Source organism: Simochromis diagramma, unplaced genomic scaffold, assembly GCF_900408965.1.
Source record: "Simochromis diagramma unplaced genomic scaffold, fSimDia1.1 OVJJ01000545.1, whole genome shotgun sequence".
Classification (NCBI taxonomy): Eukaryota; Metazoa; Chordata; class Actinopteri; order Cichliformes; family Cichlidae; genus Simochromis; species Simochromis diagramma.
This window is the reverse complement of record NW_024387371.1, coordinates 8032528-8102635: the sequence shown is the minus strand read 5'-3', so window position 1 is coordinate 8102635 and position 70108 is coordinate 8032528. Positions and strand designations below refer to the sequence as shown.

The 70108-nt window shown below is 42.5% G+C and overlaps 5 protein-coding genes across 10 annotated transcripts in view; 3 read left to right on the top strand and 2 right to left on the bottom strand.

Annotated features, from left to right (window-relative positions):
* Positions 1-4482, top strand: part of si:dkey-238o13.4 (uncharacterized protein LOC560780 homolog) — a 6350-nt gene extending 1868 nt beyond the window's left edge. The window contains exons 3-6 of the mRNA XM_040007665.1: positions 1518-1657; positions 1787-1883; positions 2483-2607; positions 3514-4482. Coding sequence (XP_039863599.1) covers positions 1518-1657; positions 1787-1883; positions 2483-2607; positions 3514-3690 — 539 coding nt within the window. The 3' untranslated portion in view covers positions 3691-4482. The remainder of the gene's footprint in view (positions 1-1517; positions 1658-1786; positions 1884-2482; positions 2608-3513) is intronic.
* A 6030-nt stretch (positions 4483-10512) lies between these two features.
* Positions 10513-38993, bottom strand: vps9d1 (VPS9 domain containing 1). The gene is made up of 17 exons (XM_040007654.1): positions 38835-38993; positions 36866-36938; positions 34877-35074; positions 34541-34712; positions 34218-34329; positions 30077-30139; positions 28183-28235; positions 27428-27515; positions 26972-27054; positions 25885-26033; positions 25297-25665; positions 25065-25194; positions 22849-23054; positions 21587-21671; positions 17817-17921; positions 15742-15858; positions 10513-12304 (listed from the first exon to the last, which is right to left on the bottom strand). Exons 1-16 carry the CDS (start codon positions 38925-38927, stop codon positions 15747-15749), a joined length of 2091 nt encoding a protein of 696 aa, XP_039863588.1. The 5' UTR covers positions 38928-38993; the 3' UTR covers positions 10513-12304; positions 15742-15746.
* Positions 38994-41140: 2147 nt separating this feature from the next.
* Positions 41141-48334, top strand: zgc:56622 (uncharacterized protein LOC326033 homolog). Of its 2 annotated transcripts, XM_040007907.1 has the most exons (10): positions 41143-41528; positions 42594-42770; positions 43893-44009; positions 44657-44734; positions 45015-45131; positions 46798-46910; positions 47488-47575; positions 47653-47736; positions 47997-48079; positions 48152-48334. In XM_040007907.1, exons 1-10 carry the CDS (start codon positions 41439-41441, stop codon positions 48183-48185), a joined length of 981 nt encoding a protein of 326 aa, XP_039863841.1. In that variant the 5' UTR covers positions 41143-41438; the 3' UTR covers positions 48186-48334. The 2 variants fall into 2 exon arrangements, with proteins under 2 accessions (XP_039863842.1, XP_039863841.1); XM_040007908.1 differs by lacking the exon at positions 43893-44009 and having other exon boundaries at positions 41141-41528.
* Positions 48335-48461: 127 nt separating this feature from the next.
* On the bottom strand, positions 48462-53502 carry klhl36 (kelch-like family member 36). 5 transcript variants are annotated; one of them, XM_040007904.1, is made up of 9 exons: positions 53160-53501; positions 52611-52688; positions 51989-52183; positions 51676-51798; positions 50981-51202; positions 50590-50895; positions 50173-50400; positions 49925-50082; positions 48462-49819 (listed from the first exon to the last, which is right to left on the bottom strand). In XM_040007904.1, the coding sequence occupies exons 2-9, from the start codon at positions 52686-52688 to the stop codon at positions 49249-49251; spliced, it is 1881 nt and encodes a 626-aa protein (XP_039863838.1). In that variant the 5' UTR covers positions 53160-53501; the 3' UTR covers positions 48462-49248. The 5 variants fall into 5 exon arrangements, with proteins under 5 accessions (XP_039863838.1, XP_039863839.1, XP_039863837.1 ...); XM_040007905.1 differs by lacking the exon at positions 53160-53501 and adding an exon at positions 52940-53150; XM_040007903.1 differs by having other exon boundaries at positions 51989-52688; positions 53160-53502.
* A 2769-nt stretch (positions 53503-56271) lies between these two features.
* On the top strand, positions 56272-68536 carry cotl1 (coactosin-like F-actin binding protein 1). Its single transcript, XM_040007909.1, has 4 exons — positions 56272-56684; positions 57522-57604; positions 63820-63977; positions 68364-68536. The coding sequence occupies exons 1-4, from the start codon at positions 56608-56610 to the stop codon at positions 68472-68474; spliced, it is 429 nt and encodes a 142-aa protein (XP_039863843.1). The 5' UTR covers positions 56272-56607; the 3' UTR covers positions 68475-68536.
* The last annotated feature ends 1572 nt before the right edge of the window (positions 68537-70108 follow it).

Here is a 70108-nt window from a genome sequence, read left to right as displayed (position 1 = left end):
GATCTTTAGAAAATACTCAAAAACCTCTTTGCGTCATTTTTTAACAGTGAGCTCAGGAGTAAGGGTGTAGAGGCAGTACTTATGTTTCAGCCACATCACCTGAATGAACTCCAGGCACTCCTCCTGGCACTCCTCATTACTAACTTTCTGTGGGGCCATAGGTGAGAGTTAGAGCTGATCATCTACTCATCAGAAGGTGGGTGGTTCAATCCTGGCTTTTCCAGTCTGCATGTTCAGCTTGGACTAAAGCCCAGATTGCCAAATTGGCACGTTCCACTGTTTGCTCAGTAATGGAGGGCAGACAGCGTCTTGTGCAAGTTCACACTCCGCAAGTTAGAGTTCGGCTCATGCAGGTTAAAGCGAAGCTGCATGAACCGAATTCATCATTTAGAAGTCTGAACTTTACAGGTAAAAAAGCAAAGCTTCAGGAACATTCACCATAGTTGTTCATGTGCACTCTCTGGTAATGAGTTCTTGTTATCATCACATACTCTCAGGTATTTCCTATGACTCCAGTGTGACCCTTCAAATTTGTGCCAAGTGGAGCTGATGTTGTAAATTCTTATTTCAGACTCTGGTCATCCAGCTTGCAAGCAAATGTAAAAGAGTCTGCACTCGTTCACTCACAGTCTCCAACTGCTCAGTAATGGTGCAAAGCCTGTGAGCTAGTTCAGGCAGGCAACCTCAGGCATACCAACATGCCTGCCTCTCCTCACGTCCAACGCCAAACACACCCTCTCTGTTTGGCGGCCAATTTAAGCTGCAGAATTTTCCATCTGAGCCTCTGACATGTCAGTGCTGCCCTGCATCACCGCCTGCTGGTTCGTCCCCTCGTATTTGTACTGAATAATCAGCTTAGAGACATGACACCAAACTCTAACTAGAACATTTCAAACTGCTGTAATTGCACAGTGGTAGTGAGAGGGGAGGATTAAACCCAACTGACCTCCTGTCTCAGAAGTCTGTGGGCTTGTATTCAAGTACAAATCCTCCACCGTACAATGTGATAAAGTTCCCATTTCTTCTGTCATCATTTGTGTGCATCTTAGCGACTGTCTCAGAAATGATTTACTGACCTGATAACTGCTTGTTTGGGTTTAGCAAAAGACTGCACCTTGGGGTAACGAACATCAGCGACGTCCACCTCTGCCGTAACCTATCAAGTGTGCGTCCTGTGCAAAAAGGAACGTTAATGGTGATTTGTTATTTTCAGATTTAGTCAAATTATTGTTTTCAGCTGCTGATTTATTAGGTGGAGGTGCAAAAAAAAAAATCCTGTATTTTTCCCAGTATGGAAAGGGCTTACACCCCATAAACACACCAAACATTATTAAGAAAACTTCAGTGATAGTTGAGATGACATCACAGCAGCAGGTGAGGAAGGTGTTTATCTTCTACTGCGATGTTTTGTTATTCCCCAGTAGGGCTGAACTTCTATATCTATGCCGGTCTCAGTGATTCATTAGAGAAAACAAGTTTGCCTGTCCTCTCCTGAAGTCCAGCATCTCTGTGTTCAGGCTCAGAGGAGGAAGCCGAGCAGGCGAAGCAGGCCCTGCTGAAGGAGGTGGGGAAAGTCACCGACATAGTTTCCTCTCTGGGCTTCAGCTGGTGGCAGGGAGGACCCCCACACACCCAGTCCCTCAAAGATCTACACTGGGTCAGTACACACACACTTTCCAATATACTTATTTAATTTCTTCTCCCTCACTTTAAACTCATGCAGCATGTAAACACTTGCAGGAGTCATTGGGGTGCTGTGATGTTTTCTTTCCTGTGAAATCTGCAGGTAATTGAGACGTTGCTTTTCAGCACATTTGTGTCATGGAAGGCCTTCTACCCCCTGGTGAGGGACGACTCCAACTGTACCTATACGTTCATCACAGGTGAGGCATCGCAGACAGCACCCTCCGTCGCCACGACGTCCACATTACAGAGAAACGCAGTCGTATTGCTGATGTCGCCTATGTCTCCTCTCCTGTAGTGAAGACGTGTGTTTGCTCAGTGGGATGAGGCGGTTCGTGTGTGGCGCAGTGCTACTTTGCCTTTGTTCTGCCTCTCTCTAGTAGTACTGAGGTAGCATCTGCCAGACCTCAGGGCGACGTTGCTGAGCTCTGCTTCACCGATGCTTCTTCTCTCTCTCTGTGACTTTGCTCAGAAGTGATTGGGTAGCATGGAGACTGTTTGTGGTTAGTGGTAGCTGGATGGTATTACCATCTTTGGAACGATACATTCAGATTCAAATTTACCAAAAGGATCAGAGAAGTTTTTAGTCTGGCTGAGCTGTTTGGTTTTCTCTCTTTATTCTCTCTGTCCACTTGGGGTCAGCAAAACAGCTGCCATGTTATTTTACTCACTGCATGTTCTCCGACTCTGACAGACTGCGTCCGTGGGTGTGCCCTGCCTCTCGTGCAGGGTCACCTGCGATAGCTGCTCGCCTTGCATTCCTGGTGTGTTTATGTAGTGTTTTGCTGCTTTGCCACAGGAGGAGCAGGAGAGAAGCTGCTGATGCCTGGTACAGGCTTCCTCACAGTGGGCGCTGCCAGCACCCTGGCTTTCTGCCATGTCCTCCGTGAGGAGTACCCCGAGGTGCCCTGCAAACTCAACCAGGTGAGATATTAATGGGATTGCACAGCAGGGCCTCAGATAAACTGCACAGAGTCGGCTAACATGACTCATGACCCTTTAGACCTGACCAAAAGAAGTCAGCTTACGGCTCAATTCGCATGCCTGCCTCCACAATCATCTACGTATGTAATTCTCTCTGCTTTCTAGTGTTCACACGCACAGCCCTGAATTTCTTTGGCATTTGCTCACTCAGGGGAAATCTGTAATACTGACACCACTTTACCACCCATGCAGATTCAGTTCTTCCTCGGTGCCTTTGTGAGAACCAGCTCACATTTCAACACATCCACATTACATAACCTTATTCTGTAATCTTGCATGACAGAAGTTAATCAGGCATTTTATCTAAATAGTGCATGTGCATATTTCTGCCTTTGTGCAAACATGCATATTTAGTCAGGAATATGCAAAAAGCTTCGTGAACTTGGCTGATAGTAAAACAACTTTGATGAAATCAGCCCTTATTAATCAAAACTTTACCTTATCTCCTGTATAAGATCAGAGAAGTTGATCTTTTAATTACGCCTGGCAAACTAGATGAACTGCTCGTCTCTACCTCCACGAAGTCTCCGAACCTGATGCATCAGATGTTTTCGTACATCTCAGAAATCGCCTTTGGAAACTGTTGAGAAGTGGACAGGGACTTAGTAGTTGTGAGAGGATTGGATGAGCCGTTTCACAGCTAAAACTTGATCTTGCTACCAGTGCTTCCTCACAGGACGCTGACTAATCTCGCCACAGCTTTAACTCAGAGGTTGAAACCTGTTTTATGAGGACAGGAGGAGCCAAAGCTCGAAGCACAAACCCCGACATAAGTAGACGACCTGCTCTACATCCTACAGTCATCCCTCTATTGCATTCAGCCCCTCTCCTCTTCTCTTCTGACAGGTGAAGATTAACACAGGTGTAGCCACTCCTGATCACATGGTGCCCGGCTTCCTCAATCATCTGGACCTGGGCGAGGCTGTTGCCGCCCTGATCGAAAGACGGAACACCGCCCACAACGTTTTCACCATCAACTGCCCTGCAGACTTAAAGAGCGTCCTTCTGGAGAGGAACCTTTAGACTCCAAAAAAAAAAGACCCCACCTTCCTCCAGCCTCACCTGGACAGGATCGCACTGCTTCTTCTCCTGCACTCTCCAGAAATAGTCTCCTTTGATTTCCTGTCATACAACTCTGAAACCCATCCATGCTAGGCGTTGCATATTTTCCTGCCTGTTCTCACATCGTTAGCAAGTTTTCTCTCAGCATGTGCTTTTTATGGGATATGTAAGAAAACCAACGCCTTCTCCCTATTATCTGTTTCTGTGCGTTGTTACATAGTCTGTTCTGCCATCAACAGAAGACGTGACACACAGCTCCTTCTGCTAAATATTTTTGGTATAAGTAGACGTCTTAAGGCCAAATAATCAGACAGAGCAGGTAAATAATGACTTCACATTGATAACGACTGTGGCCAAGTTAGCCAAGATCGCAACAACTGGTCCAAAATGTAAATATATCTACAGACAGAGACTGTACTGAGTGGAAGTTTTGACCACTACGAGTTTAACAGAATAATGTTTTAATAAGCTAGCTCTACAGCAGCATGCAGGTGGCTGTTACTACCAACAAAGCCCCAATGTCCAAACATAGCTCTTAGGAAATCGACGCAAACATGCAAATAGCGCAAGACAAAAATCTTCTTTGTCTTCAACGAGGTCGCCGGGCCTCAAAGAAGCACTAAATGTAACTGTGTTTCCATGGCAACACCTCCCGGTACAGTTAAAAAGCTGAAGAGAACAAACTCTCACACTTCAGCTGTGGATGTATCTTGACAGACTTTTATGGAAGCCCGTTTCCGCCACTAAATAAAACAAAAAAGCTAGTATCCATAACAAGGAAATGACGTCATTCACGTAGATTACTGATTGGCAGCGCTAACTCGAAATTTCGAGTTGCTTTTCTCAAAATTTCGAGTTAATATGTCGAAATTTCGAGAAAATAACTCGAAATTTTGAGTTATGGATCCTTCTTTTTTTTTAGTGGCGGAAACGGGCTTCCATAGACTTTAGGAGTTCTGTATGCTTGAAATTTATCATCCACGACTAAAGAGAACGTGTTGCTACATGATCCCAGTGGTGGAGTTAAAAGTTTACCATCGCTGCGTCCACTTTCTCCCTCTCGCTTCTCTGAGAGCTTCAGTGTTTCCCGCTGGTGTAATCGCACTTCACTCTGTGAAGTTTCTGCATTTGTTTTAAAGGAGTGAGAGAAAGTTACATCACATCTTTTTGCCACCTCATTTCAGAAGCTTTTAGATCATCCAGGAGACGCTTTGTTTGCAGCGTGCTTTAAATGAGCAAGTTCATACAACATGTCAGACTGTTGGTTTTGGAAAGCTCAGATACAGTCAGATGATCCATCCAAGTATAGCAGCTAAACTGGATGAAAATTGCAACATTTGCCTGGTTACAGATTCAGCAGCTTGAGCAATTTCAGCCTCTTTGTAGCGCAAAAATGCAAAAATAACATTTTACAAACACAAATAAACAAGATATAGACAATACTGCTGACCCTGTGTACTTTTTTTTCAGGTGTATCACTGCTCAGAGGTGTGGTGTTCCCTAGAAACCTTCCCTCAGTACTGGTTAGCATTGTGGCTTGTAGGATCTTCTGCTTATCCAAACTCTCTGGTTCACCCCATAGTCCAAAGACATGTACAGCAAGTTTTAGTTATTGTAAACTGCTGTAGGTGTGACCTGTGGTTGCCTCTTACTCACGGTTAGTCATTATATGGAGCTCAGGGTGTACCCACCTCCTGTCCAGTGTCAGCTGGGATAGGTTAAAGCCTCCCATGAACCAAATCATCGTAGACGGAAGATAGAAGACCTGAACAGACTTCTTGGGGAATATCATGAATAGTTTCTGACACTTTCTGTTGGTTACAATTGGTGTTTTCTTTGAACCCTGACTTGGGTGAAATCAGTAAAGTAAGTAAAACAAACCAGTTTTAAGCCTTGGGTTGGACTCATCAACGATGATGAGTTTAGACCTTTAAGGCAGCATTTTTCACATTTGTCCACCATGATCGGTGAGATGGCATCACACCCATCTGGTTTATTCGTTTTAACTGGCTCGACATCACAAATGTTTGTGTCCAAAAACCTCTCCTTTAGATTTGTCAGTGCAAAACTTAAAAAACAAAAGTAACTTCCTGTGTCCAGTGTCTTTCTTATTCTCCCCTCTTACTCTTAACTCTCATCTAATTGTCAACACCGTTAACAAAACTGCCAGAGACAAAAAAAATGAGCAGAAAAGAATATTTTTCATTTTAATTTACAGACACAGAATATCAACCAAAAGTTTTGTGAAGAACCGTGGCATGATCTGAAAGCATGAAAACTTTATGTAATGTGCTTTTCAGCATTTTGGGTCGAGATTCTGCCTCCGTCCATTAAAATGAAACTACCATAACATTTAGAGACTGTTCATGTCTTTTGTAAGTGAGCAAACTGAAGTATGCAAATACTTCAAAGCATTTGAGTTGATGCTAGGGTGGGGCAGCCTGGACATATTTACATCAGGCCTAGCGTGACTCTCTGTCCCGTTCACAAGCACCGGCTCGACCCCCTGTGGCCCCTTTATCTGCCAGCCATTATTCCAGACAGTGTGTCCCTTAAATAAACAGCGGATTGCGAGAGGGCATTGTTGTCTTGTATGTCGTCACGCAGACATGCTGGCTCGAGAATGTAAACTTCTCATGCAAACAGATTTTTGCCAAGGATAACTGGAACTGGACCAGGAAGCAGAGAGAGGAAAGTGAGAGTAGGGTAGTAGTAGCCTCTGGAGGGGGCGGGGAGCCAGTGCGCCACAGTTTTTGTCATGAACTTGTCGGCTGACGGCCCAATTAGGCCAAATTATAATTAAGCAAAGGGAAACAGATTGGGCCCCATCTCCTCTTCTAGCTCCCTGCTTTTCTCTCCCTTCTGAAAAGGACAAAAACGATCAAATACGCCCACGCAAACGGCCACGTTTGCTCTGCCGGTGATTCACGTCAATCTAATAGAAGAAGAAAACTGGCTTTTGTTTTAGGGGGACGAGGGGGTCACAGTCTTCTGGACTGAGGAGCGGGCAGAATGGAAATGTGGGGGTAAAGATTAGATGAAATGAGGAAATTTAACGAAGGAGATATTTCAGCGGTGGAGCTGAACCACTTTTAGTGGCAATCATGTGGTTCATGATGAGACCTCTTGCTTAAGTTCACTTGAGTTTGGGGACATTAATCTATGCACAGCATCTCAGTCAGGTCAGGTCTGGACTCTGACTGCAGCACCTTGATTCTTTTCTTCAGTTTGCTCCAAGCTTCAGCTGTGGGACAGATGGCCTCACATTGGACTCCTTAATACTTACAGAGGAGTTCATGGTCCACAACTCATCATCCACCCACCACCAACGTTCTTATCCTCGAGTCAAGTCGGAAACAGTCTTCCTTCTGTAGGGCCCATGAAATCACAGCCCATCCAACCCTTTCACTGTCAGAGGATGTGCTATAAACCACAACATGCTACAGTATTTGCAGGGATTTTTATTTTTTGGCTGTGGTGCAGGAAGTAGAGCAGGTACTAAGTGAAAGGGCGGTGGTTCAATCCCCGGTTCCTGTTGTAAACACCATCACCGATGAATCCCTGAGAGCGTGTGGTGTAGAAGCACTTCAGGCAGGGACGTGAATGGGTGAGCTTGCTTTAGTAAAAGCCCTCTGAGTGCTCAGCTAGAGCAGAAAAGCACCAGTCCACACCGTCATTTGCATTTTTGAGGATAAAAATGTTTGAATGATAAATGCCGGATAAATAGATTTATTTCAATAGTGCTGAGCTGAGCAGGATAAACGGTTCCAGGAAAGCAGTTTGGTGGCGTGTGTCAAACTTCCCATCTGCTTCTGATTAAACACTGGAGCAGCTGAGACGAGAGGAATTAAAATTTTATATCAGAAGTTAAAAACAAGCCTCGATCTTGGCAGCGCGCTGCTCTGCCTTTCGTGAGAGCGGCGAGACCTCACCGAAGCAGCGCTGCAACTTTCCATTTTTGACAAACCGACACACCGCATGTTGACTCATGGGGCGACACCGTAGGCTGATAGTTTAGCTGGAGAGGCAGGTTTTTCCCTCCTGACATATCATCTCTCCCTGCCTGAGGAGGCACTGTGGAAAACAGGGTCAGAGAAGTCACCAGCCCATAAACACAGTGTCTGTGCAACAACAGCTGTCAGCATGCTCGATACTTTGGAAGTGATTAATATCGGTTTACTCACTGCAGAGGCTCGTGTCGTATCGGCGGCCAGCTTTGAGATGAGGGGAGCAGAGTCGTGCTATCTCCACCGGAGCGTGCTCCACAGCAGCAGGACGCAGACGCTGCAGCGCGGCTCGTAAACACGGCTGCACGCCAGCGCTTCATATTAACCGTCTCCATTATGAACTCATTGGTTCAAAATGTGGATTGTTAAAGCGGTTTAGAGCGTGACAACAGACTGAGAGAACATCTCGTGACAGCAGCCGTGTTTGGTGGAGTCACTTAGACCCAGATCTGTATCAGGACCACAGACAATGATCACGGCGGGCTTTTACTCAGTAAAACATTCACACGAGAAAATCTTTTGCTTTGGGACCATCGCACTTTGACTCGAGGTGCATCGGTCCTTGGACCTGGTTATGTTTTGGGATTCTTGTTTTGTGGCTCCTGTTCAAGTTTGGGATTTTTATGGTGAAATCTGAACGTATATAAACTTGAAAGCCAGGCCAGAGCTGTTGTAAAATTTCGCTTTTTTCATTTGAGGCAATAAGCAAAATAAAGCCCATCTTATCAAAGCAGCTTTTTGAGACAGTAATCCATGCCTTTGTTACATCTAGGCTGGATTATTGTAACGTACTGTATTGTGGGGTTAGAGATGCGTCCATTAGGCGTCTGCAGGTTGTGCAAAATGCTGCAGCACGTCAAGTCTGAGCACATTACCCCCACATTACCAAAAACTAAGTATAAATTTAGAGGTGACCGTGCTTTTGCTGTAGCTGCTCCAAAGTTGTGGAACGATCTGCCCGTGCACGTTAGGCCTCTTCTCTTTCTGCGTTTAAAACTCTTCTTAAAACATATTTATTTGCTGAAGCCTTTGGCACTCTTTACGGGGTTGACTCAACTTGTTTTATCAAATTGTTTCATCAAGGAGCCGAGGAGCTCGCTGCCCTTGTTGTCTTGTTGAGTTGCAGAGTAAAAGTTACCATTCATGTCCTGATTTTTTTTATTCCTTATAGCGGAAGTGAGCAGATTAGAAATGAGAATATCAGAGGGACGGCTCAGGCCGAGCAGTTTGGAGACAAAGTTAGAGGCGAAGCCGAGATGTGCAGAGGAGGGACAGTGGTTGAAGATTGAGCTGCCAGGGAGGAGGACAAAAAGAGGAAGACCTCAGAGAAGATTTATGGATGCAGTGAAGGAGGCCGTGCAGAGCGAGATGGACGAGGAAGCTGGGATAGGCTGAGAAAGAGGAAGGTGAGCAGCTAAAAGAAGAAGAGAGTAGTCCCGTAACATCCAGCCCAGGACATGCACAGGCAGTCCTCTTTTCTTGGTCCTTTCTGAAAGCCTCCCTGACATTCGACCCTGGTTTATCACTTACCTTCTTTAATCTGGACACTTTAAAATGGTCTAATAAATAATTTCACTTTGTTTTCTCTCACACATGCTTTAGTTATTCCACCACCAACAATGTTAGTTAACCAGGGAAGGGTGCAGAAAAAGGAAAAGCACTAACGTCTCCCTTTTAGCCTTTTAGTTTCAGCTACATTTATGCTGACAGTCGTGTTCGTTTGCTCTTCATGGGAACAAAATCCCCAAAAGGTTCAAACTTTTTCAGACAAGATGTGTGTAACACTGCTGTTCTTATAAACGCTGCTCTGATCTTAATGTTCTCCACACCTTCAGTGAGAGCGAAAACAGCAGAACACCAGCAAGAGAGAAAACTTAAAGCGAGTGCATGCGCTCAGGTTCATGCAGCAGCGTCAGTGATGAGCCACTTGTCCTGGGTCAACCCTGTAAATGAACTGGAAAAGGGACAAAAGACACGGAGCGAGGATGGAGGGCATGCTGGGTGCTGCAGCGGCCTCTGATTTGGAGTGGCATGTTTTTTTCCTCGAGTTTACAGGCTTCTGCTGTTATTCAGCCATGTGCCCATCACATCCTCCTGCTCGATCCAGGGTTCATCCTCACACAGACACCCGAACAACCGAGCGACTTAAAACCCAAACTAGGAAAAACACGTCAGCTCCAGTTGGGTGACTTTTGTTTCCCTTGGTTAATAAAGACCAGACATCTTCCAGGATGTATCACTGATTCACGGATCACTAATTAGAGGTTACCAACCTCCATATGGCTTCTTTTTTTAAATTGCAAAAGCAGGAAACTCTCCTGCACGATAATCAATAGACCAGATGTATGAAAACACACTGATCTTTCAGCTACACTTTGAACCTGCTGTGATAATCATCTGAGCTCATGCACACTGCTTAAAAAAAAAGTTAAAGGAACATTTTAGGAGATGAAAAAATAAATCATGCTGGCCATCTTTACTGATATGGACTCGATGTGTTAGGGATGAGCAGATGGCACATCACTTGATGGAAATGAAAATTATCAACCTACAGAGGGCCCAGAATTCAAAGTAAAAAAAAATAAAAAATAAAGATGTGGTAGGTAGGCTAGTCCATTTTGCCAACACGCAATTGCAGCAACTCAAAAGTCTGACATCATTGCTAGGCTCGGGGTATCGTGACTCAAAGTCAAACGCATTTTGACCATTTCATTTGAAATGTATTCTTCCCCTCTACAGGGACAAAAAAAAAAAAAAAAAAAGGAAACAAAACAAATCAACATTTCTTCTCTTTATTGTCTAATTTGTCCAACACATTCATCATTTTTAAAGTTTCACAGTACAGCAGTTCAATAAAACCGTGACTCAGTGGACAACAAATCATTTACATTAAATCGACGCCTTAGTCGTCTTTACAAAACACATTCTGACATTTTTATTAATTGTGTAAACGTTACAGAGGCAAGTCTTTATGTAATTGTCAGAAATTGTAGGCAGTAGTAAATTCTCCCCAAAAATGTCACATGTTTTGGGAGGATACAAAAAAAAAAAAAAAAAAAAAAAAAAGGGAAAAAAGATACAACCAGTAAACTGAAGTGTAAATGATTCAAACAGCTGAAGTGTAGCTCGCGTTATTTGACCTGCACTGAGGATTTCTGGGATTTAAAGAGCTACTGGTTTCCACCAAATCTGCAGGAAATTAATCTAAAGAAAAGAAAGTGGACCCAACTGATTCTCATCCCAGCACTGAAGACTCAGCTTCCAGAGAAAAGACAAGTATCTAATATGTGTAGATGTGAGGGGAGGAAGGAGTCAAAATAAGGTTTAAAACTCTAAGATACAAAAAAAGCTATGAAATAACCTGGATAATGTGAGTGTGCAGGAAAACATCCACATGAGGAAAAAAGCAACCTGAGTGCCTGCAGTTAGTAAAACCCAACCTAAACACTGCAGAGCTCCTCCTCCACTACATCTCCACCAATCACCGAGTCCGTCTGAACATCCAACACAACCTCACCTCTGAATGCCTCAAAAACACACACAAGCATTCAAAAATTATAAATGTGCGTCATTTCTTTAAAAAGAGTTTCTCTAGAACAGATGACTTTCCAAATCTCAGTCTAAGCACGCACACCCCACACTAAACTTCAGTAGTGCTTTTAAAATCAAACTCCTTCACATTTTAATCGTTTCCTGAATCAGATGATTAAGTTTTGACACGTAAGCCCCATTCACACTGCTTTTCTTTGATGCCGATGCGACAGTTTTATTCGTCTTACTGTACGTAAACATCACTTCACTCCAAGCCTCCTGTGGATAAATGCTCAGCCCCTCCCCTCTGGAAGCAGAGGAAGCTGAAACACCAACGTGCAGCTGTGCTGGGGACTTGTAAGTCGATGAGTTTAGGAAATCTGAAGTTAAAGTCATTCATGCATAACTGGAATGTGAGCTACAAACAGCAACTGCTCTCATTAAACTGCATTTTAATAACTACATACTTGAAATAGAGCAAAAATTAGTCCAACTGGTGCCAATAAAGGTGGAAATCAGCATTAGCAACGCTGTTTTCTTTCATCGGCTGGAGAGAGTAAATGAAGCCCACGCTAATTATTCTCAGTAACATGTTAACACATGAATATTTGCTTTCTGTTACAGCATTTGCCTCATAGTTGGAGGTGCCTGTCAGTCCCTGCAGGGAAGCGGTCATCGTGCCGCGCTCAGGTCGTGGACACAAAAAGGTCAAAATCATTTGAGATGGAGAGAAGTAGTAGTTCAATCCTTTCTGCAGAGAAAGGCGTGTCCGAAGAAGTCTGGACAGCAAACACAGCAATCCTTGGATAAGTCCAACTTCAACCAGTCTGAAAACACAACAGGTCCCAAAGCAGGCGCTGATGGGGTCAAAAAGGCTCACCGGCACCAGTTTAGTCCCTCTGGTTGGTTAAATGTAACGTACGTCTGTATGTGTGCAAGAAAATATGCATATGCAGTTTCAGGGAGCTGCAGGTTCAGCTGGAGCCTTTATGTACTGCAGCAGGGGTCACGGGGTGAACGGAAGGATGTGCAGCAGCCTACAAAACACAGTGGGGAAAGATTTTACTGGCAATACATTTATAATATAATATCTACACTGCATGAGCTGCATGTGGCCATTTCTGTATCCTCCCTGATCTTATTGAAGAGGATCAAGGAAACAAGTATCCCATCTTGCAGGGGGTTGGGGTGGTGGTGGGTATTACCAAAATTCATAATGCACCCTCTGAACACCAACCAGGTCAGCGGTGAGTACTTTCAGGGTAGGGTTAGATTAAAATACAAAAAACAAAGCTACAAAGCTTAAATATACACATTAAAAAACACAAGGAAACAAACTAGTAGTTAAGCGTGTGCCTAACATGAAACGGGTCACTAGAGGACCAGCAGACGTCTTCTGATGAACACTGAGATTCATCTTTCTGTTACGCATCCTCGATAATCCAGAAAAGGAGCGACTACAATACCCCATCGGCCTTTTATGGCGGAAGGGGAAAAAGTACTGCAAGTAACTACAAGCAGTCTTTTATTTTAAGTTGACGTTTAAATTCAGTCAGATAATTCAGGCGTAAAGCTGTAACCACAAGGGGAGCTGTCAATGCAGACTGCAAGTCATCACGATGTAAAAAGCGTTGGTTCGGTCGTCTGTTGAAGTCCACAGACCTGGAACACACTGTTCATTTGATGCTTGCGCCTTCAGACATTTTGCTGCTGTTTCCAACTGTTTGATCTCATATTGGTACTGATTGGTTATTCAGCCTAACCAAGGACAAGGTCTGCATATTAGCTGCGGGTAGAACTACGTGCACAGTATTCACAAATATATCAAAGCTTATTTGTTATGGAAGTTTCTTTGAGCCAATTTGTGTTGCTGATGTTTTTACCAGCTTGGTGGAAACAATCACAGGTGGTACAGCTGCTCTTGGGTGATGCCTGCAAATGCAGGAAGATTGCGACTTGAAGCTCTGCAGTGATTGGTCGATAGGAGGAGCAGTAAGACTCGGGGATGAAGGAACTCTGCATTGTTATTTTGAAATACACGTTACAGATTTTTGAGACGGCTGCCGTGTGAAATTCACTTTGCTGCACAGGATAAAATGTTTGTAATGTTGCAGTAACATGAGTAAGCTACTCTGCAGCCACGCTAACATTTCAGTCCGGGTCAAAAACATGACGTTACCATTTTAAATCAACCGTCTGCCGTTGCCGTGTGAGCAAATTAAACAAGTATTTAACAATTTTTTTTAAAACAGTCATAATCAAACTATTAGGTATTGACAACCATGAGTGTACTGGTACCCACTAACACATCGTGGCATGCCCAGCTACAGTAATGCATCAAACAGCTGCTTTTTGGTAAGCCAACATTGTAATTTGTTAGGCGACTGTTGCAAGAAGCCTAAACTCGCTGCACATTAACGATAAGTCCTCCAGTTTCCTCTGACCTGCACTTGATGTTTTGAAGGTCATATCTGAGTACAGAGAGAGACGGGCATTTGACCTTTTCAGCATTTTGCTGCAGATTGATGACTTGTAAGTCTGCTTCGTGGTCGTGTCTCTGCTCCACTGTCAGTGTTGGTAACTTTCAGTGAGTAGGATTAAATGCGCAGTAAGAATAACTGCTGACAGTCAGACATAACGTCGACTCGTGTTTGATGACCGTTTCTTACTTCATAGGCAGGGTCTGGGATTTCTATGGTACATTATTAAAAACAAGCATTCAAATACCAATCTGAACTTTGATCATCTTTCAAGCCAAAGCCACGGAAAAGCATCTACACATCATATATAACCAGACATTCAACCTAAATCTGCTTCTGCGGCACAGAGCTGATTGCTGTTGCTGACAGCTCTGTGCAGCGCAGCAGTCCGCAGAGTTCAATACTTGGCTGTAGTGGAATCATTGTGTCACTGGGAGTTTTGGGAGACGCCAGTTGAGAAATGTCACATTTTGTAACGTGCAGTGTCATCACGCCCCATCCTGCAGAGCAGCACCTTGGGTGCCAGACAGGCCATTCAGTGACACTCTCATCCCTCGGTGTAATGCATCAGTCTCAGTCTACTTCACTCCGGCTATCGCTCCATCTTAACGACCTCTTTTCACAACTGCATCCACACTTCAAACCTTCCTCCAGATGAGTTTTTCAGAACGATGCCAAAACTGGAAATGTGTTCGCTTGTTTAACAGCAGATCAAAACACAACAAGAAGTATCCATCGGTCTGCTCGTTCAGATGAAACTGCATCATATATTTCAGGATCTGCACGTGTGCGGCACTTCCAGTGTCAGTCAACTCAGACGGGTCGTGCGGCAGCATTTTGCTGTGAAATTGGCGGCGTTCTCATTTTTCCATGACCAACAGCACTGAATTCTGTCAGAGCAGACTTCTCTAATGTTTGTGTATAATTTTTTAAAAACTGTTTACAAACCAGACTTCTGCTGGTGGCTGACACGCAGTCCCTGAGAGCACACGGTAAGCAGGAGATAAACGGCACAAAGGAGATTTGGTTGAAGAAAACCAAAAAATAAACAGACTGGAGTCAATTTGTTCATCCGAGTGGTTGCAGGGCCTCCTGCTACAGACTCAGGTTTTACTCAGTTTTGGGACGTGAAGGTTAAGTGAGGCAGAAAGGACCTCTCACAGAGGGCTGCAGAGGGGCTAGCAGTAAAGGCTGACTCCCTGGTAAAGCCACGACGCTGAGGATGAGCCATGATAGACACAGACATGGCACTCCATAAATCCACTTTTCTTCTTTCAGTGTTTGCATGGCTTCTAATGCAGATGAAGTGCTAGCTATCTAAAGCAGAAAACTTCTGTCACGACTGGATGACTTGAGCTAATTCATCCAAACTCACAAGTTATTTATTTTACAGTGACAGCTGCAAATAAACTGCACGCAGTTCAACATTGAAGGTTACTCAGTATGTTCAGCGCCGACTCTGCACCAGACTGTGTGTTTTAATCTGTATTCTTGTAGCTGCCACTGCAGAAGTTTCAGATTCAGTGTCAGCGAACTTTTTTAGCGTCACCATCTGAATGAAGGCAAATTCCAGTGACACTTTGCACTGCTGTAACTTTACAGCTGGGCTTCATTTGGCCGCATCAGTCAGGCATGGCTCAACAGTACATATGTGATAACACCAAGATAAATTTTTACATGATTTTAATAAGTTGCTATAGCAACACTATGCGTTTATGTTCCCAAATGCACACAACAATGAGACGAGCCCAAACACGTCTGACTGTCAGAGGCACGTCAGGCTCTGATGTTTTACTTGCAGCTGACCAGGTTGTGTTCACAGGTTACCTCACTGACCCATTAATCTCACTGATGCATCCCTCAGGTAGATGTTAATGAAAAGCTTATACTCTGCAGGATGTTTAAGTCACTGTGCAATAACACGAATGTCACAATAACCTTTACAGAAAAGCTCATCTTCAAAGCATCCATGTGAAGTATGGATATCCCCTTACCTGTTTCATATAAGCTTTCCCGCAGGAAGCTGAGCTACGCCGGGCTGCAGAGACTCAACATAGGCCAAAGCACTCTGCATGGAGGTGAGGCAGTATCCCTCCTCTCCTATCAAGTAGCTGAAACAGAGAAGTGGATGATAGTAAAAGGTTTTATAGTTTTACACTAACAATTTTTCTCCACTTTTGGAGTTATGAATACATTACACGGTGAGCAGGCTGAGCAAAAGAAAGTCATGGATGCTATATGAAAAGATCAAGTCATAACCAAGGAGGTTTTTAGAGACAGCAGACGAGATGCAGACGAGGCCAGGACTCAACTCTGAGTCCGGGGCTAAGAGGATCGAGACACGAGAGGGGACAGAAAGAGGAAAGCGATAAGATGCTTATCGCTCAGCTGTTATCTGGAAATTCTGAACAAAACGTGCATTTGAAGGAAAAAAGGAGAAGAAACATTTTGTGAAGCCACTACAGTTAGCGGGATTTCTGCATCAATTACTCATAAAATGCTCTCCGATCTTTATCCAAGTCACAATCATAGACAAACTGATCAGGGTAGCGGCGCACAAACAGTTGCACTTTCATGTTATCAGTGAACACAGCGTTTAATCCTTCACACTGCAGACTAAAAACTAAGTTAACTCCTTAATTAATGAATTTACAGTCAACTTTTTTCCCCTCAGATGAAAATATCAGAGACATTTGTGGCTGAGTTTAAAGTCAAACTTCTTTTTACTGCTCTGATTTGAGTTAAGTGTACGTTGTGATTCGAGGTCAGTTATTTTTTTAAAAACCCATCTTTCTATACTTTTCATGCAGCTTTTACTTAAACGCATTTCTGTGAGAACGGGAGTCTCTCCTCTAACATGAATGATCTAAACTCAAGCAAGGACTTTATTTGCACTTTTATAGAGAAGAAACCCAAATCCCAAATATCCTGACATTCCTCAGCCAATGCCAGTCTAACCAACCGGCTTTTACAATCCACTCTTTTTGGAGATATGACGAGACCTTTTGGGTGTGGTGTGTAAACTCACATGCTACTCTGCCAAAGACGTATGGCTCAAGCCGAACAGCACTTGGCTGCTTCTGGTGACATGAGCGTGCTCTGCACCGATCATCATCAGAAAAGAACAAAACTTCAGCCTGAAAAACATTTGATTTGGATTTTTAACCCTGACAAAGATGAAAACTGGAAGCACTGCTGTTGCTTTGTGTTTATTTAGATCTGCACAGAAGACCCAGTGTCAGCATCATTTCTCATGGTCAGTGTGTTTGCTATTTATTGTCACGTTTGTGTCTCCAGCAGACGTCGAGCAGTCAGATTCTAATCAACATAATTCTGAATTCAGTTTTATTTGATGAAATATTTGTGACTTCGATAACAATGTTTTTTCAAGTAAGGATATTTTTAGCCAGCTAGCTCTAATTTAGCTACTCTGCACAAACAGGGCCAACGTTAGCTGCCCAGTTTAAAATAACCATCAGCAACTTCTCAGATGAGTCTGAATGAACTAGCAGGCTAGCTAGTCTTCAGTATCATTAGCTAGAAGAAAGAAATTTGGTTTAGATTTGATTCCAAAATCCAAACTCTCCCTCCACATAAAGAATATACAGCTGATGCCGACTGCAGTCTTCACCCGAGGGCCTGAAACGCTACAGCCAACTATCAGCCCCTGTTTGTTTGTCACTGGCACCACCTGAAGCCACAGTGTTTTCTTGTCCTTTTGCGGTGGTGTGCTGGTTGTCGTCAGTGATTGGCTGACTCTGATTTACCTTTAGCCATTGTTGCTCACTGCTGGATGGAAGCGTGACGCAAAGCAAAGCTTTAGTTTTGTCCTTCATATAGAATCACTCCACAGGCTATAAGAGGCAACTAAGACAGCTGAGGAAGGTCTCATTACAGCCTTTCAGACAAAAAGTTTCTTAATTTTAAACTTGGGAATAAATAAGATTTTACTGAGCGGCAGCATGTTAACGAAATACTCACGTTTTACTGTTATTTTATGTATTTATGCACCAAACTGTATGTTTATCTGCTCCCAGGGACATCATCACTTTCCATGCGGATGACTCACCCTTCATGAATGAACTCCTCCAAAGCAGCACATTCAGACACCAGCTGAGGACACTGACACCGCAGAGCCACGTAGGACAGGATGGGTAACAGGTCGTCTGCACCGCTGTCAGAGGAAAGGAAGGAAGGAGGCGGTAAGTTCAAGTAAGAGGGAAAAACAAAAGCAAATAAATAAAGATGAAGGGAAAAAAAAAAGAGTGACATTCACAGAGTATGACTGCATGCACTCTCCAGGGGACTGAAAGGAAACTAAATCAAACGTAGCTCTTAACGGGATGCCTGTTCGGGGATGGAAATGATAAAGCTTTTTTTTCCTCCCCCCTCCTTCCCTCTTTGCTCCCTTTCTGAGATCTGTTGGGAGGACAAATTGCAGCCTGGGAGATGATGACAGCTTGATAGCATTTTCCCTGTGTGCAGACAGTGACCATTTGTTTATCAGGACTCACACGCAGGGCTAACTGCTCGTTTGCTAGTTTGCGTGAGAAGGCAGGTTGCTGGCCCTCCACTGACCCGGTGCACATGCAACTGGATACTCTCCTCCTGCGGGTTCTGGAAGGTGTGGACGAGCTCATGTAACCGCTGGGAGCTGGACCTCACATACTCACACAATCGCAAGCCCTGAACTCTAATCTTCAGAGTTCACTACTGTAAACATACACATCGATCGCTCACACGAAAACTGGTGTCTCTGCATTCCAAGGATACAATGCAGTCCAGCCACATGCACAAGTACTGATCTCTCAGGGAAGATTAGGCCACATTATGGCTTTGCAGGGCTCTTTAGTGGACAACAAGTTTAAAAATGCAAACGGCAGAAGCAGAAAGATAGAAAATTTCCCGATTAAATGGATGTAGAGGGAATACAGAGGATCACAATAGAAGAGGAAGGAAAAAAAAGGACTAGATGGCTTTTCACAGAATAAAAAGACGACAACTAGTACAAAAAAAAAAAAAAAAAAAAAAACAACAAACCACCAACTAAAACTAGATTCTAAAGAGTAAGGGTAAAGGCCAGGAAAAATAATTCTAATTTGGTTATACAAAGAATTTATTTTACAGTGAAAGCAAAAAATACCCCAAAGGAAACCCGTCTAAATTCTGAGGGAATATTTAATTGAACTAGTGTTGTTGGGTCAATGATCAATGAAAAGACCAACAACATTCGGAGGGATCTCCAACAGCCTGTTAACGATCATCCTGAATCACAGCCAGAATCATTTTTTAAATATATCTGCCACACTAACATTTCAGGTCGTGTCTGGTAATACAAGTGAAGCAGACGTGAGCCAAAATGCGCACACGGCGCCATTTGAAATTAATCCATGTGTGGGTAGCAGCTACATTAGTCCATCATCAGCATCTCAAAACTAAAGCAAGAAGAACAGAATGAGGATGTTTCTGTCTGCTTTGATTTTAAAGTAGAACTTAACGGGCCTCCTCACTTGCAGAGACACTGGTTTATCCGAGATTTACTGGTGAGAGATTCCACTGTGTGCAAGGGGTGGGTATGGTGAAAAATCAGAGAGGCAGGTGAGCAATTTTACAAATACACAGTAAAATCAGACTGAATCACTTCAGGTAACTGTGGACCAAAAGTAGAGAAGAGCCTGGAAAATGTTGCGAGGTACTAGCACTTAAACTGTTAGGCTAGATCCTTTATTATATGTGAGCGAGACTCTGTTGGTATAGCACACCTTCGCCTTTATCACACTGGAAATGGGAAACAGTCCCAACCCTAATCCCAGTGCGAGTCTGGGTGAAATAGGACAAAATGGCTATGATATAAAAATCTTAATTTTTAAGGTAAAGCAGGAAGCGCCGTGATGTGAAGTTTAAATTACATTTTGTCGCTGTATTTTTCTTAAACAAATTGTCTATATACTGAACAACAAAACACCAGCTAAAGCCAAAGCACACAAATCCTGACCAGATGCATCTTTGGAAGACAAAGCTGGGGGACCAGTCAGGCACCGAAACGCTGCAGCAGATCAATCCATACGGAAACACGCAGCGAACAATAAATAGTGCGCTTCAGTGTTGTTGCACTGGTGTACTCGATATACACAAGGAGAGATAAATATGCAATATAAACATAAATATTAACACATACACACACACACTCTGTCTGTGAAACATCTTGATTAGATTTTTAAAAAACGACTTTCCAATCTGAGTCAGGCCTTGGATTAAAAACACCCACTCTGTGAGTCACAGTGACATCCACAAAGGCAACCTGTATTTAAAAGGGACTAAGAAAAGCAGTCACATATGGCCCTGCACTGAGCTGCAATCAGCAAAGAAAAACATGCCAGCGCTGGCAGTCTGGGGCAAAGTCCAGTCCAACCTGGAGATTTCATCTTTACTACAAGATGGTAACAAAGCTCTGTGAAATCTAAAATAGTCACCGATTGAAATGTCTGCTGTGGCAGGACACAGCGTGATTCGTGTTTCCACATAACAAGTGCAGCGTGATTAGGTTTGCATTTCTTGGAGAGACATTTGTTGCCCAGTTGTTTCTTTTAGCGTCGTGAGGGTACACATCAAAATCCCTCAACGTCACAACTTTTCTGGATCAAAAGCTTTGCGAAGTGCTGCGCCCAATCAACTCTTCCACTGCCATGTCTCATCACTTCACAAGCGCTCCGATGCAAAGAGACAGATATGGAGCAGGAGACACTGCCTCAGCCACTCAACAACAACAACAACTGGAGTGTACAAAGAAGAAAACGTATCCAAGAGCTTTCTGAAGGAGGAAGATGTTTTTTCCCCCTTGACTCTTGGAGCAAACAGGATTTTTACAAGCATTAATCACACATAAAACCCATTTAAAAGCTGCTGACATATCCCCCCTAGGTTTTGAGTCGACTGTTACGAGTCCTATTATAAAACGTCTAACCTTAACTTAAGTGTGGTCCTTTTAACAGCCTCATAAATGCTCTTATTCTAGGACTATGATCCCCACCCATTCAGTAAAGGAAATCCAGCGTCTGTTTGTTTACTTGCGGTCACTAGAAGTCTCAGTCTCTGTTTGCATAAATAATAATGCCAAAATACTGTCAGCCCAAATTACAGATGAAGCCCAAACTCATGCTGATTTTAACGCGTTCTCTAGCGGATACAGTTCAGCGATAATACGAAGCCACAATGAGAAATATGCAGAGCTCTGCTGCCATTTATTTTACAAAGTTTTGGTCCAACTCTGTCAACAAAGAACGCGTTTAATTTGCTGAACCCTATGCATGCTACAACCTACTGAGCATTTGTCTCTGGGTATCACTGTTCAGTCCACAAAACTCCATCCCTTTTCATTTATTCCCCAAACCTCCTCACTGGACCATGGTGTTGTTCCAGGCTCAGCCAGGACGACCCACTTTTGGGCCTGGTCAGGAAGAGGCGCTCTACAGGAGGGTAACAGACCCAAGACAGCGCCTGCTGTGCCAGACCTAAATGAGCAGTGATGAGAGCTGACAGGGCAGCTACCAAGGCAGGGACCCCTTAAATGATGTTTGGGTACTTATGAGCGGATCTCGGAAGAGTCTTTCCCTTCCTATTAGGAGGAATATGCAATGAGGAAAGGGCTTTCATTTAAGTTTAATGAGGTGTACTTTAGAGCAATTCAACTAAAAGAACAATACACCACTGTGTTGTATAACTGTTGCACTGTTTCTCAGTTACATTTGTCATTTTTGTGTGTTAGTGAAAAAGAAAGACTGGTCAGTGCAGTGCCACAGTAAAGGCCCAGATAATTACTGGAGCTGATCATTTACTCACATGGCCGCTGTTTTGGGAGTCGTGTCCCCTTCATGAAGACACCTGTAATCCTCGGCGCAGGCACAGATCAGGCGTAACGTCCTCACTGGAACAAAACACAAGAAACGATAAAACTCATGGAGCACTGCAATACAGACTGAATGCTTCAAATATAATATAAGATATCGAAGTATTGACCCAGTAATTAGAGATAGCAGCCAGAGAAACAGGTTTGGATGCAAAGTTGAGAGGAAAGAAAAAAAACAAAGAGCGCATTGGGACATTAAACAGATGCGTTGGGACAAAGTGTTACAGACAGATGAATCTTATTTGGAGTTTGAGGTGTTCTGATGAGAAAGAACGTGCTCGGAAATATCTGACATGTTACATGGAGCAGGTGTGAACGCCTCGGGCGCTGCAGTGGAGGGACCGGCAGAAAAGGAATCGTAACCAAGACAGGCTGTCACTCCATTTTCTAACAATGCCATAGACCTTGCAGGCTATTTCCCCCTACAGCAGGGCAATGACCTAAAGCAGACTGTGTGACAGGAGCAGGCAGTAGGCTGATATTCTGTTTATAATGAGTCAGCCCGCACAGTCATTCGATTTCAGCTGCTGTGAGAACAGACCGACTGTCAAAAGGTCTGTGAGACTGACAAAAATGGATTCAAAGCAAAGTTTAAGGTACAAAATTATTATTTCAATCATTTACTGAACAAAATGTTTTTTTCTGGGTTTAGTGCAAATACATAAATGCTGGTTTAGAGTGACATCAGAGACCATCTGGCCAAGAACTGTTTATCTTTAAAGCTCACAAGAAGAATTGACTTATGCCTTCTTCACTCTGAGGACGTGCACCTAACGGCTGGCTGCCCTCACACTCTACAGATGCAGAGAGCTTTTAGTAAAGTTTAATGCTGATGAATAATAACACTTAGTTTTCTATAAATGTGAGGTCTTATGATTATGATTAAAAACAGACTGAATTTAAAATTCAAAAGGACACGTCACCAGTCACCAAGGAGTTTCGAACAAACATGAAACCCTTCTAACGAAACAAAATTAAATGTTTTTTGTACCTTTCAAAACCTGCAAATACTAAAATAAAAATTAGCGTGAGGAGGTTAGAGGCAGAGCAGTACCAAGCCTCAGGCCATGGTTTTCTGCCAGAAAAGGGTGCATTTCTTCTTTCAATTGGAATTAATCCTCTCTTAAGAGCAGCTTTCCATCCCAAAACTCTGCCTTTGTGTAAACGAGAATAAAAACAACACAATCTGACTCACCAATGCATTCCAGTTTCCTCTGTGGACATCGGTCATGAATGAGAAGTTTGAGCTCCTGGATAGCAGACCCGTAGGGGTAGGAACCTTGTGGGGAACTGGTATTTTGGGGAAACAGTTTCAAGGGAATGCCGATATCTCTAGGTGAAACATCGCTGTACAGCTTCACACTGGTCTCGTAGGCCTCCTCCCTTTCTACATACACCTTCCTGAAATCAAAGACAAATGGCTCCAGAACGAAATCCAACAAACGGACAAATAACTAAATGATGGAAACGGAGCAAAGAATGATACATGTCTGGGAAGCGTCACATGAAAACCTGGTAGTGGTTGTGTAGGGGGTACATTTTGGATATTTAAACTCCAGGTTATTCCTAGTCGATGGCAGAATGAGGAATAATTTTTTAAAGCTTTCTTTCTTACCCTAAAGTGGAATAAAAACCCCAGAACCAAGAAGCTTTTCTTATTTCTTGACGTGGTTGTTAATATTTAGAACATGAGCACAACACATCACTCTTCCACAGGATCATTGTCTGACACCCTCATACCTGCTTAACATAAAACTCAAAAATAGTTCCACTTTAGCTTCTAGCTAAAATTAGGGCACATCACCACGAGACACTGCAGAGCAGAATTCTTGCTATTCCACTTCTTATTTCTGCAATAAAGTAAAAAGTATGGCAAGTTGATGCATAATTATTAGTATCAATAAAACTTAAAATTCTCCTCCATCATTCAAGAAACGATACTGCTTCCATGTGGTAACAGTGGACTGTATATAAAGGATGAACACAGCCATGGTGATGCAGGTGATGTCACCTTTATGAAGTCTCCAGCTGAGCGTTCGTGTTTTGAAATCATGCATCAGCGCAGGGCGGGTCTGACCGACAGACACAGGGATACTGCTGAAGATCGGATCTCAAATTTCTTTCAGGCTGTTTCCAACATAAAATCGTTAAACTCTAATTTTCTGGCTTCTTGCAAGAGCTTTTTTTAAATTTTATTTTAAACATATTTTTTATATTTATCTTAATTATCTAAATCACCCAGCTCACTTCAGTGCCACGACACCAACTACCACTGAATTTGTTTGAATCCAGCTAAACTAAAGGTTGAGTATAGGAAATGCGTAAAATTAATGGCACAGCACACAACTGGGAATCAAATATAAACCACAATAATGTTAGAAGTACCATCACAGTCAACTACAGCGAAATCTGCAACACAAACAAGTTGAGAACCCAACCAGTGAACAGCAGATGAGGGAAGCTGAGCAAAAATAAGAGCAGCACTGCCCCATGCTGGTCAGAGACCTTGACCCACTGGTTAAATGAACTTTTTAAGTGTTTTTACACAGTCTGAAAGCTACAGTTGTAGCAGCCTTTTCCATCCAGTTTAAGCAGACAGCATAACATACGTCTAAGACTCATTTCTCTCTGCATGCAGCCTGTTTTGATCCATTTCTCTACTCTGCAGCAACCTTTTAAATTCAGGTCAACGTTTTCACAAATTACCTCTAGATCTGAACCGACACATGCACTGCACCTGTGTTTTCCTAAGAGCACCGTCTCACACCCTACACTCGGTGACAGAAGAACATTTTGCTAACAGTAAGTTAGCGAGTTTAATTAAGGCTGTAAAAAGCTAAAGTTGTGTATTATTATTTGCACTAAGTAGCAGTTTGTATGATTGATCAACAGTGAAGTCATTACTATACAGTATTTGTCACATTTCCTTTACGTGACAATAAATGACTCTTTGAATTTTGTTGGGGATTTAAAGATGTCACCAACACTAATTAATGCCTCCTAGTGTTTCGTCCCACACTAAAACTTAAATTTAATAAATATGGGTGATAAAGGGACAACAATGTTAGAAACATGTTAACTTGTTTTATCTTATTGGCTTTCTTCACAACCTTAAAAATATCTGTTTTATGGGAACTCAGACTTTTAACGACCTGCAGGAAGCCAAGCTTAAATTTGGGTGTTCAAATCTGGATGAATAATCTATTAGAAGCAGTAAGGCAGTTATTTAATAGTACGTATAATTTAATATTTAATAGGAAAGCAGTTTCTATGCACTATATTTCTCAAGAATTTGGTTACATTTGGCCATAGTGGATTATAAGATCTCTATTATCTAAACAGCTCTTTGATTATTGGTGTTTCGGCACCTTTGTGCTTCTGGCACAGACCTGAGGATTACAGGTGCACTACCTGAAAAGAGCCACTAGGGCACTCCACAGAGGTGTGAAGAAGGCTTCCTCAATGCTGGCGAGACACAGGTCCTTAAAGCTGGCAGTGTTTAGGCACTCAAAGGACAGCAAACACAAAGACAGAAGCTGATCTGAAACACAGAACACAGCCGTATCATTTAACTCCCATCAATGAATGCAAATGTCATGACAAGAGAAGAGTTTGCTGTTCCAAAACAACAAGCGGTGCTCACCGATTGCAATATGAACGTCCTTGACGACAGCTTTCAGGTTTTCTTTAAGCGCTCTCTTCTCCAGCTCCTGGACGTGGCTCTCATCCTGCTCCAGCGGCACAGAAAAATCGCAGACCGAATCTGAATCCGAGGCAGTGTCGTCTGTGCTGCTGGGGGGTGGAACCCAATCCATCTGAGTCACAAACTGCTCCAGATCTTCAAATGAGTTCTCCCGGTCCATTGTCTCCTGCTCACTGGGCTCCTCTGCCTCTTCCTCCTCATATTTAGGGATGATATTGTGGGAGCGCGAGGGAGAAATCAAGGAGTCTGTGCTGAAGCTCTTTACACTTTGGGTACTACATGCTGTCCTGACTGGTCTCTTCGGAGTCTCTGTGTGATTCAGAACACGTCACCATTAACGTAACTTGGTTCACTCCAATTAACAGCATCACGAGTCCAGAACCTCTAAATGCTGCCCATACAGAGTAGAGCTGAATCCAGTGTTCTGTCTCAAATCCTCATTAACAAAAATTTAAACTAGTTTGCACAAAAAAAAGAAGCCAAGAGAACATAAATATGAACCCACTGTCTTCCAAACCAACCCCTTACCTGGATGAAGTGGGTTGTGAATGCTGTGACGTGGTCTCAGTGGCATGGCGGGACTCTTAGGGAGACCTTTACTAACGATGGGGTACAGCCGGTTGTAAACTTGGTACTGATGTTTCCTCAGCAGCTTCACAACTGGGTGGTCGGACCGGCTGAGGACACAGTTAAGAGCGATAACAGAATCCACCGACGATGCAAAATCAGAAACGGCTGTGGGATAACACAATCTAAAAACTTTCCAAGTCCACAGATTAATAACAAACTGTGCTCCAGAAATCATTAAAGATCATTAAATGACTGAACATCTTTTAGAAGGTTCATTATCATTCATCTGTAAATACTCTGCACTACATTGTGTTTCACTTGTCTTAAAATGGATTAGAGCTGAGCGTTTCTTCATTAAAGGCATGCAGCTCTCTTCAGACTGCATTCGTTCTAAACTCTGACAAACATGTTTGCTTTGTCATCGCGGGGTGCTGTGTGTGTACACGCATATGAGCTCCTCTACCAGAAGTCCAAACTACTCTCAGTGAAACAAGTACATGCAGGATTAGGACTGCCTAATTCTGTAGCACAGTTAAACCATCTGAAGCAAATACACAACCGTTTATGCATATTCTATAAAATCTGTGCTGTATATGATTTATTATTGTGTTTAACTTTACTGTAAATTTGATAATAATAAGTGAAACTTTTATTAACTACATGTCAAACCAAAGGACAAAGAGAAAGTCAAATCAAACCTTGAATTCAGCTCAATTTCTCTGGTGTTGTTGAAGTCGTGGCAGACAGTTTTTTGCCTTTATGAATATTTCCCTATTCGTTACTTTAGTTTCGGCTTACTGCCTGGTTTCGTCTCTTTGCAATTCTCCAGACACTCGAGCCAAACTACCCTTCTGATTGACAAAACACCACTTAAACACCCCAATACTTGAATAAAACCCAGAAAGGACAATCCTGAGCAGTCACAACATTTGAATGCTTTGACTGTGTCTTGTTGTGTAAAAAAAAAAAAAAAAGCACAAATAAATAGCACAGGTATTTCTCCACACAAGAAAAATAAACAGTTTTCCACCTTGTTGTCAGTTACCTGAGCAGGTAGGAGACCAGATTTGACACTAACGAGACATCAGGAGTCTTCTTCATTTTGGCTTTCCACTGTTTGGGCCAATCCTAAAGAGGCCAAAACAAACACGTCATAAACACATATATAAAGCTCTATTAAGTGATTAGTCATTAATTAACCAACATAAAACTCAATACTTGAGAACTTGTGAAAGAAAACAGAGGGGACTGCTGAAACGTGGGCTGCCTGTAACTTGCTGTGCATCGACACTGCATCAGTAGAAAAACAACAACATGCAACTCTGTGTGATTTGGAACAAACTAAGATACTTTGCTGGAAACTGGAGATCTGAAGAGGAAATAAATAGGTAGGTCCAGAGTTTGCCATCTTGTTTACTGTACTTGAATTATTTGCTGCTATGCAAAGTCTTCTAATCTTCATTTACACCTGCCAACGCTTTTTAATAGCACTTAAACTTACATGGTCCTGTTCATATTCCAGAACATTGGTGTAGAGAATACGCTGCTCTCGCTCCTCTGGAGTCATTGCCCCAGACGCTGCAAATCTCCTGGAATGACGAACGCACACACAGGAGAGGTTACTGAAATTGTATGCCTGCCAGTGATCGCTAATTTTGGAAGCAGATCCCCTTGTTGAGGTTCCAACAGCCACTATGTTTTTGTCCTGACTGCAAAACCCCAGCAAGATACCTGCAATCTCTGGTTTATTATGCAGTAGGTTATTTACACAGTTTATAAACACTGTAATTTGGTCAATAAATGCTATAAATAACAGCACAGAAGTTATACTTAATACAAGATCACTGTCATGTCTGGTTAACCAAATGTGCAAATAGGAGGAGGAATTAATTACATGCAGGTGTGAAGAAAAGAAATGAGAAATATTATGGAAACCTATTTATAGCTACAGAGTTCAATCTGTGCATTAAAAAAATAAGTTATTTACAGAACTTTTAAAAAATAATTTTTAAAAGTGTGTCCAGTTTTCCTGACATCTGTGATTTATTGCAGGGACTTTATACTTCTGTATGAAATTCACAGTGCAAACCTATCGGTCATCATATAACACCTCCCTAGAAATATAACTTCCTGTCCCAGCTTGCATCAGGCATGAGCACAAAGAGGAGTGCACAGCTCTTATACATTTACATTTAAGGTGACCAAAACAAAGATGCTTTAGTTTAATTCACTGTGTTAATGAAAAGCTCACTGTACCTGTTGGCCTCTTCCTGCAGCCTCAGTCTTCTGTCCTCCATCTTCCGCTGTAGCTAATGTCAACATTAAGGAAATCTCCAAACCATTGCGTGGATAAGACGTGAGTATATCCTGGGAAATCTTATAAAGTTCATTAAAGCTTTAGAGAGTCAAACTATTCACATGTTGCCACTAATGTCCAAACCAATTGTTACGATTCGATGTTGTCAGTGTTTTGTTTTAGGCGTGACTGTTATGCGTTTCCTGTTTTACTTTGAAGGTCTGTCTTATCTCAGTGTGTTCAGTTTACGCTTCCTTGTCTCGTCAGTTCTGATTTGCCCCAGCTGTGTTTCCCTCCTGTTGTCCATTCCCTGATTGCTCCCTCTATGTATTTAAGCCCTGTGTTTCAGTTTGTCATTGGTCGTGATCATTGTGGTGTTGGTATCTTAGTTTTGTAAATAGCTGTAAATAGATTTGTGAAGTAGCAATTGAGTATTTTTTCCATTTTGTATATGTTGTTCACTGCAGCAGCCTAGTAGGCGTGAGAAGCCATTTTTGTTGATTAAGTTTTCTCCTGTTTTTCATGTAGCGAGTTGGGTAAAGGAATTGTCTTTTGTTTGGGTAGGAAAGCATAGGGACCATTAGGGAGTTTTGTTTGTTATTTTTGGCACTGCTCACTGCTGAAGCAAATAAATGGCTGCTTGGCATTTTAAAAGATACTATTGTTTGGGTTCTTGTTTTGGGTGGAGTGTGGTGGGCCAATGTTTTGTTGCATTCAAGACACGCCTAGACTTAGAACGTAACACAATGGATTTTTCTTTGATAAGAAGCTTGTAACTATTTAGTATTACAAGTATAAACTTAATCAGCAATCAGTAACTGATTAAAAGCTTCAGTCATTTTTCAAGCAAATGTAAAAGAGCTTTACAAAAAGCTGTACGACCTACAGATCAGCTGATGAAACACAGGTGAGCTGCATTATCAGTGTCACCACGTTTTACATTTGTACGACCGTTTAACCAGAGAGATTTCCAACACACTGGGAAGTCTCATTTGAGTAATATGGATCAAAAATCTGTTGGTTTTTAGTCTGAATGTAAAATGCACATCTTTGCATTTTCTGCTGTAGCAACAGGTCAACTTTACAAGTCATTTAAAAGCAGCTGGTTACTCAGAACTTTCAATAAACTTTGTCAAAGCATATTTAATATCTAACAACAATAATAATAACAACAACAACGATTGTGGGTCAGCATCACTGACTGAGGAAAGTGAACTTCACTGGGAAAGTGAAGCCACTACACTCCACCAGCCTCCACTGACAAAAAACACTCAAATCACCTTACACAACACAGAGTTTGGCTCAGCAAGTTAGTTTGCTATTGTGTGATTTTGGTGTTTTGCAGTGTTAGTGTGGATCCAAACTATCCACAGCACTGAAGCCACACCATGACTGGAATCTAAAAGTACTGTTTATGCCAGTGGAGTGGGTGATTCTGCAAAGAGTGATTTCTTTCTTAGTGTGTTGTTTCCACAACTAACTCTGCAATTTAAACAAGGCGATCCAAAAAGGACCGCTTAAGTCAGAGCATAAAATTTAGGATACATCAAACAACAATAAAAGCAAAGCTTATTCAGCTAAAGGATGAACGTAAAAAAAAGAAGCAAAAATCAACATTCCTAAATCAGAAATCCGAAGTTAAATGTCCTTTTCCGCTTTAACCATTCTCTCTTCTCCTGGCCCAATTCCCAGCAATGCACCACCTACTTCATTGGCATTTGAACATAATGCAAGCATCAAGGCGGGGATTGTTGCTCAAAATTAATACACATCTTTGGTTTTTTGCATTTGGATTGCTACAAACCTTAAAGCCCCATGCAGTAAATCCAACTGTTTACCATATTCAAAGGATACAGCATCCTGCCTGGCTTTGGCTATGATGAGGTTCTCCATCATCTGCCGCTGGAGAGAGAGTGTCTGAATGGGGAAAATGGAGAGAAGGCTATTTACTTATTACTTTACTTCACTGTATGCATCTGTTCAATAAAATAAGATCTAATCTTGGACTCTACTAAAAAATCTTAACATAAATCAAAGTTCAAAATATTCCCCTGGGCCTTAATGCAGCCTTTCCTCTATTTGAGAAAAAAAAAATGATAGCAACCATTGATGAATCTTTCTGTAAACAAAACACACAACCGCGACTCACACATACCTTAAACTCAGATTTCTAAGTACTAGAAAAATAAAGGTTTTTCCTGCATCGACTCAGAAATGTGGAGGCACATATGGGCCAACAGGGGACAAAATCCACACCAGAAATGTCAATGGCACTGCCAACCACCACTTAAAAAACTACAGGATGCATCATCCAAGTTCCACACAACATGAAAGTAAAGTATTTGTTGGTGATACCAACACAAACTAGTTCCCTCCACTCCAAGTGTGCAGCCACAAAACTCTTAGTCACTCGTTGACAGCTCTTTACTACATATCATGTTGTGGTTCTGTATTAAAAGGATATCTCCTGATTTACATGTTTTGCAATAGCAGTTACATTAAAAACTATTTAAGACGCCCCACGTAGTTTTAATACTATTCTGTAAATAAACGTTAAATATACTGGGAATCCCTGATGTGCAATTTAAAGTGCAAACCTTGAAAATACTTCACCTTTTTCCATAAACCAAAGAGCATTTTCAGTTTATTTATATTGACTTAATTATTATACTGTGTATTTTAAAACACAATGCCCTAATTATTTGCCACGTTAGTGTCATTAAAAGCTTGTGGGGGGACGTATCAGTGGCGTTAATTGGCTAACAAAATTAGCCATTATGACTTTACCTTTACAAACGCCTTCAGTTTCCTCCAGAAAACACGAGGCTCCGCAGACTGTCGAAACATATTCCGCACCTAATTGACAAGTTAACGTTACTTTAAAAACCTACAGCTCAAAATAAAAAAGATCTCTACAGAAAAAGAAGTGTTAGCCTACAACCGAGCCAATTAAGAAAATAGCGAGCTAACCAGATGTAAGCTAAACTTGGCGGCATTTTGCTTACCATTATTTATTATATATTTTTTAATGTAGCGAGTTTCCCACTAAAATGATAAAAAACGACGAGAGAAAGTTCTGCTTTGTAGCTCACACGTTACCCGGCTAAAATAAAACGCTCTCAGGTAGCCTGCTCCCTCCGCCCGTCACACTCACCTTTAACAGCAGCGGAACCGCGAACCGGAAGACCAGAATACAAAATAAAAGCACAGGTAGCGCGCTTTAATCCACCAGAGTTTCCATTATTTTTGATTACCATCGCAGAAAATGATTCAGTACTTAAACTGAGGTCAAAGTTTGTGACATTAAATACATATTAAATACAACTATTAGGCGAATAACAGAAGAAACTGAGGATATTTTATTCTAAAACAATAGCACTTAATCAATGTTTACCACATCTCTGTAGTAGAATTGCATTATTTGCATTTGTATGATAAATGTCCCTAGATCTTAGATTAATATAAACCACTTGTAGATGTCAGTATCCACAAACCAGGTGGTGCAGCACAGAGAGGCTTTGATTAAGTATCTACACCCCTATGTAATTCATATTTCTATTTACCAAGTTATTTGAAGCATTAACTTTCATTTCAATGGTCACCAAAATGTAAAAACTATTGGTAGTAATACATCCAACTTGAAAAAAAAAAAAAAAAAAAAAACAAAAAAAAAAAAACGCGTGTACATTCGAGCCCCAGCTGGTGAAAACTTCTGTCTGCAAGGGGCAGCCAATCAGAAGAAAGCCTTAAAAAGAAATGAGCTAAATCTAAGTTTTAGACAAAACAAATGAGAATAACAGGTCCTTTTAAAGAAGATTCAAAGTGTATGAGACTAATGTCTACCAGGCAGTCAAAGAAAGTTTAATTTACAAATGCAAAGGCAGAAAAACATTTTACTGACAGGGTGAGAGACCACAGTCAGGGGAAAAGTGTGTCAAATTTCTGTTTAGGCTGAGCAGAGACAAAAAAGAAAGAGCAATCACATAAACACTGTTTTCCCACAACCGTTCCCACACACACTAATACACGTCATTTAAGGATTTACATTTTGGCTGCTGCCTGAGCTTTTGTTTGGAGCTGATGAAATACATGATGTAATGGAGCATTATGAATGTGAAGAGTAATGCTGGGAAAACAATGAGATGGTGAGTGAGTCTGGCATTGCGATGAAACTTGACTCGGCTAGCTGCGTTTAGTTCGCATAACCGAAATAAACACTATTTTTGTGCAACATTAAACTTTTATTTTGATAAATTCTTTCTTTGCCTCATTTACAGGTAACAAAATCAAATCACACACAAAAGTAAAATGTGAATATGTGTGTTCTTATCTTTAAATTACCTTTGAATGTACTTTCACAGCATGCTCATATGTTAATGTTAAATACTTAAAAAGCACCACTCTAATGCTGCTTGCCATCAGCTCTGACCTGTTCTTTGGCATGCTCCTCACATCTCTGCAGTATGTTAGGGTGCAGCACCCTGCTGAAGAGCCCATTGCTGATGAGGGCGTTACATTAAGGTGGAGGAGTTTAGTAAGGGGGAATATATTGAAGTAGCATCAACATGAAGGTGAATTTCTGAGATTTACACTGAGCCCTGTACTGCCTCCTCAGGCCTGCCTTCTTCTGGTTCATTATGGAAACTTTGGCTCTTCTCTCATTGATGCACACTATAGACAACTGTGAGCAATGCACTTACCAAGAGCTAATCCATCTAAAACACACCCAGCCTGATACTGGTGACAGTGACGAAGATGTCAGGAAAGACGGACCAATCCTGAGCACTGAATATGTCACCTGCACCGTCCGTCAAGCATAGGCCATCTTTTCAGTAGGAGAGGAAACACTCAGAACCACAAAGTGAAACTAATTAGAATAAAAACCGTTTGTCTTTCTTTGTCTTCCCTTTTATCAAAATATAATCTTCACTGTTACTATGAGGAAGTGACTGGGTAAATATGCTAGCATAAAATGAAGGTTTGACAGTTTAAAAAGTTATATTAAGATTGATATAAAAGTCATTAAAATTTTATTTATTTTTATCTTTGTTGAAGTTGAAAGTTGAAGCACATTTATGAATCGCCTCCTGTTTTAACAACACCTTGTATAAGTTCTGGGATTGAAGGTTTCAATATGTGAAATATAGAAGTCTGCATGAAAGCGTAAAACCTGTATATGTTCCTCAGCATCAACAGTATCTTCACATAATCGCGACACTGCCATCAACCAGAGCTTAATAAAAACCCAACAACAACACAATTTGACATGTTTTTAGATATCGTCACAGGCTGGGCTCTGGCCTCCCTCTCACACTTCAGTTAAAACTTTACTGTTGCCCAAATTTGAAATGTTTTCAATAAACTTTACCTACCAATTTTTAGACCCTTTTCCAAAAAAAGCCCCCCTTTGTTTCATTTGTGCCACACACATCCAAATTGAGTGTGCTGTGGTCATTTAGTGACAGGGAACAACAAACTTCAGCGAGTACGGGAGACAGAAAGTAGCAATCAGAGCGCGACCATTATCATTAAGTTATGTCTATGATAACTCTGTCAGATGACATCACGGCAGCCTCGTGGCTTTAGAGGGGGAAAAAAAGACTAAGTGTGATTGAATATCCAGGCAAATCGGACCAAATATGTATACACATGCTGCAAAACTGGAAGGAATAATATCAATAATTGAATCCCTTCTTTCAGGTGAAACTCTAAAAACCAGTGGGATGTTTGGACCGACTCTTCCTCAGGAAGTTTGTCCTCTGGCTAAGAAAAATCATCTACCTGTTATATTCCACATGCAAAATAAAGGTGCAAACAAAAAATACTGTTAAACAAATTTTTATATATCACTAAAATAAAAAATGTAACATTTTTGGAAATCGTTTTAACAGAAGTTGTCACATCTTTACATTTTTAAATAAACTTGTGCTCAAACAAGGACAACAAAGTAGCGTATGTGACAACAGACTGAGACGAGTTCATTTCCCAAACTTACCAAAGATGTCTTCTGGTAGGCTTGACCAGGTGTGAGTCTCGCCAGGCGAGCTTCGTAATTAGCTTTCAGCTTCTGGTTCAAACGTGAGGCTTCTTCGATGGGTGTCAGCTCCCTGCAGCGCACAAACGCATAAACAAACAATACATGACTCACGGCGCGCGTCAATTTAGATAACAAATCGAATGCAACACGTTTGCTGTTTCACTTGAAAACACTGTGCTTTTACAGGAATCCAGAGCAACTACTAAGTCTGTTCTTCTTTGTTTGTCCAGCTTCTATCACTGGAGCAGTATTTCCTCTCCTTGATGAAAACCAGTCTTTACTTTTTGCTCGTGTCCTGCGACGCTTCTGCTTGTAGTTTGTGGAAGACTTCGGGAGGCAGGAAAGGTGAGGGCTCCTCGGCTTCGTCTGACAACGGCCTGCTGCGACCGCTCACTCTGGGACTCGAGGATTTATGGTCTGTGGCCACAGGAGCACCACCCGCAGGTACTGTGACTGCAATCAAACAGAGACCAAGAGCTCAGGATAAAGACACAATGAGATGACGTAACACTGTGCAGCAGGTCACATCTGACTTGTGACTCCTGGCTCCAACTTAGCAGTGACTGACCAGTGTGTTTATAGAAGAGATGCTTCTGATTGGAGGAGAACGTACTCACCAGTGTCTGCAGTGTGAGAGGCAGGGACGACCGCAGTCTGATGGGGCTCTGGTAGGCCAGGTGAACCCGAAGAGAAAGCAGAAGCTGACAGGTCGGGGGGCTCGGTGCTCTTCCCTACAAATGACTTGGCTCGCTCCAGACACTGCTCAGCTAGGGTCAACATCCGAGCCACTTCCACTGACACCATCTCCTTTTCCACTGAGGCCAGAAAGACACATATCACGCCATGAGATGGGATTAATCTCTCTACTATACACAGGTCATCACATGGCATGAGAAAGCTGATTGAATTTCACAAATGGTTGATTAGTTCAAGCCTTGATCGGAATGATTAACAGTGTTGGAACAAGAGGATTACTGAGTAGCAACCCTTGATTGGTCCGGGTCACAAATCCATCGAGTCCAACACGCTCACATTCAGGTGGTACCCTTATGGCTTGCAGATAACACTGCTTTTTGATTGATCAAAGCAGCCACACAAACAGGTCATGGTGCCATGATTGCTGGTACACTGAGGCTACATCCACACGTACACGGGTGTTTTTGAAAACGGAGATTTTCCATTTTCTTTCTTTTTAAAAATCCCGTCCACACGTGCAGTTTGGAAAAATATCTCCGTCCACATGTAAACGCCAAAAACGCAGTCAAACGTTGTCAAGAACGTGCCAAATCCTAGCCGTGCAGAAATGTTGGCCAGTCTAGAAGCCTGGGAGGGAAAGAGTAAACAGGGTTTTATGCAAACCTTCAGGACAAAAGCTTTGTGTTTTTCTGGAAAGGCAGCTAATTTTGTGTTACTTTTCAAGTACCTTCATCATTTCAAATGTTAATAACCAGAAACAGGATTTCGGCTGGTGTAGACTCACAACTTAGGAATGAACTAAATGCATACAGCATGCATAAATTTTAATTACATTTTTTGTTAATTTATTCAAAACTGACGACGCCTCTGCCTTTCTGAATGGATGGACAGTAACTGCATGTGTAAGCGTGTAAAAACTGCACACAGAGTAACAGCAACAGTTTTTTGTCTCATTGTAGAAATTCATCTCATGTAAACAATAACGTGGCGCACAGCGTCACGTCAAACAAGGTGCACACCTTTGAGCTTGCGTGAGTAAATCTCAGTTTTCTGCGTCCACATGTAAACACAAAAACAGAGTTTTTTGAGAATCTCTACCCTGGCAGGAGTTTTTAAAAATCTCAGTGTTCAGTGATCGAAAACGCCGTTTTCATGTGGACGTAGCCTGAGATGATGAACAGATGAGCCTATCTGCCTCGTAAAAACAATCACCTTTAAACCCACAGATGTTAAACCGAGTAGAGCTTTGGTAACTGTGGCGGCCACAGGATATGATTTACCAACAGACTCCATATAAAAGATTCAATTATTGGCCATTTTCATGTTGTACATTTTTGGGCTGTAGCCCTATAGTCCCCTATTAAATCTGGACACAGCGATGAAACTGCTCGGATGTATCCATGAATAACAAATGCTGAAACATTTTTGTTCCATTTTTGAGCTTCAAAGATGTAGTACCTTTAAGAAACATTAATGCAGTTACATTTCATACTCTGAATGAGCTGCCACTTTTACATGTTGTGCGCCTTATGAGTCCACTGCTATACAAACATTTTAAAGAGTTCTGAAGTGCGGGACTCTTTGATAATAACAAACAGCACTGATTTTTGGATCAGGAAGTGAGCAATGCTTTTTCCTGCTCTGAAGTTGTGGGCCTGGCTCACTCGAGGAAGCACTGCTCCAGGAACTTTCGGTACGTCTATATTGTCAGAGGTTGCTTCTCGTAAGGTATTAAAGGAACAGAGGAAACGGTCAGGAGGGTAGTTCTGCTTGTAAACTGGTTCATGTTCCGTGTTCAGTGTCTGCTTTAACAAGCACTGGACTGTTCGCACACTAACAGGTAAACTGAGCAGAGACCTTATACCATTATGCTCCTTCATCATCAGTCACACATTTCCTTCAGCTCTTACTCTGTGAAACAGCTTCCTCCAAAAGTGCATGTGATATGTAGTTGATGGTCCGGAGGTATTCACAGTAAGCTTCCTGCAGAGAGACCACAAACAGGCCATCAGTTGTTATAAGTACACAGGCTGCTGATAACCTCACACACTGGCATGCATCGCATTAACACATTAGTTGCAGTTTTTAGTCCCTCCAACTTTGATAAAGAAAGAGTTTTGTAACTCAGGAAAGCAGTTCAGCTTTGGACTGGTTACATGTGGTGCTGAGGATAATCTGTTTTTAGAGGAAGCCTAGTTGCACTTTAACTAGTACAAAGGATGCCCTGGGTCTAAATTCACACCTACTGTTTCTGTGCACCAGGACAGAGACAGACAGGTGACAGTGCCTACAGATTAGGTCACTGCCAGCTATGGTCAGGGGTCACCTCAACCCAACCAATCAAAACTTATAAACAACAGCATTTATTTTGTTCTGCCAATAGAAAAATATATCACATGCACACAAACAGACTCCAAGGAACATATTAGATACTGCGCAGAGCCCTCAAACTCGCAGGCTTCCTGTAAAGGACCCGAGTTTGAGAACATCACCATAGAGGAAAATATATACGCTGATCAATCACAACTTTATAAACACCGACAGGTGAAGTGAATAATCATCTCTTCATCAAAGAACGTGTTAGTGGGTGGGATATATTACAGAGCAAGTGAACATTTTGTCCTTAAAGGTGACGTTAGAAGCAGGAAAAATGGGCAAATGTGAAGATTTGAGTGAAGGGCCAAATTGTGACCCAGAGCAGCTCTCTGATTTTTAAAATGTAAAAACAAATAAGCTGTTGTGGGGTGTTCCTGGTCTGCAGGGATCGGGGGGACAGTATCTATCAAAGTGGTCCAAGGAAGGAACAGCGACAGGGTGATGGGTGGCCAAGGCTCACTGATGCATGCGTGAGTGACAGCTGGCCTGTTCTGCTAGGAAACCTTGGATCCTGCCATCCACATGGATGTTACTTTGACAGGTACTGCCTACATGAGCATGGTTGCAGATCATGTGGACCAGGGATGGGGAATGCCAGGCCTCAAGGGCCGGTGTCCTTGATCCAACACAGCTGATTCAAATGGCTAAATGACCTCCTCAACATGTCTTGAGGTTTTCCAGAGGCCTGGTAATGAACTAATCATTTGATTCAGGTGTGTTGACCCAGGGTGAGATCTAAAACCTGCAGGACACTGACCCTTGAGGCCTGGAGTTGGACTCCCCTGCCCTACAGACTCTCTGATGGCTGGAGCTTCTTTCAGCAGGATAATGCGCCCTGTCACAAAGCAGAAACTGTTCAGCAATGATTTGGAGCAAAACAACGAGTTTAAAGTGTTGACTTGAGATGGGAGCATCTGTGGAATGTGAACAAACAAGGCTGATCCACGGAGGTCCCACCGAAGAGCTTACAGGACTTAAAAGATCTGTTGTAAACATCTTGGTGCAGACACCAGAGTGCAGACCAGCTTCAGGGTCTACTCGACGGGTCAGGGGGCCACACGCAGGTGGTCACAGTGTGATGGGAAAACGAAAAAGAAACCACAATCCACAGAAGAGTGTTTGTTTCCTCTGCATGTTTTAGCTCGACGTGTTTTGAATAACACGAGTGAAACTGCCAGGTTTGTCTCTGTTTTTAGACGCAAATATTCTTTATTATAACGCATCGTAAACACTGGTGTTATGCGTGTACAATAAACTTGATGACAATGCAGCAAAAAGGCGCTTTCATAGGACAAAACACTGAGGTGAGTCTCGGGATGGCAGTGAATAAATATCATTATTAATTAAAGGTAGTTTTGCATGTATAGATTAACGAGCAGGTTAACGTTATGTGGCTAACCACTGACAGCCTCCGCCCCCTCCCTCTGTTTACATCCCCACCCGCCGCTTCCTGTCCGCTTCCCGCTGCTGTGTCCGTGCTGTCGGCCCCCGGGGCTCACTGACCTTGTGTCTGTTCCCTCCGTCCAGCTGTATTGCCACTTTAGCCATTTTCATGGCATTTTGTAGTGGTTTCGCTCCGCTGTCAACTTTAGCCATGGGTTTACCCTGGTGCCCCTTCTTCGTTTTACGTTGGTTCCGCCTCTTCTTCCTCGTTTTTACTGGGTAGGCTACACAGCGCCCTCTACCGCTTCAGACTGTTTAGGCACAGTTCAGTGTTAGTGTTATCTAGTGAGAGCAGGACATAGTTCCTGGTGTTCAAGGCTATGCACGAATGTGTCCTTCTGCATCAGACAAACAGTCTGCAGAAGGACGCAGTTTTCTTCTTCTTCCGGCTCCCTTTAGGGGTCGCCACAGTGCATCATCTGCTTTCATCTTACCCCAGCATCCTCCTCTGTCACACCAGCCCTCTGCATGTTCACCTTCACTACTTCCATGACCCTTTTTCTGAGGTCTTCCTCTTTTCCTCCTGCCTCTCAGCTCAATCTTCATCATCTTTTGCCCAGTATATCGACTCTCAGCCTGAGCTGTCCCTCTGATGTATTCATTTCTAATCCTCTCCATCCTCGTCACTCTCGATGAGAATCTTATGGTCTTCAGTTCTCCCACCTCCAGTAAACCCGACATCAGAGCAGGTCTCACTACCATCCTGCAAACCTTCTCTTTCACTCTTGCTGCTAGCCTTCTGTCACACATCACCCCTGACACTGTAAATGATATGGGATGTGGGGATCTGGTTCTTTTAGTGTAATGCTTTTTTTCCAGTTTATGCAGTGTATTTATATTTGACAGAAACACTCATTATTTAGTCAAAGTCTTATATTTTAAACCGAGGTCCCTTGTCTTTGTCTGAGCCCTTGAACAAAAATGTGTCCATAACTTGCCACCGCAGAGTGAGCTGTTCGCATATTTTGACCTCAACTATGCTTCCCTTTGGACAATAAAAATTACACTGAGATGCTATAAAGAAATTGCTCATACTTACATGCCTGACCCTACATGCCTTTAACTGTATTATCGTGTGGTTATTATAATATTATTACAATAAAAAATATAGCACAGTAACTTATAATTGCTAGCTCATAATTGCTGTTTGTAAGTAAATGATATCACATATAATAATTATTGTTGATGCTTGTAAGATGTAATACACCTTAGTGTATTTTTTTTATTATTTTTTTATTAATCCTTTATTTATCCAGGTAAAAAAATCTCATTGAGATTAAAAATCTCATTTCCAAGAGAGACCTGGCAAAACACAGAGTTTTTATATTTTGGCTTATCTACACATTAAACTTCATTCTGCTCGATAAAGTGTTTTATACATAAACTGTGGTGATTTTATTGCTTTACGCCATAAAATAAACCCATCGTCCCCATATGAGAACATGCGTTTGAAAAGAATTCCTTTTTTTGTGCTTATCGGGTTAGACAAAACCAAAAAGCATTTAGAAATTAGAATTGCATGCCAAACGAGAGCTTGGGTGCATTGCTTGGTTTTGGTTTTTGAATAGGAAAAACATAAAAAGCAAACTGAAACCATGCGGAGTGCAGTCATGTAAAAACAAAAAGCACAGCAGATGTTTTCATCATATTGAAACAAGCAAACATTTGAGCCTCTTTAATTAAAACAGAACCTACTTGTTTGATTTACTTGAACACCACCAAAAACACCAAAAACCTGTCAGGTGTTAAAATTCTGAGTAAACGTATTACACCTCTGAAACTACTATAGGCTCTTTAGCATACAGGCTCAGATATCAGTTTCTGAAAATGTTGACCACTCTTCCAAAAACAACTTTTATGAGGTGGATTAGAAACAGGATTGAAACCTGGGGTTTGAAATATCAGGTACAGCAAATGTAATTAGACAAAAATTACATCATGAAATTAAAACAAAAGTTACATTAAAACATGAAGTTGGTGTCATAAAATCAGTTTAATCCAAAAGTGAAATTATAAATGTAAAAAAAATACAAGCAATTTTAAAATAAGAGAACCACTAAGAAACAAGCACAGACATGAGGAATTAATACGATGAGAAATTGTATTAAATGCAAAATGACATTAAAATCTGAACTTACAATAAATGACTTAAGAAATGTAAAATATATATAATTTTCATTTTAAAAAATGTGGCTGCACAAACCGGTGATACAAGATCGCCATCTAATGTGGAAGCGGGAACATTACAGTGGATTTGTTTTAGTGCAACTAAGGCAAGGTGCATGTGTGTGCATGCGTGTGTGCATGTGTGTGCATGCGTGTTTGTATTGCTATCACGATGGGAGAAGTGACCTTTGCAACACGTTCCTCCTCACTTACTATTTACAGATAAATACTACATGCTAGTGAAGTTCTCTGCATGTTGTCCAATAATTAACTTGTGGACTGATAGCACAGAAAGAAAAGGAAATGAGTGGGTGGAAGAGAAGAAAACCAAGTGAGCGAAGGTCAGAAACATGAGCTAAAGTAAAATCAGCAAAGAAAAAGGAAGGACACTGACTCAGCAGAAGCACTCTGAGGGGGAAAGAGGAAGAAGAAAGCCGTGACAGTGCGCGGTTGTGAACTGAGTGGCTTTTTTGTTGTTTTTCTCTCACGGTGGGGAAAATGTACTCTGTGGAGGACACACAGGTGGCCAGGAACGTTGAGCTGAATGACGGCTCTCGAATGCCACTGCTGGGTCTTGGGACATGGAAGGTAGCCCCATTTCTTTATCTGCATTTAACTTTGAGAAGTTGCTCAGTGTTACTGTTTTCTCATGTATTGTTAAGAGTTACTATATGTTTACTAATGCCTTCTAATACATGCATTTAAAGGCATACTTACTGATATTTGTGAAGGGAGGTGATTAGAAGGACTTGATTGTGATTGGCAGACATCAATCACTCTTTCAGGTGACAGAGTCAAGTTTAATAATAAGACACATGCATCCAAACAGTGGTTTCAAAACTTTAGAGGTCGAAATTAATATTCGGACTTTATAATTACATATGAAGCCAGTAACTGGATCAAAGTTTTCCCTTACATGTGATTTAACACATATCCAAAAAAGCCTTAGATCAGGCAAACACCAAGCTCAGCCATCATCGAGTGGCTCAACAGACACATTTCTACAAAGCAAACTGATGATTCTTATATTATATGATTTGTCACTTGAACCATTAACTATGGTTATCAGCAACTGATGTACATTTGCACACCACTTTGCTATCAAGCGGCAATCCAGATCCTCCATCCTGCTGTATCTGACACACAGTGGCGTGAGGTCACCCATTATTAGTATCTTAACAAGAAGTTATCAGCTAATGTTAACATGCTTAGTTAGCAAGCTGATAAACAGCAGGGGTGCAATGCACGGGTAGAGACAATTGGTGCTAAGTAACTAATAAAGTGGTCCAAACCAAAACTGAAGCCAAATCTTCTTGGTTTGTTTGTACTGCTTAGCATGCTGTATCATGCTGTATCATGCTGTATCATGCTGTATCATGTGTGAGATAATCAATGAAAAATGCCCATAAAAGCACAGTAGAGAAGTTCAGTTTAGTGACCTGCTGAGAAGAGGCCTATCAGACATTGGCATGACTGTCACCAATGGTGCTGCTTGACTTCATGCACATCTGTGATGTTATTTTGACCCTCTCAACTTTGTATTATCTGTTGTATTATCTATCTCACATAAATTCTCTCTGCATTGGTGTAAATGTGCCCAGGAACCAAGAGTAAGGTTAGCAGACACTAACTCTACTGTCCTGCTTGTTGCAGTCCTCTCATCTGTCCCCGACCTCGATCCAGGGCGCAGTAGAGACTGGCATCGCGGCTGGATACCGCCACATAGATACTGCCTACAGTTATCAAAACGAGGTGGACATTGGAAAGGCTCTGCGCTCCAAGATGCAGCAGGGCATCATCCGACGTGAAGATATGTTTATTGTCAGCAAGGTGGGAAAGTAGTTGGTGTTAGAGGTGGGACAGCATGAGGAGGAAGAGTCCGAACTTCTTATTTGTCCTTTCCAATCTTTTTCTTTTACTTTTTGTCTGTAAGATTTACCAGAAATGTCCTTCAACGCACATATTAAACAAATATGTAAGACTGCTTTCTTCCATTTGCACAACATCTCTAAAATGAGAAATATCCTGTCTCAGAGTGACGCTGAAAAACTAGTTCATGCATTTATTACTTCCAGGCTGGACGACTGTAATTCATTATTATCAGGAAGTCCTAAAAACTCCCTGAAAAGCCTTCAGCTAATCCAAAATGCTGCAGCAAGAGTCCTGACAGGGACTAGAAAGAGAGAACAGATTTCCCCTTCACTGGCTCCCTGTTACAACCAGAATTCAAAATCCTGCTCCTCACATACAAGGTCTTAAATAATCAGGCCCCATCTTATCTCAATGACCTTGTAGTACCATATCACCCTATTAGAGCACTTCACTCTCACACTGCAGGCCTACTTGTTGTTCCTAGAGTATTTAAAAGTAGAATGGGAGGCAGAGCCTTCAGTTTTCAGGCCCCTCTTCTGTGGAACCAGCTTCCAGTTTGGATTCAGGAGACAGACACTATCTCTACTTTCAAGATTAGGCTTCAAACTTTCCTGTTTGCTAAAGCATATAGTTAGGGCTGGACCAGGTGACCCTGAATCCTCCCTTAGTTATGCTGCAATAGGTGTGGACTGCTGGGGGATTCCCATGATGCACTGGGTGTTTCTTCTTCAGTCACCTTTTTTTTTGGACCCACATTGAGTTGATATTTCATTAGTTATTATTAATCTCCGGCTCTCTTCCACAGCATGTCTTTGTCCCATCTTCCTCCCGTCTATCCCCAACCAATCACAGCAGATGGCCCCGCCCCTCCTTGAGCCTGGCTCTGCTGGAGGTTTCTTCCTGTTAAAAGGGAGTTTTTCTTTCCACTTTTGCCAAAGCACTTGCTCATAGGGGGTCATATGATTGTTGGGGTTTTCTTTGTCTGTAAAAATGAATTGAATTATTATTTCAAAGTACCCAGATTTATGCATCACGCTGCTGTATGTTAATGTTTATCTCGCTGTGCTTTAACCTTTCTAGCTGTGGTGTACCCATCATGCCCCAGAAGACATCCCTGTGTGCCTCAATAAGTCCCTAAGTGATCTCCAACTGGACTACCTGGATCTTTATCTTGTGCATTTCCCTGTTGGCCTAAAGGTTGAGCAGAGATTTCCAATTCTGACAGTTTCACTGTCCTTTATTCTGCCATTCTTCATTTGGCTTTGACTTAAGAATAAGTTCATCTTCTGGAATAGTCGACCTTCAGGAGTCAACCATGTATTCAATTCCCATTCAGGCAAATTGGAGATAAAAGCAGAGACTCCAGTGCAGTATCCATCTGTTAAACTCACTTTAACAATAAAGACATTCTAGGCAAATTTATTCAAGGAGCTAGGTGCTGGTAACCAAATCAGCAAGCATGAGCACCTCTGTAAAAGAAGACCTTGTGGAAGTGTGCTGGTCTAGAATATTCAGGTGTGTGTTTTAACAAATGCCAAAGAGGAAAGATATCGGCAGTGATCTTAGAGGAGGAACTACCTATCGATCTGGGAAGGTCATTGCTGCTAAAAACAGCTGAACGAGCTTCTGAAACGTTGGATGCAGTTTTTCATATACTGCTTCTGCATCCTGGCTTAGGTTTTGTTAGATCGACACGGTGTAATGTGTCAGGAGTTGTTGTTCATGTCAGGTTGTATTTAAAAATACACTGCTCAAAAAAAGGAATGAAAGCCTTAGAACTGAAAGAGGGTGCACTGTGGCGAAAGATGTGCCATCTGTCTGATGGACTTTTATTTTCACTGCAGAAAATGGGTGATGAGCTTTTCCCAAGGAAGGATGGAAAGATAGTGACCTCTGACGTAGACTACGTAGATGTGTGGAGGGTAAGAAGATACAGTCTGTATGCTTGTTTGAATAACAGCACTGAATAATCATATGAGTAAATGTTAATGACAGATAAATGAACCATAAATGATAATAAAATGGTCAAAGTAAATAGTTATGACCCAGATGTGAACTGTGAATCATATAAATACAGCTCCATACATCATTTAACTAAATTCTTATAGAATCTTTTACATTTTTATCTGTGATCTAACTGATATTAAAAGCAGATTTTTTTTCAGGCAAACTAAATTGTAAAAAGTTGTCTTGTGTTTGCAGGGGATGGAAGCACTGCAAGCCTCGGGGAAAGTAAAGAGCATCGGTGTGTCCAACTTCAGCATCCTGCAGCTGGAGAGACTCCTCGCTCTGTGCAGGGTTCCCCCTGCGGTCAATCAGGTACTGCAGATGCGTCCATTTACATTCGCTGAAGCTGTGAAGGCTCATTTCCACGAGCTCTACAACATCTCCTAGTTCATTTTGTAATTAACTGGTGTTTGTACAAAGATGTAGCATGTTCCCAGAGGTTTGTTTCTACGGTTACAATCAATCCCATTATATGTTATAGATAAAAAAAAACTTTTCCAAAGCTTTTGCACCTAACTAGCCCCAGACGGTTCATCACAGAAACACAGCTTAAATGTCTGAAACACAAGGCTTGATTGCACAATGTGTGCTTCTGCAGTTTTGACATAGGTTAATCTCTCTCTGTTACACACACACTCATTATCTTAGTGAGGACATCTCATTGACATTATGCTTTCCCTAGCCACTTACCCTAACCATCAAAAATGAATGCCTAAACTTTAGTAGCCAATTTTCTGTCCTCACAAAGAAGTCTAAATATTTACACACACACACACACACACACACACACACACACACACACACACACACACACACACACACACACACACACGTGGTTGTGTAAGACATTTTATGAGTACCATTTCCATTTATTGTCAGTCTGTTTGAGCCAGTTATTAATTGCTAAGTGTAACAGCTGATAGCTGATTTGAAATCAGTCACTCTGATTGGTGGTTTTGGATTTCCTTTCATTTTCAGCCTATCCAGACCAACATAGCCATCGTCCTTTGTGTGTGAGGAACAAGTTCAGATCATTGCGGTGGTAGCACACTGCTGCTGAGGAAATTCATTAGTGCTGTTTGCCTCCTCACATCACAATCCCTGCATTTATTTTAAATCAGAGCTCTTCATTTTTTGTATTTTGTATCACTGCTGTAACACACTTTCCTAGAATTTGGGGTAATAAATGATTTAACATCTCTTATTTTTTCAGCTAGCTGTATATAGAATGTAGTCATCGTGGTAACTTTAACTGCTTTTAATGACACAGATGGAAGCAATTTAAAGTTAAGGAGATATGGTGCATTGAAATTTCTGCCTTGTCCTCTCAGGCAGTCTGTCCCTCCTGACAGTGACCGGAGGGACTTGAGGGACTTCCATTAATAAAGTGGAGGGTTGTCCACTTTATTAATGGAAGACAAAAGTGCTTCAGGTTTTGTGGAATTTTCGAAAAAAGAAAAAAAGTCATCAGTGGGTTATTCAATTTGATCAGCGCTAAGATGCCTAAAAACGTTTATTTCACTCTTTAAAGCCTTTTAACAGTATAAGTATCAGCTGCTAACACCATTAGCTTTTGTAGCTGACCAATCCAACCACCAAATAACAGGCTAGGTCCAGCAGCAGCAACAATCCCACTGCAGTTTCTCCAGAAATCAGTCCTGTTTAAGTCAGTCACTATCAGTCCTGAACTAAGTTGTCAGACTTCTTATGACAGTGTGGAGTTTTGGAAAGCCGTGTTCAGTAAGGACTAGTAAACTTTTTTTTTTTTTCAATTTAGTTGCTCAAAGTTGGACTTTGTTTTCCTGCATTGGTGAATCAGTCCGGAGCTGAATTATTATGATTGTGCAGATTCTTCCGGTGTCATGTTCTTTTTCTTGTGATAATGTCACATGTGTTTTCTGTAAAGTGAGAAATTGTGAGCTACTGAAACATTTTAGAGTCTCGACTCGACTGTTGTACGTTTACATGTCGTCCACAGGTGGAGCTACATCCTTACCTGATCCAGACAGATATGATGGAGTTCTGCAAATCCAAGAACATTGCCTTGACAGCCTACAGCCCCTTCGGTTCACCTGGGAGACCCTCAGAACTGTACGAGGTCTTGCCTCATGATCCGCACCGACAACCAAATCAGAAAAACAGACATGGAGAACTTTTTGTTCTTTAAATGTTTGAAACCTTTATTATATATACAGATATATAACATATCTCCAAGGCTGAGAAGATAAAAAAGAGATGTTTTTTGAATATTTTTAAAAGTTCGGCCAGTAAACTGACTCATAGGAAGTAAAGGTCATAACAAACTTGCTGTGCAGACTCTGGATCTCATTTTGATGAAGTGCAAACTATTTTATGGAATTCGACTATTGGGGTAGGGAAAAATAGATGTAAATATATCCTGATATTTAGGATGGTTTTCATGGCACAAACATAAACACATGCACTATTTATAATGGTGTGGTCCTCTTAGGTTGCAGATATATTTTATCTCAGTGGTTCTTTTGTGTCCCCATATTAGTTTGTCTCTTTCCATTTGGTAGAGCTAACTTTATGTCTCTTCGTGGTCTGCATCTTTTAGATATATGCAGCTAACAGTAGCTAATAGCTACATCCAACAGAGGACTTGTTCATCTCTTAACCCGTCTTCATAAATCCTTCCGTGTCACAGGTTAAGAGAAGACACAGATCCATATAAGCTGCTGGAGGACCCAGTCATTGCTGATATCGCCAAGAAGCACAAACGCAGTCCTGCACAGGTCAGGCTGATAAAGTGTGTGTGTGTGTGTGTGTGTGTGTGTGCACTCATTAGTTAGTAACAGTGAACTTTTCTCAGGTCCTGCTGAGGTACCACGTGCAGCAGGGTGTTGCAGTCATCCCCAAGAGTGAAAAGCCTCACCACATCCTTGAAAACACAAAGGTAAGAAACCATTGTCGCTCTGGTGAGACAAAGATGCTTACCATGATTTTCTCGGTGGGCGTATTAAACCTGCACTCTTTTTAACGACCACTAGGGGGCAGGCCCTCTGGTTGACTCGCTGCACCATTGTGTGGTACAAATTGTTATTACACAAAAGGCCCCAGTTCAATTTCAGTTGACAGCGCCTCAGCAATTGTATAGTTTTAGTTCAGGAGTGTAGTGTAAGTATATTTAGAGCCTCGTTGTCGGTTTCTCTCCAGATCTTTGACTTCAGTCTGACTGAAGAAGACATGAGTGCTCTGAAGGGACTGAACCGAGGGTGGAAGGCCTGTGAAATTGAAGAGTAAGTCAACCACCTTCCTGCTGTAGCTGCATTCTCCAGCATCAAACCAATGATTGCTCTTTTGTCTCTCAGAATCAAGTCTCACCCGTACTACCCCTTCACCTGAGAGAGAAGACGCCACAACGACCAGCGCTGGAGCATCCATCAGTGACCTGTTTACTAATAACGATGAAATGTTTAGAATGATAAGAGCCAATGATAAGCTCGCTTTGCTCTTTTAATATTTTTTTTAATTAAAGAAAAAATGTACAAATGCACAGACGAATACTTCTGAAAAATGCAGTAGTAATGAATGCAGCTTTTGCTTCAAAGGCAGAGATGACATCTTTTATAAAACATTCACGTTTAATCCTAAAAGCAAGAACAAAAAAAAACTCTTTTAAATGCAGCTTGTTCTGTTTCCTGTATTTAGAGGAATATCAAATCTGTGATTCTTCCCAAATACGCAACTTCTAGAGAACCTTAACCGTGCACAGTTTTATCTGTTTTAGTAGTCGACAGCTTAAATGTCAACAAATCAGGCTCATTAGCAGACGACTGACGTCTTGTTCCACACGCTGCACTCACATTATTTACAGTCCACATTTCAGTGAAACTACAGAGCACCAAACAGCTATGCAGTTATGAGACAGTCAGTGGCAGCGACAGATACAACACTGATTAAGTCAGATGCAGCAAGAAAAGGAGGAGGGTTGCAAAGCGGCATCCATACTCAGAGATCTATTACATGTGAATAAAAGCGTCAGCTGCGCCATGAGGAGGTGTTGGCTGCCACTGAGAGTAGCTGATCTGCTGGGATTGTGGCTGAGCTTGACTCTGTGGCCTGCCTGCACTGTAAACAGACTGGAGAGTCGCGGATCCGCTGGTCACTGTGTCAGTCGTAGTACAGAATAATGGCTCCTCCATCTGGTTTCTGAGCTGCTGCAAGCCCTCGATTCATGACTTTACAAAGCCAGACAAACTGTCCAGTGCTGAAGACAAATGTATATAAATTCAGGACAGACTGTCGATCACATGACGCAGTTTTCTGTCAACATTTATCTAACCAGTGTGCTCCAGAAGGATTTCCTCCTTACAGCTCTGACTTTGTCCTCTGGGTGAGGATGAGAGTCGTGTAGGAGACTTAAAGTCTTGATCTGCTCAAGTGCATGTGAAGTCCATCCCTGCTGTTACGAAGGCTCTAAACTTCCGTTCACCCCAGGCTCCACCTTCTTCTGTGGCGAGGCTGACAGCGGCGGAGGCTTCACGGTGCACACGCATGCCGAAGCCCCTGCTATGCATTTGGGCAGGTCGGGCCCTCTGGACCACGCCCCCTTGTCTAGGTCGTATACCTGTGTGGCTCTGGAGAACGCCATGCTCTCCCAGCTGAAGCCCCCGAGAACATAGATCCTACCTGCCCACACAGCGAGCCCCGCCTCGCTGTTGGGCAGCAGCAGCGGCGCAATCTTGGTCCACTGGTCGCCGCGTGGGTCGTAGGACTCCACCTGCAGGATGTCGAAGCGTTCCGAGGTGTCCTCGTGGTCGTCGCTGCCTCCGATGGCATAGATTAGGTTGTCGAGGGAGGCCATGCAGTGCCAGCCCCGGGCCAGAGACATGGGTTGGCGTTCCACCCACACATCGCCGTCCCGCAACGGATTGTAGCTCAGGACGTCCCGGCGGTATGGGCCGATCTGATAGTTGTGACCGCCCGAGATGTAGACGACGCCACGGTGGATTGTACCAGCGTGACCGTAAGTAAGCCTGCAAAACACAAACAGTTTTTTACATGTGTGGAGTGTAAACGCAGTCCTCACAGCTCAGCTATCAGAGATATTCCTCAATCAAAGAGGCGGAGTCAGCAGTAACCTGGGCAGTCCTGCCACGTAGGACCAGCAGTCCTCAGCAGGGCAGTAGACCTCCACTGATGACAAAGCTCCGGTATCATTCCTCCCTCCCACAGCGATCAGGTACTCTCCCACGGTCCCCAGGTAGAAGTCCACTCGCCGCTGGTTCATCGGGGCACCCTGCAAAAACACGCTGTTCGTGAGTCTGGGCTGCTAAACGACCTCAGACTATCAAAGCGGCTGGAGGGAGGGGACTTTTCTACACTCTACCCTGGTCCACTGGTTGTGGCGGGGGTCATATCTGTACAGAAGGTTACAGGCAGCGTCTCCACCGTTGTCCCTGGACGAGCTCCCGCCGGCGGTGAAGATGAAACCTCCCAGGACCGCCAGGCAGTGGTGGCTCCGCTGGGCCGGCAGCTCAGTCTCCACCTTCCAGCTCCCTGTTTCAGCGTCCAGACAGGAAACGCTAGCGCTAAGCTCCTCCCCACGCTCGGAAACCTCAAAAAACAAGAGAAGTCTAGCTGTGAATTCCAGGTTTCACTTTTCAGACAGCAGTGGAGACACGAGCCTCAAGATTAAAATACTAACACTGAAATCATATCACAGTAAGTGTCAGGTGTGAAGACATCAGATCTAAAGCAGGTTTAACATGATGTTCACGTGAAATCATGAAATCAGCTTCTGTACCTCTCCTCCAATGAGCAGCAGTCTCTCCACTCCCCCCCTCACTGTGGTGCGTCCAGTTTGCAGGAGTGGTTGAGCGCTGGTCCTGGCGTGGTATGCCAGCGCCTCCTCCACCAGGGCCTCACAGCCGGCCTCCTCGGGCAGCAGAGCTCGCACATCTGGAAGCACCCTGCTTATGAGGTCTGCCACCGGGATCAGAGGGAACCGAATGTGGGAGAGGAGCTGCCTGGCGTGGGAGGTCCGCTCGGGCGTCTGGCTGAGCCACTGCAGCGAGGCCTGGAGAAGCGCCTGCTCGCTGTCGTGCTGAACCTGGCGATGAAGAAAGGGGCTCTCAGAATGCTAACCGTGCTTTTGATTTCAGCTCGTCTGCTGAGCCGTGGTGAGGACGTCTCACCTGGCCACTGGAGAGGTAGGAGTTGAGTTTGTGGAAAGGAATGTCGCGCAGGAAGTCCGGGGTGAAAGAGAGCATGGAGAAATGTTTGAGGATGAAGCGGTCGACGAAGGCGCTGAGTCGCTCCAGGCTGTAGAGCAGCGCCAGCTGCTGCAGGTACAGGTAGTTGTCCTCGCTCACCTCTGTCTCCAGGAACTGGCAGCAGAAATCCACCGCTCGCCATACCTGAACAATGCATGAGTTTTTATAGGTAACATTAATTATCACCACCGATTGATTTTTAACAGTTAAACAGGTGATTTTAACAGGTGATTAAACCTCTCGCACTACAAACAGAAATTCTTAGAAATATTATTTTCCTGATAATTTAGTTTAAATGCTCCAAAAGGAGAAGTTCAGTCAAACAGGTCACCCCTCTAACTTTAAGCCTTAACAGTATCTAAACTGATGAGCTATAAAAAAAATCACCTACTGTATATTTTTCATGAAGAGAAAACTACTCATGGAGATGAAAACCATTTTTGTATCATGCTGTAAAGTATTTTTTTAATATGGGAGTCTACTGAGATTGACTCACTTTTAGGGTCAGCCCCAAGTGGCCATCAGAGGAAGTGCAGTTTCTGGCCCTTTCCCTCATCAGCCCCAGAAGCTGCTGCTTGGCCTGCATCGTTAAACCTAACAGCTCGCTGGTTTCTTACCTGCAGGAGGTGAGCAGCTTCCAGCACATAGTCAATGTTTCCTCCGTCCAGTGGCAGCTCGCCGCTGTACAGGAAGTCCACCACCGCCTTCAGACCCACGAAGGACATCCCGACCAGCTCCACCTGCAGATAGGAAGAACACATGCGTGTACTCTATTCCATTTACAACTTCAGTACAACTAAGATAGAAACAAAGGCTCCCACAAATGATCCACATTGATTTTAATATATTATTTTACGTACATAAATAAGCTAATTTCCTGAAGCATCAATGAAACATCTGACAGCTTTTTTCACAGCGTTGCCTGCATACCTCCTGCTGGTGCTCCTCCTTCATGCCCAAAGTAAACATAGCATTGAAATACGGGCTGGAGACCGCCAGCAGGGCTCGGTGAGCGGGGACGCGCTCGTCTTCAGCCACGAGGACCACATCGCAGAACTGGCCGTGCTGCCGCTGCTCGTTGAGGCCCTGCAGCAGTTCAGCAGCATGATCCACGCAGCGGAAAACCTGCAAACACAGCACAACATCACCCTGACCACAACTCCTTACTCCAAACGGCTGTGTGCCCGCTCCCAGGAGCCTCCTCAGAAACCTTGTTGAAAAGAACCAGGCTGCCTTTCTTCTTCTTTTTGCCTGCTTACTTTTGCACATTCCTCCTGATTCACACCCCAGATAAAACCAACTGCTGCCAAACTTCAGTTCTTGGCACTCGCAGTGTTACTGTACAAGCAGTAGCGAGAGATCTGCAGAGATTTTCATTGTCTGATTTTGTCTCTCATGCTAGAAATGAGCTGACTTCTCAACTTACCAGAGGGATGAAAACAGTCCCCAGATCCTCTGCACTTTGGATAGACAACTGTCTACAACTATTAGTCGATTAACCTGAAGCTACTTTACAGACCATGCGATAATTTTTAACAATAATAACACTGACCTTAGACGATTCGCTAATACGCTGGGGTCGACACACTCGGCTCGATTTGTCCATTACATCCCCCCAGGAAGGCATCATCTAAAGCACACGCACACAGGTTTTACTGTAATTCTCTCACAACTATTAACTAATTAATAAGTTACTCAAATAATGCATCACATTGTTTAACTGATTCAGTTATTTTCAAGAAAAACTGGAAGAAATGTTCTATTTGGAGTTATTGGAGTCAAACAAAACAAGAGATCTGAGGATATTGCCTTCAGCTTTGACTCTGATGTTTGATTTATTGCCCAGTAATAAAATAAAAATCGTTCATGTTGGTACAGGACCTGTAACAGTTCATGAGATCAACAAGTCTTTGGTGTTTGGTGTGAGAGTTGAACGAGCATGCTGGAGTCTGAGTCTCATCTGAAATATGAGCTCTGATGCTTTAGATCACAGATATTATGAACCACACTCGGCTGAGGGTTCACGGCCCTTCCTAAACACAGGAAGAGGAGACAAGCTAGAGCCGCGGCTCTCGGGCCTTTAGCGAGATGAGGTACATACAGCTGAAAAGCCCAGACGAGAAACCGTGTCACTGCCGCAGAGCCACTGACAGCAGCGCTTCCAGGCGGACCTGAGGCGGGTCAGAAGGCGGCTGGCTCTTCTGTTATTCCGTCAGCAGCTGCATCTATGGGTCCCGCAAGACAGCCGAAGAACAAACTGCTGCATTTTGTCCAGGAAGCAATAAAAATTCTTCAAACTTCGCTCTTCGTCAACCGTCTTCTTACAGAGACTTATTACCGGTGACACACGCTGTATTGGACCACAAAAACAGCTGGAGCAAGCAGCCAGGTGGAGTTAGCTTAGCCGCAGGTTAAACATCAACTGGACTTCCGGTTTGAGTTTTCAGAATAAACTCTTGCATGTTTATTTATTGGTGGTTTACGTTTACAAGCTATGAGCTTACAGATGAATAGAAAATATATGTTTATAAACATTTGCTAATTTTTGTTGGAAGGAAAATATTTGCTTATTTTGTGTATTGAAAAACCAACGGTCTCTGAGAAGCTGAAAAGATATTGAAATCTTTGGCAACTATAACAATAATAACAATAATATAACAACAACAACAACAACAACAACAACAACAACAACAAATAATACTAATCATTAGGTTAGTGTTAGTAGTCGATTACATACAAGATTAAAGCTAACCGTGTTAAAAAAAAACTCTCGGGCTCGTTTATTTGACGACTTTAGGCCGGATGTTGTTGAGACCGATCTTATGAAGGCCATTGAGTGACCAATAACAACGCCAAACGGTACTGTGCACAAGTCTTGCGCCACCCGTCTTTTCTCTACGTTATACGAGCATATCGGGAAATAGAAAGAAAGGAAACAACGTTGCTAAAGGTCACCTTCAAAAACATTACAAGTCTGACTCCTTTGAAACAAAAGGAGGTGGTTCAAGACTTTTGCACGGTACTGTAGACAAACAGCTGCTAAATGAATGAATGAATGAATGAATATATTAAAGAGATAAACGGAGGCCTATCGGTTTTATGATACAGTTAACCTCGATTAATAATCTGAAAGAAAACAATATTAGTTAAACAATGTGGGCCTGGACAGGTCACCAGTGCAGCACACTGGTGACCTGTCCAGGGTTTACCCTGCCTCCTAAATTTGTCAAATAAAGTTTGTCCCGTTCAGGGAAAATGAGTTACACAGAGAAAGGAAGTGGACTTCTATGAAAAGCCCCAAAAGCTATTGATAAAATACATGATAAGATCATTTATTTTTATTCATTTATTTTTACGAGTAATATATTTATTTTGAATATGTTTGGTACACAGTTAAAACATGGAGCAAGTTTGCCTCTGAGCTAACTGGAGACCAGGTAGGAGCAGGGTGCCCTATGGGAGGAACACGAACAGGTGGAGGAAGTGCGATGCTGTGGGGAATGCTTGGCTCAGAAACTTGGCTCCTGGCTTCGGTGTGGCGATTACTGTGATGGAGTAACTCCCATCACGGCAGCAGTGTTCCTTGTGCAATAATGTTTAGAGATGCTAACTCTAGCTTCCTTGTCCACAGCAGCCACTTCTTTTTTTTTTAACTCAGTGTTTCTGGTGCAAAAAGTAGCTTCTGTAGTGAAATGCGAATCTAAGAAAACTCTCCGAACTGTGATGTTTTGAAATTAAGGCTAAAAAAAGACAAAAGTTATGAACAAAGCACCATTGCTGTTTGGACAGCTCCTTAGTAGAAAAGCTGCTCTGAGAACAGAGGACTTTAAATACAGTTTCTTTTGCAGTGGAAAAAATGGAAGGAAGCAGTTCTGTCAGAAGGCCCCACAAGCACGGCCTTTCTGTGATTAAAGTAAGGACACAGCATTTATCAAGCTGTCATATTCATATTTAGGATGTTTAATAAGGAGAGAACACCTTCTCTCTCTCTCTCTCTCTGCAGCCTGCATGTAACAGCAGGTGCAGACTGTGAGGCAGACAGATGGAGATGAGGCTGGAGAGACAGAAGACATAACCAGCCCCCCTCCTGCAGTCTAACATAGTTCTGTCTGTTATTTGTGTGGTTATTGCGGACCACTGAGTCTAAGTTTGCAGGAAAGATTGATGAAAGCTTGTGACCGACAGCAGGTCGACCAGCAGGTGGCAGGATGATGCAGGCACAAACAAACCAGGAGGTACAGCTCAGTTGGGCTTATGCCAGTGTCAAAGAGGAGGGAGATGACCTTTGACCTCTAGCTAGCCTATTTGATCAGTGGATTTCATGTTTTAAGCCCACTTCGTGGGTTTACGGTGTAGTTTATGTGAGTGTAATGACCAATGGCTTTGTGTCAGACTAGTACCTGTTCCTCAAATTAATTCATCTGCACTCTGCTGTGTAAAGTTGCGCTAGTAGGTAAAAGAAAGACCGGAAGTTGATCATTTTAACTTAAGAATAAAAGTATCTAATTAAAATAAAAATGAGCAAATGCCACAAAAAAAAAGAAAAACAATTGCTCTCATTCTCATGTTATTGTATACAATTATTGTATATTCCATTTTTACACCTTTTCCTTTGTGAAAGTTATTTTTATTCTGCTGAATCATTTTTGATACACTTTTACTTTTTTCATGTTTCTGACAGAACTTTGGCTGTCAGTATTGATAAACAGAGCCAATAAAAATAATCATTCACTGTAAGAGCAATTAAATGAGAAATGTCAATCTGGAATCAAATCGCTAAAAGATATATAATGTGTAATATTAGAATGAGAGAAAGAGAATTCATATTTATTTATTCCCTTACTAACAGGAAGAAATCTTCAGCACAACAAGGCTCAGAACCAGGATTACTGCCCACGTGATCCCGAAATATACAGAATTATAGAAACAGAAAGTTTCTGTTAATTCAAAGAAATTCCAAGAAAATCTCTTGTCCACAAAAAAGGACGTTTTACCTGTAGTGATTACTAATAGAAACCTATAATAATATTATTATTTATAATAATAACATTTCATGGTAATGCAGAATGTAAAATGGCTAAATTTGGTTTCAAGTCACTTTTGAGAACGTGCTGCTTTTGATTTTGTTTAGAAAATCCCTGCCGGAAAGTGTCGCTGTCTGTCGCCGTTGCCTTGACAGCGCTTCTTTTGCTAAACGCTCATTGACCAGGAGGAGGTGAACACAGCGTCTGGGGGAGCTTCTCTGTCTGTCTGCTGGCAACCTGATTGACTAACATCACCCACGCCCATAAAGTGGTAACATACAGGAAATGAACCGAGCTGCTAGAAGAACAGCCGTCTTTTCCCGCTGAGTCTGACCGGCTTGATTGTTCCAGTGCAGTGGTCGTGATTTCCGACTGAAGCCCGCCGTGAAACGCTATCGGTTCTAGGTCTCTGATGTGTAGCATCCACTGTGCAAGTTAGCCGCTTTAGTACCGTGTAGCTGGCCCTCCCTGGTTCGGACCCATTCAACGCTCATTTTGCCTGCCTAACACTTCTCAATCCGAAAAATGGCAACCCAGATCGATAAAGAGGCTTGCAGAGAGGCTTACAACCAAGTGAGGGACGATAACACTGACATCAATTGGTGAGTGTGCGGGCACGGTTACTAACCCATACTCCATTGAAGATTGTGACTGTTTTATATTAACGCTAAAATTACCGAAAACGAATGACACACGTGCATAACCCTGCATCTGTCTGGTGGTATTCTAGCACTTATCCACTTCGGCTACCATTAAAACACCAAATAGAGTATTTATTTGATGTGGTGTTAGTTAAAAATTTATTTCTCTCTGTCTGTTACCGCCCACTGTTCCGTCTTTTCAATGAGGAAGAGCGCAACATGAAGAGACGGACTTGCTTTTGAAAAAGTTGAAATTGTGTTTAAATAAGCGTCGTTTGAATAAGCGGATACATGCCGAATAGCACACTAACTAATAAAGGCCAATAAAATGTAATCAGCTGTATGTTTGGTGGCGTTTACTTGTGCATTTCTGCACCAGAACTTTAAATTACCCTACGTTCCTATGCAGTTACGCCTGCTCATTGCGAAAACGCGCTAGAACGGCACATTGCGGACTGTTTCTTTAGAAAAACTGGCCAAAATACACGCAGCGTTCGCTGTCCTGTCCCTCGGATGTGGCTGATCTGTATTCTGACTGTTCAGCGGTCACACGGCGCACTGTTATCAGGCCCGGCGGGGCAGAAGTAATTTCCTTTGTCCTGTATTCAATGGGGAAAATGTTATAGTGGTGACACTTGCAGATGGCTGATACACAGCTGCCACCTTGCATGGGCGTCTCAGGCATTTTTCTGCAATGGTGTGTGTGTGTGTGTGTGTGTGTGTGTGTGTGTGTGTGTGTGTGTGCATTATGCAAACTCATGTGATCCAACAGTAATTAACCCACTGTGCTCCTTCCAGGGCTGTGTTTAAATATGAGAACAACATCATCGTGCCTGGAGGACAAGGGACTGACTATGAGGACTTCAAGATGCTGTGCACAGGGTAAGACTGGATCAGTTTTAAACGCAGGGCTGTGGCTGTGTAGCTGGCTGCTGTAGATTCTGTAAAACAGCCTATATATCAGGCAGCTTGACTTGGCGGGACACTAATCTTTTAAGACTCTGTGCTCCATCACCCAATGAGCCTTGAGCCTGTGACGAGGCTGTCAGAGCACTTAGCTGTGTATTCATTGTGTTGCATAATCTGGTTCACAATATCTCAAGTTTTTTTTTTTTTTTTTTACTACAGGGCGGCCTACATTTGTCTATTGGTGCAAACTACAATGGAAATATGTTAACTTTTAGCTTTACTCCTTCAACGAGCTGATGTTCATTAATATTTCACCTGCCTCTAACAAGAGAGCCTCCAAAGCACAAACTCCTATCGGCCGCTGTGGTGTAATGACTTCCAGTGCGCAAACCTTTTATGTATAGATTTTAAAAAAACCTATCTCACTCCGGTTCCCCTTTAGAGAGAGCGAAGCATCTGCTCAGATGATGGGTGTGGCAACTGCTAATGCAAGCTCTTTAAAGCTTCAGGGCCTCCTGTGTCTCTCTGCTTCCTGATGTCTAGAGCTCACATTCCTATGTTGAAATCACTCCTTTACAACAGTGCTTTACATGTAACCGCTCAGCTGCTGCGTTCGCTATTGGTTCCTGTTCAGTGATGACACGCACATCTCCCTCTGTGGGCTCGTTTGCCTTATTTAGCAGTGAAGTTGTAACCTGCAGAAAAAACCCCTCTGTGCGCGCGCGTGTGTGTGTGTGTGTGTGTGTGTGTGTGTGTGTGTGTGTGTGTGTGTGTGTGTGTGTGGGAGGAGCTGCCGCAGACTTGACTTTAGTGAGTTCAGATCAACTCTTGTAGAATATTGATCTTAAACTTATACTGCAGCAGGAAGTGAAAAAAGAAGATGCTGCATGCTGGGGTATTGTTTCACCAAGATCTGGTTCCTCATTTTTTAATGTAGTTTAAAACTTTTTAATCCTAGTTTCTTCTGAGAAAATGTAACTGCAATCAATGACTTATTTATTTAGAGGTGTATATATTATTGAGTAAACTCTTCACCATGTTGTAAAGGAGATTTTCACTTTTTAAGTCGTCCAAATGTATATTTTGAAAACAATCACCTGTAAGCCAAAATGAATGCCCATATAACCACCAGACGATGGGTGATTCAGAGATGTATCGACTTTTCATCTTTCTGTGCATTACTGTGCAGTTAAATTCAGGCGGTTCTTGTTTTCAGAAGATGAATCCTAACCAGCTTGTTAGGTGAACTTCCATGAAATATGGTTCAGGCTTGTCAGGTTCCCCTCAGGATGAATTATAAGCACAGGGTGATCTGTGCCCAGGCATAAATTGTTTAAATATTGGATGGATTCCCATAAAACATAGTTCAGAGGATACATTTTACTGGGTTGAATTGTCCAGATTTTACTGTAACACCTCCAGCTAGCCAACACTTTTACATAGCCCTAAAATATTTGAAGACCTGCTGACTCAACTCGGAAAAAGGTCTAGTGCAGACATTCATAGCCCCCAGGGGACGAATCAGAATTTCACTGTAGTTTTCTGGACCTTTGATCCGTCTATGGATTTTTATGGATTGCTGTCTTAAAACTAAAATAAATAATTCTATTTATTTATATATTTCCACCTGTGTCACGGCGGTGCAGTGGTGTCGCCTCTTTACGAGAAGGCTGTGGGTTCAAATCTGTCGCTGAGCACGAGCTTGCAGCTTCCTCCCACAGTCTGTAGGCATGAATGTGAAGTTAACTGGTGAGTGTGGATGTGGGTATGAATGCTGCTTTCTCTCTGTGATGGCCCTTTGATGTCCTACCCCACATGCTGCCACGTTTCTTCTAGAAATAAACGAAGATGCACATCTGTACGTTTTTAGCAATTTCCAAACCTGAGGTCTGATCTTTTTAATCAGTTGTGTACAAATAGCTCGAAGTGCTAATTATAAAAGGTGGTGTGAGCTCATTAGGAGGAATCCAGCTGCCTTGACCTCACCGGCCTCGGGCCTCGCTGTTAGCGTAGATTAAAAACACCAAATTTGGACACAGTCGACACGCTGGTAACACCACTCCTTGCCTGATCCACCTGACACCGTCCACAGGAGACGGCTCTGGTTGCTTTCAGAGGGGACGGGCGGGTGTGCTCGGGAAGGCAGGGTGTCGCCCGACAACTGCTGAAATGAAGGCACTTAATGCAGAACAACCTCTGTGCCGACAGGTCGCTGTTCTGCATCCTCATCATGTTGTAGTTTCAGTGCAGATTTGTCTGCAGAGTCAGCATGGCTTTAAAGGAAAGATAAACCAGGAAGAGAAAGGCAGAAGGAGGAAGTGGGAGGGTGTGGTTCAGCGCCAGGTCGGGTGAGGATTTGTGTCTGTACTGGTTTTCTCTCTGGTGGCTCAAACCATGATGAGAGCCATGACAAAGAGTTCATTAATCACCATATAGCAATATTTGGATGTGACAGAGATTGATTCACAGACATGTCTGAGTCAGGTGACTGCTTGTGCAGTGAGGTGTTGACACGAGGGATGTCCTCTGTGGCTGATAAGACTGTTTATAGTGGCTGGTCCTGTCCTGACAGCCTGTATCAGCTGCTCCAATGTAAAGATAAGACGTTTCACTGTGAAGACTTTAATGCAGCAGAGACTTAAAATAAGCCAGTTTAAATCTTCAAACCAAAGCCACTGAATTTCCTGCTGAAATGCTTCCTCGTCAGGACATCACAACTTAATAAACCTAAGATAAAATCGCTTAATGTTGTGTTTTTCCAAATAGTTGATTGAATACATCAGAATGCACATAAACAACCTTTTCCACTTGGATTGGATTCACATGTCTGTACTGTGGCTTTGGGTCGATACAGAATACTGATCAGGCACCAGTGTTAACCCTAAACTATGTCCTTCACTGGAAATCATTCTTTTATATATAAGGTAGCAAAATATAGCAATAAATATGGAAAAGGACATAATCACATTCAAGTGCAGGTAAAGTTTCCCAGCATGTGGGTTAAAATAACCGTATCCTAAATAAAGGAATGGTGCATCCCAGCAGTGCAAGGAAGTGAGGAATGACCTTTCAGCTCTTTATCACAATAACTTCACACAGACCGTTATAAGCACCACGTGTGAATTTGTTGATATCAGCCAACATGTCTGACATTCAGCTTTGGAGCTTTTAATGTGACACTGAAATATCTTGGCTGTATTTGTGCCATAATCTGAGATTTGTGTATCGAATGCTTCCATAAGTCTTTGAACTTTAGAGGTATTCATTCAGCCTTTATTTGGTTTGCAGCTGAGTCTGTATTTTGCAGTGCTGTTCTTCTCAAAATGAAACGGCTCTTTGCCCTGCAGCCCACAGAGAACAACATCTGGAAGATGGTAATGAGTAATCTGTGGAGCACCTGAAGGCAGGGCGGGCAGGAGTGTGTTTATTGGACAATGTGTTGACATCCTGCAGGCGTGATAAGGCATCTGCACTTTCCTTAAAATTCAAATATAAGTCCTTTCCACGTTCTCTGACTTCGTAGACCAAACAAGGCTCCAGCAGAGTGGTATGCTGGATTTATGCTTCTGCATTGGTGTTCGCTTGTGGCTCTTTGGGCCTTAGAGAGAGGCATTGTGGGAATTCAACCAAAGCAGTTGCCACACAGACGCGCTTGGTGTGCAGTTATTTCTAAAAAGCAAACGGCAGGTCAGCTGACGGTGACGATGCTGTGGTGCTGATTGGTTTGAAAAGTTGCTTTGAACAGCAAACGAGGACAATTTAGTTCCCCACAAAGAGGAAGAGAGGCTTTTTTTTTTTCCCCTTTTTCTTTAAGCACGTAAAGACACGTTTCACTACTAACAAGTTGTTAATACTTTCTGAATGCTTTAGTTTAGCCACTAGCATGGAGAACAAAGGGACTACGAGAAGATTAGTCGTCATTAGTGGTTCTTCCACATTTTTTTTTTCGATGCTGTCCCCTTTTGACTGCACACGCCTACAACATGTAGATGTGGGTCCCACAGCTACAACAGGGGTGGGGAACTCCAGGCCTCGAGGGCCGGTGTCCTGCAGCTTTTAGATGTGTCCTTGATCCATCACAGCTGGTTTAAATGGCTTTATTACCTCTTCAATTTGTCCTGACCTTCTCCAGAGGCCTGCTCATGAACTAATCATTTGATTCAGGTGTGTTGACCCAGGGTGAGATCTAAAACCTGCAGGACACCGGCCCTCGAGGCCTGGAGTTCCCCACCTCTGGTCTACAGCATGCATATTTGCAAAGGAAAAACACTAGTCTTCTCCATATTTAGGTTTTGCTATTTTTTTTGTGGTAAGAACAGAGAAGACCACCTTCTGCCAAAAAGCAAAGGAAGCATCTCCAAAAACGATATTTGTAGAAGTCTTCAGATGCTTGTGATTTATAAACCAGGACAGAGAAGTTCCTGTGAAACTTACAGATCATGTAGCTATATCACTGGTCTCTGTCCATCAGCTGTCTCCAATCATTTTGTAGGTAACCATGAGTCCTAGCAGTCATTCTCAGTTGGTGTCTTCAGAGTTTAATTAGGTTTAACTTTGTATTTAAACCACTAAGCTTCCATGCAGTTATGGTGTCTGTTTATCAAGAGAGATTACGCTCTGATAGGTGTTTTTTTTTTTGTTTTGTTTTTTTTTTTTTTTTTTTGATTGAATTAACCATTTCACTTATTTTCCAAGTACCAGTGCCAAATATGTGTTTCACTGTCACTAATGTAAATGCTTTTCTTCATATACCAACTTTAACTGAACATCTTCGGCTTCTGGACTGTTAGTTGTTGAAAGGTTTGGTAAAACTGAACCTCCAACTTTTCAAAATTCTCTGGAGGGGCAGCCAATCAGAAGAAAGTTTGCTTAACAGAAGGGGGAGGAGCTAAACTGTTTTAGTCAGAACGAATTGAGGGGTAGCACCAAGGCCCATCAAAAGATAAATGAGGACCATTTTTGAATTGTGAATAGAATTCAAGAGTAAATGTATGGATGGCAAAGACACCAACCATGATTTCATCAAGTTCTTGATTCGTCATTTTGTCTGTCAGATGCCAAAAAGAAATAAAAGACGCTGCTTGTAATTTAGCACATCTTGTGGTGATGTCAAACATCAGTCCGAACAGTTCAAATGTATTCAGTTTAATATCCTCTGAGGAAAAGAAAACAATGAAGTCCTCAAATGAAGAAGCTGAGGAAAGAAGGAAATTAGGAAGGATTTGGAGGTTTTGAGCAAAACGTTAGTCTGTATATCTATCTGTACATATGACAGATAACACACTGCCTATATAAAGTTAAAGAGCTGACCACAACGGAATAAAGTTGTTTTTTTTTTGTTTGTTTTTTTTACCACCAACATTTATACTTGAATTTTATTCTTAGTACAGAAATTCTGAATTGGTGCATGCTTGAAATTATTCATCCATCTATTCAAATTAAGTGACCGTTCCTTAATCTCTACTCAGAATTTTGAGTTAGCAGATAAAGAGCACATTCATGATTCTCTTAAGATTTGGTGGAAAGCTGCATCTGAGTGGAAACCCAGGATCCCGAGGCGGCGCGAGTCGGACAAAAGAAGCAGCAGAAATGTTTGTTCGTTATGTCGGCGCGCTTGTTTGTATTCGGGCGTTATTCTCAGATTGCAGTGGACCACCGTGACAGTGACAGGCGTGGTCACTGGGAGGTTTGCGACACAACCGCAGAGCTCACAAAAGATTTTACTCATCTAGTCTACTGACCTGAATACTCCCCGGCTGCACAGACGCGCTCTCACAAAGCGTCCCTCTGGTTTGGAGTGCTGGGACTGTGCCACTGGGACAAAAGCACACAACTCTGCACAGCAACACTTAAAATGTAAAACTGGTGATCAAAGCACAAACTCTACAGTTTTAACTGATCGATGGTGGCCAGTTTTGAATAGACTAATAAAACTTTGAGTGGATAGCATTGGGTTGCATAAATAAATATCCAGCGATGTGTTTGCAAATATGAAAATAGCAATAAGTTATGTCTGCATTACAACAGCCCAAAATCTAAAGACAATTAATGCTTAATGTGTTGTATTTCTTTGATAGTGTTTTTTTTTTTTTTTTTTTATAACTCCATCTTTTCTTCCTCACTGATTGGTTAGTCGATGTGTTCGGCTTTAATCTGTCTTGACTCGTGCATTCCCGTCTTCCCTCAGACGACGCTCGTCTGTTTGGCTTCCTCCGGATCACGACGGGAGATGCCATGAGCAAACGAGCCAAGTTCACCCTCATCACCTGGATCGGGGAAAGCATCAGCGGGCTGCAGCGTGCAAAGATCAGCACGGACAAGACGCTGGTCAAAGACATTGTGCAGGTCAGTGACTGGAGAAAGTAGCAATTAAAATAATGGTTCCTTTGGGGAAACTGGTGGCTTTGCATTCGCACGACACTGGATTCAGAACAAAAACAACGGAAGGATAAATGTGTTATGGACTCTTTGTATTTCTGAGGCCATATTTAAAGATGGACTCAGGCACTCTGAGGTCACCCATCGGTCAGCGCCCCACAGTTTATCAGCCAGTGTCAGTTTTGACAGAAATTTTGATTTTAGTTTCAGTCATAATGTAGACATCTGAAGTCTCTTTGCTTCAGTTGACTAAATCAGCGGTCCCCAACCCCCGGGCCTCAGACCGGTACCGGTCCGTGAGTCGTTTGGTACCGGTCCGCGAGAGTTGAGGCTCAGGTGTGGAAATGTTTGGTTTTCAGGGTTTTTATCGGTTTTCAGCGTTATTTTATTATCGTTTGTATCGTTTACTCGGTTTTCCTGGGTCTTTTCACGTGTGTTATGAATAAATCTTCTTTTTTTCGGTACCGGTACTAGTTTTATTTTGTTGTATTTATCCGCGACACCTTAAAGGCCGGTCCGTGAAAATATTGTCGGGCATAAACCGGTCTGTGGCGCAAAAAAGGTTGGAGACCGCTGGTCTAAATGGCATGAGACTGCAGTCGTCAAAGTCTAAAGTTGACTCTGCTCAAAAAAAAAAAGGTGTAAAAGTTTATTATGTACGGTGAGAGTTTACAAAGGTCACAGTTTACAGAGTGTCTTATTTTGCTTGTCCACACTTCTCTTCCTCCCATGTGTTGACATTTTGTGTTGTCAGGAGAAACGGGGAAGATGGGTGCTAACTTACTTAAGCTAATTAACTTAATTAGTTTTGATTTATATTTGAATCATTGACAAAGTGTCAGTACTTGTCATTATAGTTTTTGTCCTCATGCATAAGATTTATTTAGCTATGTCAGAAGAAAGTGTGCCCTGTTGGGTCCTATGATGAATTATTGGTCAACAAAATTAACACTGTTATTAGGTGAGACTATCAAGCATGACATAAAGCTGCGTGTATGAGCTGTACGGCTGCAACATGAAAACCTTGGATGCCCGCTAATGACCATTTAATTAGTATCAGACTATTAAAGTTCTTGCATTTAGCTCGAGTTAGCAGTGGTGAAGCTTAGCAAGTGACCTTTGGACAAAATTAACGGTACATGTGGAGGTTTGGTTTCTAATAGAGACGGCACGATATCACTTTTTAATGTCAGATTCCGATATCATAAATTTGGATATCTGCCGATATCGATATGAATCCGATACAGCGCATTTTGTAATCAATAAAACTGTTTTTTATAAATATCTTGCTGCATTTTGTATAAGTTCATACTCAAGTTTTAAAAAACAAGAGACTGAAGCTATTCTGTTATACCTGTATGCAAAAAATACACTGCACCCAAAGCATTTCATAGTTCAGCAACACTGATCAGTCTAATAAATTTAAACCTGCACCATCCTCCCTATTCTGGTATTTTAAAGAGTACTTACCTACCTCACTAATAGGGTTGCCAACTCCCAGCAAAAATATTAGGGAACCACCCCCCGCTTTTAATCGATGTAATCAACTTTAATTTAATGCGTGTAAAACAAATGCACAGAAATCAATTATTTTTCTACAATATTTAAATAGATTCAACATCTTTCTTCAACAGAATTGCAGACTGCACAGATGGTACCAAATGAAAAAGTACTATAGCTTACCTGGGTGTATATTAGACTTATTAGTTACTATATACAATAATGGATTTCTATACATTTAATCGGATGACCACTTTTGTTGTAAGATTCAGATAATTATTTATTCAAAGTTTTTAAATGAGAATAAGAAAGAAAAGTATTTCTTTGTGCCCCCCTCTCCCTGTCAATGCCGTACCTGGCCCCCGACAAAACTTTGCTAGACCCGCCCCTGCACAGTTACCAGCCGTCAGCTATGTAGAAAAGGATCCTGGTGTTATTTGTCTCTCAGAAACAGTTCATAACTTCCCTTCAACTCATTCATGTCACCTAAAAGGTAAACCTGTTTCCCCATCACCTGTTCAGCTCTGATGATTCAGTAAGGACATCTCCTGGTTTCATCTTCATGTTTCCCTCTCACCAGATATCCAAACCGACATCATGACCAGCAGCTTTACAGCTGTGGCTCCAGCAAACATCAGCTGATACTAGAAAGTAATATTAAATAAATTCTAACAACAGCTGATCAAGCTTAAACGTGCTGCTGTTGTTTATCCGCTGGTCTCCTCTTTCTAGCGCAAAGTGGGCGATAAACAAACAAGAAAGACGGACTTGCAGCCGAAAAGCCGATCAGCTGATCATTGATCAGTTTCATGTTTGAAGTAATAACAGGAGAGGGAGGGGGAGTGAATGAGAGAAGTAGATGCAACTGCGCAGCAAAGACAGAATAACTCCAGCTTTGTGTCTATTTTTTAATTCTAGCTGAAGTCTGGGACAAATCGCTTCCTTTTCACCTCAACATGGAGCTCCGATGGCCAGTCCAGCTGTGGCTCAATATATCAGTTGTTAAGCTTAATGTGGAAATACTCTGCAAACATTCAGGGATGAACTTACACACTTGCTTTACTTCTCTGGGATAGTTTTCGCCGAGATGAAATGCTGCAGTTAGGAAGCATGTAGCGAGGCTCCAAATGCTCCAACAGACCACACAGGTGTCGCAGACAACAGCCGCTCTATCACGTGACACATATTGCCCCGATGCGCCGAGCTGGGTTACACCAAGTAGCGCGTTTTGTGAGGTGATTTTGTGATACTTCGGATCGGATTACATTTTTTATTTCTCTCCGATATCCGATCCAGTAATTTAAGTCAGTATCGCACCGATACGTAATATCGGATCGGTCCATCTCTAGTCTCTGACTGTTTTTCAATGTAACCTTTATTCGGCTTGTGTCATTGGGGTTAAAGATCACTCCTGTGGGGAAACCTCCCACCAGAGCAGGATGACAGTCAGTCCATGCAAATGAAATGATGCTGAAAACCAAGTGATGACAGTGAAATCAGGAAAATGACACAAAACAAAAACAAACGATGAGGTTACAGGATACAGTCTGTAAGGGATATGCAAAATTAAATGAAGTCTGCATAAACTTTTATAAACCACAGAAGAAATTCAGCTCTTGCCATCGGATTCCTGTAGTATCAGAGTAATGTAGTTAAAGCTATCCGTGCATTCATGAGTTCTTAAGAAACGGCCGTTTCAACGTGACAAAAAAACAAAGAAATCCAGTGGACTAGAAATGCCGCACTCACCTGCAGCACAACAACACAGCACATTAATGAGCTTAAAGAGCGCGGCTGCATTTACCAATTACCAAATTACCAAAGAGGCTTATATGTTGGTGTTAACAACGTCAGAGTGGCCAAAACATTTTTAGCTTTGAATTCACGCTGAGCTGATAAAACGCGGCAGGTTGCTCAGGACGAGCAGCCAGTTCGTTGGCAAACAGGAAGTCGATTCAGTTGTGGTTATTACTGCGGAGGAGGTGAAGAATTACAGGATTAAAACCAACAAAGTAGTGTTGAAATAACACTTCGGTTCAAAAATAATATGGCTTGCTTGAACATGTGACTACCTCGTGCTGATGAGCTCCAGCAGTGGAACATGCTGCATGACGAGTTTTGGATGCAGAAGACTGTATTAGCTGTAATAATACAGATAATATCGGTGCCTAAATTAAAGTTGTTGGTGACACTTGCAAGAAATGACGCGTAGCTTCGCCCACCTACACAGGAGCTGATGATAACTCACTGGTAGCCTGTCTGCAGCTGCTGTAAGCTGCTTTGCAACCCACCTCCACCCCAGAACCTCCTTTAAATGCTGTCTCAGACTTGATTAACAGCAGCGGCTTTCCCTCTTATGCATTCAGTACATCTTCATGGAGGGGCAAATGTCAATCAATTTGTCACTAACTTATTATGTAATTTAATTTTCCCCCCCCCTTATTTCCAGTTTACCTTTTAATTTGTATTAAACTGTGAAGGAGTTTATTGAAAGCATCCTCATAATGTGCATTTAAATACAGGCTGCTTATCGTAGGGATGCACGCCTGTAATTAGGCAGATGATATGGTGTTCATTATTGTCAGCAGGTCATATATGTATGATGTGGGCTATCGCCAAAATTATTTTAGACATCTCCATCAGTGTCGTACCAGAATTTCACAATCGAAGCTTCATGTTTTTAGAAGATTTTAAAGAAAGTTGTCTCTTGGATTAACTGCTGGACTGAGCAGAGAGAAGTATACATGCGGTCATAAAGTATGCTCGAGTAAAGTCCTGTTAGCTTTGAGTGTTCTCATGTAGATGCGTTCTGGTATCGCTGGTCTTCTCTGATCTTCTCTTCTCTCTGTGCAGAACTTTGCCAAGGAGTTCATGATCAGTGACCCGCGGGAACTGGATGAGGACTACATCCGCACAGAGTTGAAGAAGGCCGGCGGAGCCAACTACGACGCCCAGGCCGAGTAAAGAAGTGCCACTGGAAGGGTCAGGTCAGGGCGGAGCGGCTGTGGGTGGCGGGGTGGGGTTGGGTTGTTTAAATGGGGGGGCGGGGAGTGTTGGGACCGGGCTGCTACCTCTCGGGGAGAGGGCAGGGCAGGATGGAGAGGGCACTAGTGACAAGTAGACCGCCACAGGAAGCTGAACCAGCTTACTGAGGAAAAGCCTCTTTGGATGTGTCCACATCTGTATCGGGGTGCTTCTGTCCTCGATTTGTAGGATAAACAGCTGGAACCAATGCAGCTGCATAACAGAATATACAGGTTAACCACCACAAACGTGTACTTAAAGCAAGCATATAAGCACTCTTACAGGTGTCCTCTCCTTTCTGACACCCTGCCCTCTCCCCAGTCAGCTCATGGTTGGTTATCTACTGTGCTGTGCGTCATCATCTCGCGCTCCTCCTCGTCTCAGCTGTCGTCCGGCTTCAGCGCCATCCGACTGAAGGCGAAGGAGGAAAATGTGGAAAAACTGGAGGGCTTCACTTCAAAGATGCCGTGAGAGCGGCTCATGTTATTAAGACTGTTCACCGATAAGAGCACAGCAGACACCCCTCGCTTGCAGACATGTGTTAGATACCAGAACATGCTCATAGTCTTAATACACTGTACCTCCAGGTGGAAGAGATCTCCATTTTCCCAACAGTATCCTCGGTGATGGTTGGCGGCTTGTTTTGAGCAAGCTTAGCGTTTCTGCTGAGTGCACATTTAACTGCCTCTTCATCTCCAGCCAGACAGCTGTGTTTGGATTACAGCTTCAGAGTTCACTGTAATTGATCCTCCTCTGAGCTGTGGAGCCTTCTTGTCCCTCTGGTTTCTGTTTGTCTTTATCCGTGTCAGCTGAGATGGCAAACAACCATGTTCGTGGCTTTGGCCTGTATTTTGCTATAGAGGCACAAAGAAATGACTAATATATTGATCTGTAAGCATCCGTTGTAGTCGGCTATCGCCTGTTCGCCTCAACCTCAGAGGATAGTGGAAAAATGGAGGTCTTTTCTTCTGGTGTCTCATCTCATCATCTACCACTAAAAGGTATCCATGCATACTGTAACCTACTGTGTTTGACTGCCTTAGTCTCCCATGGAGAGAGGGTCATCATGGGAGCTTGTGGACACTACACTGTGATTGGCTGTCTTCTTTTACATGTGGGCGGGATGTGGGTCTGAGCCCGTCGTCCCGACCCAGGAGCAGCCACGTCTCGGTTGTAGCATCTGTTTTTATTTAGGTTCAACCCTCCCTTCCCCCCCTGCTAAAAAGGATAAAATAGGATTGTATTTCTTTGTACTTTTCTTGCTTTTGAGATGAATTTTATTTTCTCTGGAAAGTTTTACTTGATCATTTGTTTTGTTTTGGTTTTTTGGTTTTGTTTTGTTTTTTTTTTTAACATTGGAACAGGAAAAAAAAATCATGCGAAATTGAAATAAAACAGAATGGGCACAAGACCGGTCATTTCAAAATAAAATTTGATGTTTTTCCAAAACCTAGTGTCTCCAAAGTGTCTTTTGTGTCTCTTGACCTCCATTTTTATTACGACAGTAACCCAGCAAACACATCTATGTTGGCCCAGAGTCGGTAGGTGTGGGTCAGCAACAGGATTGTGCGTGG

Coding starts and splice junctions, on each gene's coding strand:
- vps9d1 (XM_040007654.1), bottom strand. CDS start 38,927: ATGGCTAAAGTTGACAGCGGAGCGAAACCACTACAAAATGCCATGAAA. Junction 27,055..27,427: donor TGGAATATGAACAGGACCAT/GTAAGTTTAAGT, acceptor TGGCCTCTTTAG/GATTGGCCCAAACAGTGGAA. Junction 21,672..22,848: donor GAGGAAACTGGAATGCATTG/GTGAGTCAGATT, acceptor GTTTTGTTCCAG/TGAGGACGTTACGCCTGATC.
- zgc:56622 (XM_040007907.1), top strand. CDS start 41,439: ATGTACTCTGTGGAGGACACACAGGTGGCCAGGAACGTTGAGCTGAAT. Junction 47,576..47,652: donor ACAAACGCAGTCCTGCACAG/GTCAGGCTGATA, acceptor AACTTTTCTCAG/GTCCTGCTGAGGTACCACGT. Junction 47,737..47,996: donor ACATCCTTGAAAACACAAAG/GTAAGAAACCAT, acceptor GTTTCTCTCCAG/ATCTTTGACTTCAGTCTGAC.
- klhl36 (XM_040007903.1), bottom strand. CDS start 52,327: ATGTGCAAAAGTAAGCAGGCAAAAAGAAGAAGAAAGGCAGCCTGGTTC. Junction 50,896..50,980: donor CCTACCTCTCCAGTGGCCAG/GTGAGACGTCCT, acceptor CTTCATCGCCAG/GTTCAGCACGACAGCGAGCA. Junction 49,820..49,924: donor TACGTGGCAGGACTGCCCAG/GTTACTGCTGAC, acceptor TGTGTTTTGCAG/GCTTACTTACGGTCACGCTG.
- cotl1 (XM_040007909.1), top strand. CDS start 56,608: ATGGCAACCCAGATCGATAAAGAGGCTTGCAGAGAGGCTTACAACCAA. Junction 56,685..57,521: donor GATAACACTGACATCAATTG/GTGAGTGTGCGG, acceptor TGCTCCTTCCAG/GGCTGTGTTTAAATATGAGA. Junction 63,978..68,363: donor TGGTCAAAGACATTGTGCAG/GTCAGTGACTGG, acceptor CTCTCTGTGCAG/AACTTTGCCAAGGAGTTCAT.